Raw genomic sequence first — 72,089 nt, 5'->3', positions numbered from 1 at the left:
GCCAGTAGGGTTGTTGATTCAGTCTATATATCGGGGGCCAGTAGGGTTGTTGATTCAGTCTGTATTTCGGGGAGCAGTGGGGTTGTTGATTCAGTCTGTATTTCGGGGAGCAGTGGGGTTGTTGATTCAGTCTGTATTTCGGGGAGCAGGGGGAGCAGTGGGGTTGTTGATTCAGTCTGTATTTCGGGGAGCAGGGGGAGCAGTGGGGTTGTTGATTCAGTCTGTATATCGGGGGCCAGTGGGGTTGTTGATTCAGTCTGTATATCGGGGGCCAGTACATGTGGGGTTGTCAGACATGCTTTTAAGTTATGTGTCCAGTAGGTCTCAGGTCCTCTGGCACTGGCCTTTTAACTATCCCAAAGCCTAGGACCAAGAGGCATGGAGAGGAAGCCTTTAGTTACTATGCCCCCTGCCTCTGGAATAGCCTACCAGAGAACCTGAGGGGGGACCGAAACTGTGGACATATTTAAAAGGGATTTTAAACCACACCTTTCTCGCTTAGCTTTTCCTCAGGATGCTTTTTAATAGTTCAGTTTTAATTGTTATTATCCTATTATGTTTGTTGTGTAGTAAATCTTTCAGTTTTTATTTTCATTGTTTTTATTTGATTTTTCCTGTGAAGCACATTACATTGCTTTCCAGGTCTCAAACGTGCTGTATAAATAAAGCTTGATTTGATTTAATATAGGGGGCCAGTGTGGTTGTGGATTCAGTCTGTATATCGGGGGCCAGTGGGGTTGTTGATTCAGTATGTATATAGGCAGTGTTGTAAAGTAATTAAGTGAGAATACTTTAAATTACTACTTAAGTCGTTTTTTGGGGTATCTGTACTTTACTTTACTTTTTATATTTTTGACAAGTTTTACTTTTACTCCACCACATTCCTAAAGAAAATAATGTACTTTTTACTCAATACATTTTTCCTGACACACAAAAGTACTAGTTACTTTTTGAATGCAGGACAGGAAATTGTTTAATTCACACACTTATCAAGATAACATCCTTGGTCATCCCTACTGCCTCTGATCTGGCAGACTCACTAAACACAAATGCTTCATTTTTAAATGATGTCTGAGTGTTGAAATGTGCCCCTGACTATCCGTAAATTATAAAAGCAAGGAAATCTGTTTTTTTTTATTTAAGGAATGTGAAATGATTTATACTTTTACTTTTGATAAAGTATATTTTAGCGATTACATTTACTCTCTCTCGAGTAGTATTTTAATGGGTGACTCACTTTTACTTGAGTCACTTTATTTTAAGGTATCTTTACTTTTACTCAAGTATGACAGTTGGGTATTTTTTCCAGCATTGATAGGGGGCCAGTGGGGTTGTTGATTCAGTCTGTAGCCTATTAGGGGCAGTGGGGTTGTTGATTCAGTCTGTAGCCTATTAGGGGCAGTGGGGTTGTTGATTCAGTCTGTAGCCTATTAGGGGCAGTGGGGTTGTTGATTCAGTCTTTATCCTATTAAGGGCAGTGGGGTTGTTGATTCAGTCTGTAGCCTATTAGGGGCAGTGGGGTTGTTGACTCAGTCTGTAGCCTATTAGGGGCAGTGGGGTTGTTGATTCAGTCTGTAGCCTATTAGGGGCAGTGGGGTTGTTGATTCAGTCTGTAGCCTATTAGGGGCAGTGGGGTTGTTGATTCAGTCTGTAGCCTATTAGGGGCAGTGGGGTTGTTGATTCAGTCTGTAGCCTATTAGGGGCAGTGGGGTTGTTGATTCAGTCTGTAGCCTATTAGGGGCAGTGGGGTTGTTGATTCAGTCTTTATCCTATTAGGGGCAGTGGGGTTGTTGATTCAGTCTGTAGCCTATTAGGGGCAGTGGGGTTGTTGACTCAGTCTGTATCCTATTAGGGGCAGTGGGGTTGTTGATTCAGTCTGTAGCCTATTAGGGGCAGTGGGGTTGTTGATTCAGTCTGTATCCGATTAGGGGCAGTGGGGTTGTTGATTCAGTCTGTATATAAGGGGCAAGTAGGGTTGTTGATTCAGTCTGTATTAGGGGACCAGTGGGGTTGTTGATTCAGTCTGAATGAGAGGCAGTGGGGTTGTTGATTCAGTCTGAATGAGGGGCAGTGGGGTTGTTGATTCAGTCTGAATGAGGGGCAGTGGGGTTGTTGATTCAGTCTGTATAAGGGGCAGTGGGGTTGTTGATCCAGTCTGAATGAGGGGCAGTGGGGTTGTTGATCCAGTCTGAATATGGGACAGTGGGATTGTTGATTCAGTCTGTATATCGAACGTGTCAGTGGGGTTGTTGATCCAGTCTAAATAAGGGCCAGTGGGGTTATTGATTCAGTCTATATATCGGGGGCCAGTAGGGTTGTTGATTCAGTCTGTATAAGGGGCAGTGGGGTTGTTGATTCAGTCTGTATAAGTGGCAGTGGGGTTGTTGGTCCAGTCTGAATGAGGGGCAGTGGGTTTGTTGATTCAGTCTGAATAAGGGGCAGTGGGTTTGTTGATTCAGTCTGAATATCGGGGGCCAGTAGGGTTGTTGATTCAGTCTGTATAAGGGGCAGTGGGGTTGTTGATTCAGTCTGAATGAGGGGCAGTGGGATTGTTGATTCAGTCTGTATATCGGGGGCCAGTAGGGTTGTTGATTCAGTCTAAATAAGGGCCAGTGGGGTTGTTGATTCAGTCTGAATGAGGGGCAGTGGGGTTGTTGATTCAGTCTGTATATCGAACGTGTCAGTGGGGTTGTTGATTCAGTCTAAATAAGGGCCAGTGGGGTTATTGATTCAGTCTATATATCGGGGGCCAGTGGGGTTGTTGATTCAGTCTGTATATCGGGGGCCAGTAGGGTTGTTGATTCAGTCTGTATAAGGGGCAGTGGGGTTGTTGATTCAGTCTGTATAAGGGGCAGTGGGGTTGTTGATCCAGTCTGAATAAGGGGCAGTGGGTTTGTTGATTCAGTCTGAATAAGGGGCAGTGGGTTTGTTGATTCAGTCTGAATATCGGGGGCCAGTAGGGTTGTTGATTCAGTCTGTATAAGGGGCAGTGGGGTTGTTGATTCAGTCTGAATGAGGGGCAGTGGGATTGTTGATTCAGTCTGTATATCGGGGGCCAGTAGGGTTGTTGATTCAGTCTGTATAAAGGGCAGTGGGGTTGTTGATCCAGTCTGTATATCGGGGGCCAGTAGGGTTGTTGATTCAGTCTATATATCGGGGGCCAGTAGGGTTGTTGATTCAGTCTGTATAAGGGGCAGTGGGGTTGTTGATTCAGTCTGTATAAGGGGCAGTGGGGTTGTTGATTCAGTCTGAATGAGGGGCAGTGGGGTTGTTGATTCAGTCTGTATATCGTGGGCCAGTAGGGTTGTTGATTCAGTCTATATATCGGGGGCCAGTAGGGTTGTTGATTCAGTCTGTATTTCGGGGAGCAGTGGGGTTGTTGATTCAGTCTGTATTTCGGGGAGCAGTGGGGTTGTTGATTCAGTCTGTATTTCGGGGAGCAGGGGGAGCAGTGGGGTTGTTGATTCAGTCTGTATTTCGGGGAGCAGGGGGAGCAGTGGGGTTGTTGATTCAGTCTGTATATCGGGGGCCAGTGGGGTTGTTGATTCAGTCTGTATATCGGGGGCCAGTACATGTGGGGTTGTCAGACATGCTTTTAAGTTATGTGTCCAGTAGGTCTCAGGTCCTCTGGCACTGGCCTTTTAACTATCCCAAAGCCTAGGACCAAGAGGCATGGAGAGGAAGCCTTTAGTTACTATGCCCCCTGCCTCTGGAATAGCCTACCAGAGAACCTGAGGGGGGACCGAAACTGTGGACATATTTAAAAGGGATTTTAAACCACACCTTTCTCGCTTAGCTTTTCCTCAGGATGCTTTTTAATAGTTCAGTTTTAATTGTTATTATCCTATTATGTTTGTTGTGTAGTAAATCTTTCAGTTTTTATTTTCATTGTTTTTATTTGATTTTTCCTGTGAAGCACATTACATTGCTTTCCAGGTCTCAAACGTGCTGTATAAATAAAGCTTGATTTGATTTAATATAGGGGGCCAGTGTGGTTGTGGATTCAGTCTGTATATCGGGGGCCAGTGGGGTTGTTGATTCAGTATGTATATAGGCAGTGTTGTAAAGTAATTAAGTGAGAATACTTTAAATTACTACTTAAGTCGTTTTTTGGGGTATCTGTACTTTACTTTACTTTTTATATTTTTGACAAGTTTTACTTTTACTCCACCACATTCCTAAAGAAAATAATGTACTTTTTACTCAATACATTTTTCCTGACACACAAAAGTACTAGTTACTTTTTGAATGCAGGACAGGAAATTGTTTAATTCACACACTTATCAAGATAACATCCTTGGTCATCCCTACTGCCTCTGATCTGGCAGACTCACTAAACACAAATGCTTCATTTTTAAATGATGTCTGAGTGTTGAAATGTGCCCCTGACTATCCGTAAATTATAAAAGCAAGGAAATCTGTTTTTTTTATTTAAGGAATGTGAAATGATTTATACTTTTACTTTTGATAAAGTATATTTTAGCGATTACATTTACTCTCTCTCGAGTAGTATTTTAATGGGTGACTCACTTTTACTTGAGTCACTTTATTTTAAGGTATCTTTACTTTTACTCAAGTATGACAGTTGGGTATTTTTTCCAGCATTGATAGGGGGCCAGTGGGGTTGTTGATTCAGTCTGTAGCCTATTAGGGGCAGTGGGGTTGTTGATTCAGTCTGTAGCCTATTAGGGGCAGTGGGGTTGTTGATTCAGTCTGTAGCCTATTAGGGGCAGTGGGGTTGTTGATTCAGTCTTTATCCTATTAAGGGCAGTGGGGTTGTTGATTCAGTCTGTAGCCTATTAGGGGCAGTGGGGTTGTTGACTCAGTCTGTAGCCTATTAGGGGCAGTGGGGTTGTTGATTCAGTCTGTAGCCTATTAGGGGCAGTGGGGTTGTTGATTCAGTCTGTAGCCTATTAGGGGCAGTGGGGTTGTTGATTCAGTCTGTAGCCTATTAGGGGCAGTGGGGTTGTTGATTCAGTCTGTAGCCTATTAGGGGCAGTGGGGTTGTTGATTCAGTCTGTAGCCTATTAGGGGCAGTGGGGTTGTTGATTCAGTCTTTATCCTATTAGGGGCAGTGGGGTTGTTGATTCAGTCTGTAGCCTATTAGGGGCAGTGGGGTTGTTGACTCAGTCTGTATCCTATTAGGGGCAGTGGGGTTGTTGATTCAGTCTGTAGCCTATTAGGGGCAGTGGGGTTGTTGATTCAGTCTGTATCCGATTAGGGGCAGTGGGGTTGTTGATTCAGTCTGTATATAAGGGGCAAGTAGGGTTGTTGATTCAGTCTGTATTAGGGGACCAGTGGGGTTGTTGATTCAGTCTGAATGAGAGGCAGTGGGGTTGTTGATTCAGTCTGAATGAGGGGCAGTGGGGTTGTTGATTCAGTCTGAATGAGGGGCAGTGGGGTTGTTGATTCAGTCTGTATAAGGGGCAGTGGGGTTGTTGATCCAGTCTGAATGAGGGGCAGTGGGGTTGTTGATCCAGTCTGAATATGGGACAGTGGGATTGTTGATTCAGTCTGTATATCGAACGTGTCAGTGGGGTTGTTGATCCAGTCTAAATAAGGGCCAGTGGGGTTATTGATTCAGTCTATATATCGGGGGCCAGTAGGGTTGTTGATTCAGTCTGTATAAGGGGCAGTGGGGTTGTTGATTCAGTCTGTATAAGTGGCAGTGGGGTTGTTGGTCCAGTCTGAATGAGGGGCAGTGGGTTTGTTGATTCAGTCTGAATAAGGGGCAGTGGGTTTGTTGATTCAGTCTGAATATCGGGGGCCAGTAGGGTTGTTGATTCAGTCTGTATAAGGGGCAGTGGGGTTGTTGATTCAGTCTGAATGAGGGGCAGTGGGATTGTTGATTCAGTCTGTATATCGGGGGCCAGTAGGGTTGTTGATTCAGTCTAAATAAGGGCCAGTGGGGTTGTTGATTCAGTCTGAATGAGGGGCAGTGGGGTTGTTGATTCAGTCTGTATATCGAACGTGTCAGTGGGGTTGTTGATTCAGTCTAAATAAGGGCCAGTGGGGTTATTGATTCAGTCTATATATCGGGGGCCAGTGGGGTTGTTGATTCAGTCTGTATATCGGGGGCCAGTAGGGTTGTTGATTCAGTCTGTATAAGGGGCAGTGGGGTTGTTGATTCAGTCTGTATAAGGGGCAGTGGGGTTGTTGATCCAGTCTGAATAAGGGGCAGTGGGTTTGTTGATTCAGTCTGAATAAGGGGCAGTGGGTTTGTTGATTCAGTCTGAATATCGGGGGCCAGTAGGGTTGTTGATTCAGTCTGTATAAGGGGCAGTGGGGTTGTTGATTCAGTCTGAATGAGGGGCAGTGGGATTGTTGATTCAGTCTGTATATCGGGGGCCAGTAGGGTTGTTGATTCAGTCTGTATAAAGGGCAGTGGGGTTGTTGATCCAGTCTGTATATCGGGGGCCAGTAGGGTTGTTGATTCAGTCTATATATCGGGGGCCAGTAGGGTTGTTGATTCAGTCTGTATAAGGGGCAGTGGGGTTGTTGATTCAGTCTGTATAAGGGGCAGTGGGGTTGTTGATTCAGTCTGAATGAGGGGCAGTGGGGTTGTTGATTCAGTCTGTATATCGTGGGCCAGTAGGGTTGTTGATTCAGTCTATATATCGGGGGCCAGTAGGGTTGTTGATTCAGTCTGTATTTCGGGGAGCAGTGGGGTTGTTGATTCAGTCTGTATTTCGGGGAGCAGTGGGGTTGTTGATTCAGTCTGTATTTCGGGGAGCAGGGGGAGCAGTGGGGTTGTTGATTCAGTCTGTATTTCGGGGAGCAGGGGGAGCAGTGGGGTTGTTGATTCAGTTTGTATATCGGGGGCCAGTGGGGTTGTTGATTCAGTCTGTATATCGGGGGCCAGTACATGTGGGGTTGTCAGACATGCTTTTAAGTTATGTGTCCAGTAGGTCTCAGGTCCTCTGGCACTGGCCTTTTAACTATCCCAAAGCCTAGGACCAAGAGGCATGGAGAGGAAGCCTTTAGTTACTATGCCCCCTGCCTCTGGAATAGCCTACCAGAGAACCTGAGGGGGGACCGAAACTGTGGACATATTTAAAAGGGATTTTAAACCACACCTTTCTCGCTTAGCTTTTCCTCAGGATGCTTTTTAATAGTTCAGTTTTAATTGTTATTATCCTATTATGTTTGTTGTGTAGTAAATCTTTCAGTTTTTATTTTCATTGTTTTTATTTGATTTTTCCTGTGAAGCACATTACATTGCTTTCCAGGTCTCAAACGTGCTGTATAAATAAAGCTTGATTTGATTTAATATAGGGGGCCAGTGTGGTTGTGGATTCAGTCTGTATATCGGGGGCCAGTGGGGTTGTTGATTCAGTATGTATATAGGCAGTGTTGTAAAGTAATTAAGTGAGAATACTTTAAATTACTACTTAAGTCGTTTTTTTGGGGTATCTGTACTTTACTTTACTTTTTATATTTTTGACAAGTTTTACTTTTACTCCACCACATTCCTAAAGAAAATAATGTACTTTTTACTCAATACATTTTTCCTGACACACAAAAGTACTAGTTACTTTTTGAATGCAGGACAGGAAATTGTTTAATTCACACACTTATCAAGATAACATCCTTGGTCATCCCTACTGCCTCTGATCTGGCAGACTCACTAAACACAAATGCTTCATTTTTAAATGATGTCTGAGTGTTGAAATGTGCCCCTGACTATCCGTAAATTATAAAAGCAAGGAAATCTGTTTTTTTTATTTAAGGAATGTGAAATGATTTATACTTTTACTTTTGATAAAGTATATTTTAGCGATTACATTTACTCTCTCTCGAGTAGTATTTTAATGGGTGACTCACTTTTACTTGAGTCACTTTATTTTAAGGTATCTTTACTTTTACTCAAGTATGACAGTTGGGTATTTTTTCCAGCATTGATAGGGGGCCAGTGGGGTTGTTGATTCAGTCTGTAGCCTATTAGGGGCAGTGGGGTTGTTGATTCAGTCTGTATCCTATTAGGGGCAGTGGGGTTGTTGATTCAGTCTGTAGCCTATTAGGGGCAGTGGGGTTGTTGATTCAGTCTTTATCCTATTAAGGGCAGTGGGGTTGTTGATTCAGTCTGTAGCCTATTAGGGGCAGTGGGGTTGTTGACTCAGTCTGTAGCCTATTAGGGGCAGTGGGGTTGTTGATTCAGTCTGTAGCCTATTAGGGGCAGTGGGGTTGTTGATTCAGTCTGTAGCCTATTAGGGGCAGTGGGGTTGTTGATTCAGTCTTTATCCTATTAGGGGCAGTGGGGTTGTTGATTCAGTCTGTAGCCTATTAGGGGCAGTGGGGTTGTTGACTCAGTCTGTATCCTATTAGGGGCAGTGGGGTTGTTGATTCAGTCTGTAGCCTATTAGGGGCAGTGGGGTTGTTGATTCAGTCTGTATCCGATTAGGGGCAGTGGGGTTGTTGATTCAGTCTGTATATAAGGGGCAAGTAGGGTTGTTGATTCAGTCTGTATTAGGGGACCAGTGGGGTTCTTGATTCAGTCTGTCTAAAGGCCAGTGTGGTTGCTGATTCAGTCTTTATAAGGGGAAGTGTGGTTGTTGATTCACTGTATAAGGGCCAGTGAGTTGCAGGCTCGTCGTATAGGTAGATCTAGATTGTGTTGGACTCTGGTTGACTTGCTCATGACCTCAAAAGCCTAAAGGACATTCTGAGATGAGATGGTTCTAATGCTGGCTGGCTGGATTTATGATTAGGTGAGGTGGATGCCACTTCTGTGACACAACAATCCACCCTCATCATCCACATCATTATCACCAGCATCAATGTCATCTTCATAGACTGTATGTTTGTATGTTTGCGTGTGTTACCTCCATGCTACCTGCATTGATCTCTCTGAGGGCTGCCTGCATTGCTCTCTCTGAGGGCTGCCTGCATTGCTCTCTCTGAGGGCTGCCTGCATTGCTCTCTCTGCGGCTGCCTGCATTGATCTCTCTGAGGGCTGCCTGCATTGACCTCTCTGAGGGCTGCCTGCATTGACCTCTCTGAGGACTGCTTGCATTGATCTCTCTGTGGGCTGCCTGCATTGATCTCTCTGAGGGCTGCCTGCATTGTCCTCTCTGAGGGATGCCTGTATTGATCTCTCTGAGGGCTGTGAAGGTAGATAGCTTACATTGCAAATTATTGGCCGGTCACAAGTTCAGACAGGGTCAGATGTGTCAAGTGAAACTCCTGGATGAGGCTGAGAGGACTTTGCTCAAGTTATTAATGGGGTGTTTCGTCTCTCTCTCTCTCTCTCTCTCTCTCTCTCTCTCTCTCTCTCTCTCTCTCTCTCTCTCTCTCTCTCTCTCTCTCTCTCTCTCTCTCTCTCTGTCTCTCTCTCTCTCTCTCTCTGAGTTGTGGTTTAATGTAGATTAGGGATATTGGAGGAAAAGTTTGTACACTGTACACTGCTGCCATCCACTGGATAAAATAAATTATTGTCTCTGGTTTGTTTCTTTTTGAAATATACTGCCCACTACTGGGCATAGGTAGAAACTTCAACTATAAACATGGCAAAAACACTATAAACATGGCAAAAGATCCCATGATTATACCAGGGTGTTTAAAAAGTGCTTAAGGAGTCGGATCATCATACTGCTTTATGGTAATTGAATGAATGAACCAGATGTTGTATTAATCACATCTTTATCCATATCTTGTCTCTTTTATGTGAAGCATTTTATCTCAGGGTAGTACCACTGGAGGGCAGCACAAGAGTGAGAATGAGTTCAGTTTTTATAGTAGCAGTGGTAACTCACTAACTACACAATTGTGTGTGTGTGCGCACCCGTGTCAACACACACCTTGGCAGGACTTTACAGTTTGTGTTGATGTCCGCCCTCGCAGTTAACCATGAGTGTGGAAACAAGACTGAATGACTGGTTTAATCCGAGCAACACTGAGAGTACAGCATCATACCACTCTGCCCTTGATGTCAATGCAGGGGCTGGGACTTGGGTAGACTCTTACAGCGTAGGGTTAAATAATATCACATTGGTCACATTGACTCATCAGTACTGTCTGTTACGTTATGTGACTGAAGGAAACTTGAATGATAAGAGATCATTTCAGGCAAACCACGGCCTTCGAATGTTATGAATAATGACAGTTTGAATATGGTCATAGAACACATTATCAAAACTAGAGGCCGTATAAACCAGATTATCTTTGAGTTTGTAACCCACCAATACAAGCATGTTTTAAAGGCATTACAGAACTCATACTAGTAGCGCAGCCTGACTACACAACAGGACACCACACTACACCAGAGAGAGGCAGTGAGTGGCTTTCTAGAGATAGTTACCCAGATAGTTCACTTTGAAGTCAATCCCTTTCCATGCATCTCTGCCCTGTAAGTTTCAGCAGATCTGGTCTGTGTGCATGCACTGAATTGGTATACTTATAGAAAGTTTAAGGGGTCCTATGGCGCAGAATTTTTTCATCTCTCGCTGAGTGTTGTTCTGTATCTAAATCGTTTACTCCTGTCTTGACCAAGGCCCAGCAACCGCAAAGCTAACAAAAGCGCTGACATTTAAAAGGGGAGATAACCGTGCCAAGAGTTGCAGACAACATGTTTCTTTTCTCTCTTTTTTTACCCAGGGGAGTGTCTCCCTCTAGCAGCCTCAAAGAGAGATAGGTAGCAAGGTACAATGAAGTGATGAAAACACATCTGACTAAACACAGTCTATCTATTGTGGAAAGTCTATCTTTATTTACATATATTTCCTGTTTTCACTTCAGTTTAAGGCAGCTGTGAACCCAGTTATGTCAAACCACAGCTGTCTGTATCCTTGCATCCCCAAGCCATACACCCAGCTTAAACATACAGCTTTCTCCAACATCAGAACCTCTCTCTCTCTCTCTCTTTCTCTCTCTCTCTCTCTCTCTCTCTCTCTTTCTCTCTCTCTCTCTTTCTCTCTCTCTCTCGCTTCCCAATTCTAACTCACAAACCCAGCAACCACGCAGGTGTACGCTGATCCACAAAACCTCTCTTTTTCTCACTTTCTCTCCTATCAGGTGCACACATCACTCCGCTGTCTGTCTGTCTGTCTGTCTGTCTGTCTGTCTGTCTGTCTGTCTGTCTGTCTGTCTGTCTGTCTGTCTGTCTGTCTGTCTGTCTGTCTGTCTGTCTGTCTGTCTGTCTGTCTGTCTGTCTGTCTGTCTGTCTGTCTGTCTGTCTGTCTGTCTGTCTGTCTGTCTGTCTCCTCTTTCACTCTCCCTCTCTCTTTCTCTCTCTCTCTCTCTCTCTCTGCATGCTGTTTGCACCAAAGTTCCCGTAGTGAAAAGACTTGCTACATAACTTGGGAGAGAGAGAAAGAAAGAGAGAGAGGGAGAGAGAGAGGGAGAGAGAGAGGAAGGAAGGGGAAAGTTTCCCCATAGTCCAACATCCTCCTCACATGTACATATCAACCTGCTCTTTGAGCTGCCTGACCACAAACCAGCCCACATTACCCAGAAGCCTTTGCACTGACACCAGGTTGGTTTGGTTTCAGAAGTCATCCTAATAATCATTCCTCACAGAACATAACATTGCTCTCTACTGTCACAGGACATACACATTCGATTTTTTTGCTTTATCCTAAACGTAACCCTAGACAACCGAGAGGTTAAAGCACAGGGTGAGCCATAGATTAGTGCAGCGACCCCTGGAGGATATGGTGACTTGGACCCTAAGATTAGTACATTACCCAGCTTAAATGTACATATTCCAGTGTACCTCTGTGTGATGGGTTCTTTGTTAAACAATGACAGTGCCAGGAAAACTGTTTCCAGTGTAATAGAGTGTAGGGCTAGACTACTGCCGACATCAGTTGAGCTGGATTCCCCTAACAACACACCAACACTCCCCAGTCCGTACAGCTCCTGTCTGGAGGCCCCTCCCATTCCACTCCCTAACCTTACTGACATGGTTCTGACACTGTGCTGAACTGTGACATCACATTAATCAATCTCTGCACTGCGAGCGTCTGCTCGCGCGCACACACACACACACACACACACACACACACACACACACACACACACACACACACACACACACACACACACACACACACACACACACACACACACACATCACAGTCACTTTATCTACATTTCTATTCCTAACATAGGTCCTAAGACGGGGCTGAGTGGTACAGTGACCTGGGTTACCATAGAACCCTTTTTGGTTCTCGCACCATTTCTCTATCAGTGTATGGCCTGTACCTGCATTGTCTTATGGATGTGTGCTAGGTGTTTATTGGAACGAGAGAGAAGAGAGAGAGAGAGAGAGAGAGAGAGAGAGAGAGAGAGAGAGAGAGAGAGAGAGAGAGAGAGAGAGAGAGAGAGAGAGAGAGAGAGAGAGAGAGAGATGGTGTGTGTAGCAAACCAGCCCTAAAATCCCCATGGCCGGGCAGGAAAAACAGGAATAAGAGTCACCAGGCAGTGATTGCACAACTACAGAGTGGATATATCTGGGCTTAAGATATCAGGAACCTCCTCCGACTGTAACGTCAAACTCACAAGACAATGCCCTGCCATACAGCCATACAAACTGCTGGTTATTTTCCAAGCTTAGACAAAGCCAGAAATTGAAAAATGGAATTGAATCATATACAGACTACAGTAAACCTTGCTGAGGTGATATTAATAAACTGTTTTTTTTATCAGGCAGTCAAGTACTCTTTTACAACTGGGTTACATCTTAGAACAGGCCTGCTCAGTTTATTTTTTACAGGATACCAGAGAAACTTCACAGAGGAAGTCTCTCGCAACGATGGCTCAGCTTAGTGCAGGGAGGCCAGGGGCCACTCAGTCTTTTCTCCTGAAGAAAAAAACCTACAGTAGTCTGGCTGTATGGCCTCCTACACACTTGAGTTGTACCCCTGATGTACAACACATTTGGAACTACGGTTGTGATGCAACTGAGGGTTTTTCTGCACAAACATGAATACATAAGTGTTGTGAAGAAACCACACAGTGATAATGTTTTGTTTGTTGTGAAGAGTTTTTTTTATCACAAAAATATCAGTTGTATTACAACCATTGTGTGAAATGTGAGTGTGAACAACATGAGTGTGAACAGGTTGAGAGAGAGAGACAGTATGGGGTCCCTAAGTGAGATTTGGTTGGGGGGCCCCCCACCTTGCAGTAAAACATTTTAGTGGCCCCCGTCTTGATGGTGGAGAGATTTTTTTTTGTATGTTGTATGTGTTTCCTGCAATTCTACACATTTTAACACTGGGAAAAGAGAAAATGTTGCAGTGTTAAAGCAAGTTTTCTGCCATTATTCACGTTTCACCATAGGATGGAAAGAACTGCAATTTTATTTTAAAAAATCATACAATTCTACTCATTTTCCATAGGGCAAAGAAAATGTAGTCTGTTTACAGTTCATCCTGGAATTCTACCTATTTTGCCATGGGGTGGAGAGAAATGTTTGTTGATTTAAAGCACATGTCCTGTAATTCTACACATTTTATAATGACTTATGCCATGTTAATAAGATATCTAGTTAACTAAATGTAAAATAAATAAATAAAATAAAAATAAGATATCTGAGTGAGAATGACTAACAAAATCAATGGGGGCCCACTGGAGGTCAGGGCCCCTGGGCAAGTGCCCGGTCAGTTTAAACCATGATTACTACAAGTTTAGATAGCTGGTTAGATTAAATACCAATCAAACAAGTGTTAGCTGAGATGGCTAATTGAGTGACTGACATAACAAGAGAAAAACTGCTGATGCACAACCACATTTAGAAATTGCACCTGGTGTATTCTACTATTCTTACTCTCAATACACATGATTGTACATGTTGAACACGGAATGAAGGAAAGCTCGGTTTGTTGTTTTGGAAAGTTTTGAAAGTTTTTTGAAATGATTCTTAGTAGCTAGCTACCATTTGAGTTAGGATCCAGCGAGGTGTTTGGAATCAGTTGCTGGCACGCTACAGTACTATAGTGTTCCTGCCGACTAAGGCCGGGTCTGCCAAAGCAACTTTTACTGGTTCTAACAGCTGACCTACCAGCTTGCTGCCAGCTCTTAGCAAACTGGTGAAAAAAATGGGCTTTGATCAAGTACAATGCTATTTCTCTGTAAAGAAATTACCAACAGACTTTCAGTATAATTATAGAGAAGGGCATTCAACACTGACACAAATGTCTGATGATTGGTTGAACATTTTTTATAATAATAAGATTGTGGGAGCTGTACTGTTAGATTTCAGTGCAGCCTTTGACATTATTGACCTTATTATTGACCTGTTGTTGAGAAAACGTATGTGTTATGGCTTTTCAACCTCTGCCATATTGTGGATTCAGAGCAATCTATCTAATAGAACTCAGAGGGTTTTCTTTAATGGAAGCTTCTCTAATGTCAAATATGTAAAGTGTGGAGTTCCGCAGGGCAGCTCTCAAGCCCCTCTACTCTTTTCTATTTTTACCAATGACCTGCCACTGGCATTAAACAAAGCTTGTGTGTCCATGTATGCTGATGATTCAACCATATACACATCAGCAACCACAGCTAATGAATTCATTGAAACCCACAAAGAGTTGCAGTCTGTTTTGGAATGGGTGGCCAGTAATTAACTGGTCCTGAACATCTCTAAAATGAATCAAATCAAACCAAATCAAATGTTATTGGTAACATGCACATATTTAGCAGATGTTCTTGCTGGTGTAGTGAAATGCTTGTGTTCCTACTGTAGCTCCAATAGTGCAGCATTATCTAACAATTCACAACAATACACACACATCTAAAAGTAAAATAATGGAATTAAAAAATATATCAATATTGTAGCCATCCTTCAAGAGAGAATAGCAATGGTTGAGAGGTTTTGTAGCGCGAGTACTAGAAGCAATGTGTTGACAGAACTTCGGTAGCGTTTTCCTCAAATTTGCTTTGTTAAAATCCCCAGCTACAATAAATGTGGTTTCAGGATATGTGGTTTCCAGTTTGCACAAAGTCCAGTGTAGTTCCTTGAGGGCCGTTGTGGTATCGGCTTGAGGGGGAATATATATGGCTGTGACTATAACCGAAGAGACATCTCTTGGGAGGCAATACTGTCGACATTTGATTGTGAGATATTCTAGGTCGGGTGAACAAAAGGACTTGAGTTACTGTACATTACCACAAAAGCATGAGTAGTTAATCAAGAAACATACACCACTGCCTTTCTTCTTCCTGGAAAGTTTTTTATTCCTGTCTGCACAATGTATTGAGAACACAGCTGACTGTATTGACGAGGACAGTATATCCGGAGAGAGACAGAATTCCGTGAAACAGAGTATGTTACAGTTCCTGATGTCTCTCTATGAGGACATTCTCGCCCTGAGCTCATCCACTTTATTGTCCAGGGACTGAACATTAGCAAGTAAACTACTCGGAAGCGGTGGATGGTGTGCACGCCTCCTGAGTCGAACTAGAAGTCCACTCGGAATATCTCTTCTCTGGAATTACGTTTTTAGACATTTTTGAAAATGTATTCAAAATGAAAAGCTCAAACGTCTTGAGTCAATAAATATTCAACCCCTTTGTTATGGAAAGCCTAAATAAGTTCAGAAGTAAAAATGTGCTAAGCAAGTCACGTAATAAGTTGCACGGATTCACGCTGTGTGCAATAATTGTGTTTAATATGATTTTTGAATGACGACCTAATCTATGTACCCCAAGCATACAATAATCCGTAAGGTCACTCAGTCGAGCAGTGAATTTCAAACAGCAATTTAACTTCCTAACTCAGTTGCCGGACAGGAAGGCAACTGATCAGAGATTTCACAATGAGGCCAGTTGTGACTTTAAAACAGTTACAGAGTTTAATGGCTGTAGTAGGAGAAAATTGAGGATGGATCAACAACTTTGTAGTTACTCCACAATACTAACCTAATTGACAGAGTGAAAAGAAAGAAGCTTGTGCAGAATAAAATATTCCAAAACATGCATCCTGTTTTCAGTAAGGCACTCAAGTAAACCTGCAAAAATTTGGCTAAGAAATTAACTTAAAGTCCTATATACAAAGCGTTATGTTTGAGGCAAATCCAACACAACACATCACTGAGTACCACCCTTCATATTTTCAAGCATGGTGGTGGCTGCATAATGTTATTGGAATGCGTGTCATTGAAAAGGACTAGGGATTTTGGGGGGATAAAAATAAATGGAATTTAGCTAAGCAGAGGCAAAGTCCTAGATGAAAACTTGGTTCAGTCTGCTTTCCAACACACACTGGGAGACCAATTCACCTTTCAGGAGGACAATAACCTAAAACACAATGCCAAATTTAGACTGGAGTTGCTCACCAAAACAACACTGAATGTCTCTGACAGGCCTAGTTACAATTTTGAATGAAATTGGCTTAAAAATCTATGCAAGACTTGAAAATGGTTGCCTAGAACTGATTAACAACCAACTTGACAGAGCTTGAAGAATTAAAAAAAGAATAATGTGCAGATATTGTACAATACAGGTTTGCAAAGCTCTTAGAGATCTACCCAGAAAGACTCACAGCTGTAATCAATGCCAAAGACGCTTCTACAAAGTCTTGACTCAGGGGTGTGAGTAATTATGCATATTAGATATTTTTGTATTTCACTTTCAATACATTTGCAGACATTTACAATTTACAATGTGTCATTATGGGGTATTGTGTCTAGATGGGTGATAACATTTGCATTTGTCATTTGTAACACGTTTAAGTAAATCATTTTTGGTAGCATTTTTATGTTGAAGATAAAACAAAAATTTGGTTCATCTTTCCCTATATTCCATCCAGTTCGCTTTATTTTTATTATATATTATAGTTGATCTTTCTTGAATAAGTTTCTCCAATTATTTTTGTTTTTCCTCTAACTTATCTGTGTCTCTATGGTATAGTTTTTGTTGCTATCTATCTGTACTGTTAGTCCTTCTATTACATTTGTTAATATGAACTCTTTTGACCTAAATTGCTTTTGTTTTAAAGATGAATATTGAATTGCCTGGCCTCTAATGGCACATTTAAAAGTGTCCTATACAATAAGGGGATCTGCTGTACCCAGGTTATGTCGGATAAAGTCAGGAATAAATTATTCTGTCCTAGTTATCACACTTTGATTAAATTGAATTAGATTACATTTCCAATATCCTCACCAACGTGGAAATTCTGTAATAGTAATGTACAGTACCAGTCAAAAGTATGGACACACCTACTCATTCAAGGGTTTTTCTTAATGTTTTACTATTTTAACAATTGTAGAATAATAGTGAAGACATCAAAACTGTGAAATAACACATATGGAATCATGTAGTAATCAAAACAGTTTTAAACAAATCAAAATATATTTTATATTTGAGATTCTTCAAAGTAGCCACCTTTTCCCGACATGACAGCTTTGCTCACTCTTGTAATTCTCTCATCCAGCTTCATGAGGTAGTCACCTGGAATGCATTTCAATTAACAGGTGTGCCTTGTTAAAAGTAAACTTGTGGAATTTCTTTCCTTCTTAATGTGTTTGAGCCAATCAGTTGTGTTGTGACAAGGTAAGGGTGGTATACAGAAGATAGCCCTATTTGGTAAAAGACCAAGTCTATACTATGGCAAGAACAGCTCAAATAAGCAAAGAGTAACGACAGTCCATAATCACTTTAAGACATGAAGGTCAATCAATCCAGACAGAAAACCATCAAGCACCATGATGAAACTGGCCCTCATAAGGAACGCCACAGGTAAGGAAGACCCAGAGTTACCTCAGGAATTGCAGCCCAAATAAATGCTTCACAGGGTCCAAGTAACAGACACATATCAACATCAACTGTTCAGAGGAGACTGCGTGAATCAGGCCTTCATGGTCAAATTGTTCCAAAGCAACAACTACTAACAGACACAAATATTAAGAAGAGACTTTCCTTTGCCAAGAAACACGAGCATTGTACATTAGACAGGTGGAAATCTGTCCTTTGGTCTGATGAATCCAAATGTGAGATTTTTGGTTCCAACCACTGTGTCTTTGTGAGACGCAGAGTAGGTGAATGGATGATCTTTGCATGTGTCTTTCCCACCATGAAGCACGGAGGAGGAGGTGTGATGGTGTGGGTGTGCTTCGCTGGTGACACTGTCTGTGATTTATTTAGAATTCAAGGCACACTTAACCAGCATGGCTACCACAACATTCTGCAGCAATATGCCATCCCATCTGGTTTGTGTTCAGTTGGACTATCTTCTGTTTTTCAACAGGACAATCACTCAGCACACCTCCACACTGTTTAAGGACTATTTGACCAAGAAGGATAGTGATGGAGTGCTGCATCAGATGACCCGGCCTCCACAATCACCCAACCTCAACCCAGTTGAGATGGTTTGGGATGAGTTGGACCGCGGTGTGAAGGAAAAGCAGCCAACAAGTGCATAGCATATGTGGGAACTCCTTCAAGACTATTGGAAAAGCATTCCAGGTGAAGCTGGTTGAGAGAATGTCAAGCGTGTGCAAAGCTGTAATCAAGGCAAAGGGTGGCTACTTTGAAGAATCTAAAATATAACATATTTTGATTTGTTTAACACTTTTTGGGGTTACTACATGATTCCATATGTGTTATGTCATAGTTCTGATGTCTTCACTATTATCCTACAATGTAGAAAATAGTAAAAATAACAAAAAACCCTTGATTGAGTAGGTGTGTCCAAACTGCATATGAAAAGTAGGTAGGTGAAAAGGTACTATTTCCTTGGCGTACACCTCAGTGACAATCTGAAATGGTGCACCCACACATACAGTGTGGTAAAGAAGGCACAACAGTGGCTCTTCAACCTCAGGAGGCTGAAGAAATTTGTCTTGGCCCCTAAGACCCTCACAAACTTTTACAGATGCGCAATTGAAAGAATCCTGTCGGGCTGTATCACCTCCTGGTACGGCAACTGCACTGTCCACAACCGCAGGGCTCTCCATAGGATGGTGTGGTCAGCCCAGAGCATCACCGGGGACATACTGTCTGTCCTCCAGGACACCTACGGCCCCCGATGTCACAGGAAGGTCAAAAAGATCATCAAGGACATCAACCACCTGAGCCAGGGCCTGTTCACCCCATTATCATCCAGAAGGCGAGGTCAGTACAGGTGCATCAAAGCTGGGACTGAGAGACTAAAAAACAGCTTCTATCTCAAGGCCATCAGACTGTTAAAAAGCCATCACTAGCCAGCTACCACCCAGTTACTCCACCCTACACCTTAGAGGCTGCTGCCCTATGAACATAGACTTGTACTCACTGGTCACTTTAATAATGAAACACTAATCATTTTAATAATGTTTACATACTGCTTTACTCATTTCATATGTATATACGGTATTCAACTGTATTTTAGTCAATGCCACTCCGACATTGCTCGTCCTAATATTTATATATTTCTTAATTCCATCATTTTACTTTTAGATTTGTGTGTATTGTTGTGAACTGTTAGATACAACTGCACTGTTGGAGCTAGGAACACAAGCATTTTTCTACACCCGCAATAACATCTGATAAATATGTGTATGTGACCAATGAAATTAGATTTTCTTTATTTCAATTATTTGATTATTTGATGGAGCTAGAGCGGTGTTTGTCAGATGATGAGACATACCCAACAACGGTCTTCTCACAAAATCATCCGTAGCATCCAAACAGTAAATATTATGACCCCTCTATGGAAAGATGAGACTCTCATTAACACGCTGGTGTTCTCCGTTTTTCTCTACGGCCCCCAGCATCTTGGGACTCGTCTGAAGTCAGTACAGCTTATCGGTCAACTTCTGTCTTTCCCCGTCCTAACAATTTGGGCTATACACTAATCCGACTCCTATCTGCAAAGGTGAGACTCTCACTGACACGTACATCTTGGTTGTTTTGCTCTAGAACGCCCACAGGCCTCACAAGACTCGTCTGAAGGTACCCTGGTACCAGTTGAAAAAATGTAAGTATATAAGGAGACTGTTTAGTGCCAAAAATAAGGGGTTAAATACATGTAAAATATATATATATAAATGTTTCCTGATCTTTCTTATACCTCTAAGATATCTGTTCATATTGTAAATCTGTTAATCAGTGCATTTGTATAGGCTAATAGCAGTAAGGCCAAAACACTTTTTTCATCAAATAATTTGTTTATGTATTTTTTGATACTTCAAGGGGTCTTAGACTCTTATGGGATAAGATGCTAGGATACATAGATTGTGTGCGTATATCTTTCACCATACAAACTGGTAATAACTTTTCATCACACTTGACATCCATACAAAAGAAATCTATAGTTTAATAGTGGAAAGCTCATGTCATAAACAAATATTTTGCTATTTACAGCGCAGTATCTTCATTTCATTTCAATGAAATTGGAAACAAACTTCAGTAGCAACATTGGTTTTGGTAATACCTCAATATTCTCTTCAGGTATTTTAATTTGTAGCATTTGTAACATCACAAAATTCACCAATTTCAGAGATGAACCTATCAATGAAAGCAATATCCCAAATTATTTATTTATTTAGTTTATAAAGAAAATATGTATTTCAATATGTATTTTAAGAAATACAAAAGTAGAAGTACATAGAAGACAAATACCTGAGTCCCCCACATGTTAATCATTACAACAAATATATAGGTGCACATTCCTAACCCATTTTTTTAGTGCCAAAATAAACACCATATACAATATGTATACAACAATACACAGTAACCCTCTCTTTTACCAGTTTTGTTTTTAGCGCTTAAGAATAATAAAAAGCATGTCATTTTCACAAAACTATTCATATTTTACATTTACCAAGAAAAATATAAATCCAGCGCCGTTTTTAGTAAGTATAAAAATGCAGCACAATCAGGAGCGTCACTAATTCCACTTCAAGTATGCTCTTCATCTAGGAGTGTGGAGTCTGTCAATAATATCACTTCTTCTTTGTGTTCATATAGGCTCATATAAGTTCATATATAGGCTATAGCCTACAGATATATTTACACATGATGCTTTAACTTTATATTTATCACTCTTTAACAAGGTTGTACTAACAGAGGTAAGACGGCTTGTACAACAGCGGTAGGTCCAACAACCAGCACTTTGAGCTAAGGCCTCTACATATACACACAGTAAAAGCTGCCGGTGAAAAATCCCCAAAATACATTTAACTAAACACTATCGAGTTCACATTCAAAAACAATAATCTGTATTTTTTTCTTCCCAGTGACTTTTTGTTAAGTAGATAATTCTTCAAAAGTCTAATCTTGGTGCTGACACTGTCTTCCTCAATGGGGGAGTTGCCAAAGCAATTTCTGCACACATCGATGCTTTTGGAAGGAGAGAATAAAACAGAATACAAACAGATTATCTACAGTGACAAATATAACATATAATGCCTCTGCATAAATGTTTTTGTAACAGATAGTAAAGCAATTGTGTGCTCTTTACTACAGGTGGTATGACATATGTCACTCAAGGGTTTTCTTAATTTTGTTTTACTATTTTCTACATTGTAGAAACTATGAAATAACACATATGGAATCATGTAGTAACCAAGAAAGTGTTAAACAAATCTACATATATTTGAGATTCTTCAAAGTAGCCACCTTTTGCCTACATGACAGCTTTGCACACTCTTGGCATTCTCTCAGCCAGCTTCATGAGGTTAAGAGGTGTGCCTTGTTAAACATAATTTTTTTAAATGTCTTTCCTTCTTAATGTGTTTCAGCCAATCAGTTGTGTTGTGACAAGGTAAGGGTGATATACAGAAGATAGCCCTATTTGGTAAAAGACCAAGTCCATATTATGGCAAAAACAGCTCAAATAAGCAAAGAAAAACAACAGTACATCATTACTTTAGGACATATAAGTCAGTCAATCCAGAAAATATCAAGAACTTTGAAAGTTCCTTCAAGTGCAGTCGCAAAAACCATCAAGTGCTATGATGAAACAGGTTCTCATGAGGACCATCACAGGAAAATAAGACCCAGAGTTGCCTCTGCTGCAGAGGATAAGTTCATTAGACTTTCCAGCCTCAGAAATTGCAACCCAAATAAATACTTCACGGAGTTCAAGAAACAGACACATATCAGCATCAACTGTTCAGAGTAGACTGCGTGAATCAGGCCTTCATGGTGGAATTGCTCCAAAGAAACCACTAGTAAAGGACACCAATAATAAGAAGAGACTTGCTTGGGCCAAGAAACACGAGCAATGGACATTAGACAGGTGGAAATCTGTCCTTTGGTCTGATGAGTCCTAATTTGAGATTTTTGGTTCCAACCGCCGTGTGAGACGCTGAGTATGTGAACAGATGATCTCCACATGTGTGGTTCCCACCGTGAAGCATGGAGGAAGAGGTGTGATTGTGTGTGGGTGCTTTGCTGGTGACACTGTTGGTGATTTATTTAGAATTCAAGGCACACTAAAACCAGCCTGGCTACCACAGCATTCTGCAGCGTATGCCATCCCATCTGGTTTGCGCTCAGTGGGACTATCATTTGTTTTTGACCCAACACACCTCCACACTGTTTAAGGACTATTTGACCAAGAAGGATAGTAATGGAGTGCTGCATCAGATAACCCGGCCTCCACAATCACCCAACCTCAACCCAATTGAGATGGTTTGGGATGAGTTGGACCGCAGTGAAGGAAAAGTAGCCAAGTGCTCAGCATATGTGGGAACTCCTTCAAGACTGTTGGAAAAGCATTCCAGTTGAAGCTGGTTGAGAGAATGTCAAGAGTGTGCAAAGCTGTCATCAAGGCAAAGGGTGGCAAATATAAAATATATTTTCATTTGTTTAACACTTTTTTGTTTACTACACGATTCCATATGTGTTATTTCATAGTTTTGATGTCTTCACTATTATTCTACAATGTAGAAAATAGTACAAATAAAGAAAAAACGTTGATTGAGTAGGTGTGTCAAAACTTTTGACAGGTACTGTATATTCTAAAAAAACATCTCTAAAACTATTTATTTGCGTCATGCTTGCTTCATAGCGACATGTAATGTTTGTTGATTTGTTTAGACAAAAAAAATAGGCAGACAATAGATTTAAGACAATTATAACATAAAATAGGCCTATACCGTTGCATTAGAACACCTATAGAAATATCTGTTATCAAAGATAAAGGTGTGATTAAATACAAAAATAGGGGCGCTCATTTAATAAGAATAATGCAGTGTGGGAATGTACAATGTACAACAGTATATGAGATACTACAACAACTAAAAAGTGTAAACAGATACTATTGCCAATACTTTACAGTAACAATAAGCTGTTGCAATAGAAGTACCGTATGTCTGTTGCACTATGAGTAGATATATAATTTGTCCACGTCGCTGTCATGTAAACAGAAATAAGCTGCTACTTTGACCAGGAAGGTTACATAGACCAGGCAGGAGAGGAGAAGTTTGAATTGAACAGTGAACTGTTCCTGGCCACATACATAGGGCCAAAGACTATCAAGACAAAAGACACTTCAAAATATGGTATACGCTGCAAAATAAACAGAACAACAGCGACATTACATATTTTGCCAGCAAAATATGAGTTTTCTAAAGAGCAGTATGTACATTGTCTTACGCATTTGTCCAAGTGCACCTAGATTATCATATTTGATCCAAATCAGTGCCATCTCCCTTCATTGGCATTATCCTTCTTAAAAGGCTCTTAGTAAACTCTAAACCACACTGCTTTCTGTCTACTTGACAGTACCAGTGTATCAGTTTAAAGTGCATTGCCATTTGTACTGGGCTAAATCCTTTCCACATCGTTCATATCCACTGTACCTCAGGGTTCGGATCAATTCTATTTAAATTCTATCAACAAAAAAAGTAAATTGCAATTCCAAATTCCAATGCCAATTTTCCTCATTGCTTTTTTTCATTGACTGAATTGAAATGCCATTGATCCCAACCCTGGAGTACAGTGGAGTACATGCACTGACATGTAATCTGCAGAAAGCAGCCTGTTCACTAAAGACACATGAGTGGGGTAAAGGCAAGCTGCGAGAAAGATATGTGAAGTTGCTATTGAATCAGGGAGTGCCTCATCCATTCCCGTCCTCCCCATCCCTCAAGGCATCAGGCTGCTAGTGCAAGAACAGGTTTAGGGAGGCAGGTTGCAGTGCAGTGCTTTTCCTTTCCTCTGTGAAGTGTTGTGGAACTGATAAGGTTAAAGGAACTGTTCTACAGAAAGCAGATAGTTAGCTAGTGTAATGAACAAAACTTTAATAACATCTGTATACAATGTCTGAAAAAGTAAATCAATGTCTGAGTAAGTCTCTATCGTTCTCTTTTATTTTCATTCTTTCTCTCTAGCTCTCTGTCTCTCTCTCTCTCTCTCTCTCTCTCTCACTTGCTCTTCTCTCCCTCCCTCTCTAATGTGGCTGGTGTGACAACACGTCTGAGCAGTTGGCAGTTAGCAAGGCTTTTGACATAAGACAGAGAAGATGTATGTTGCATGAAATGGTTTGGGTGGTGGAGTCAGGGAAAGCCCCCTTGATAAGTTGAGCTCTTACATGGCAGTCTGTGTTGCAGCAAACAAGTGCAACAATACAGTATGCAAGACAAGGACAGTGATAAGACTTATACAACTATAATATAACTACTCACAGTATTAGTTGCTCTTTGACAATCTCAGAGACAGACCACAACAAAACTGAATAGGTGTACTTATTCTTTGTCCTCTTTTTCCCACACGAAGAAATCCCTCACTTCAGATGCATATCTCAACTTTAAAATCTTCAAAACACCTTCAAAAATGAAAATGTGTATTTGGCCCAGACCTTCATATATTTGTTTGGAATTATATAGTCAGTATCATTATGGTGCAGGAAATGTTAGTTAGTTTTCTCTGCCTTGGTTGGTTGCATTGACCACACACAGTTAGTTTAACATCACAGTCCTGGGGTGGGGATGGGGAGGGACGGCTCCTGTCTTGTCCAGCCCTCTACTGGAAGGTGTGTTCCCCGCGGACGATGTGAGATGAGAACTCGTAGCAGTCCTTACTGCGGTGGCCACAGATGTTGCACTCCAGCGGGTCCCTGTAACCATGACAGCCCATGTGGATGGTGTACATAACGTGGTCCAGGAAGAGAACACAGCAGTGCTCACACTGGAACACCCTCACCTCCCGGCCCTCTCGCCCAAACACACGCACTCCGTCCCGACTCGTCTCTGCCGCCTCTCCCCGGACCACCTCCGCTGTCAACCCCACCCCACGCACCTCAGCCCCACCTTGCCCCTCCTCTCTGCCGCCATTGGCTGGGCTGGGTCTGGACCTGGGTCGGGGGTGGGGATTGTTTCTGTGGTTCCTGTGGTAACCCAGCGTCTCCTGTGGGCTGCTCCGGGCAGATTCGGCCGAGTCGAGCCCACTGTTGCTAGGACACTCTCTCTCCTCTCTTGTACCCTGGAGCTGGTGCTGCTTGGGTCTGGTGAGGGCGATGGGCCCGTTGGAGGAGGGAGTAAAGTCAGGAAGAGGAGGGTGTAGAGGTGAAGGATGAGGTGGGGCGTCCCGGCTGCTTGGTCGGTCCATACGGTGCCCCGGCCCTGGTTCCAGGGGGTAGACGTGGTGGAAGAGGGGGTTGCCCATGTTAACCACCTCAGCCATTGAGAGGGATCGGTGTGGACCGTGTGGACCGTGCGGGTGGGGGTGGTGGACCTGGGGTCTCAGGGAGTCAGAGCCCAGGTAAGAGATGGCGTTGTTGATAGCCTGGTCCATCATGTGAGCCTGCATCAGCTCTGCCTCCTTCTCATACTTCAGACTCATGTCATAGCTCAGCTCTGGGTAACTGTAACGCATCATCTTCTCACCTGCACAGAGCACAGAATGCATATTACCACAATGAAACTCACATATGTATGGAGAAAGTGTCTGGTTGAATGACACCTCTTGAAACCATGTTTAGCGACAACTAGTATACTATACATACAAGTGTAAATATATAGTATATGAATATGAGTGCCTGTCACAGTTTAACCTTTTCCCTTTTGAGAAGCTAAGCATTATTTTCTTGTTTTTCTTATTGCATTATCTCAGAGGTTTTGTGTTTAATAGTGGAAATCCCCATCTATCTGAATGCACTGTTTAACCCCTGCAGAACAGGGATGCGGTGAGCTGTTTTGCCCCTCTCTCGATAAGAGCTATGGCAGAGATACAGGTGTAACAAACCACAGAGTGAAAAACATGCCCTCGTCTCTCTCATCCGCTCTCTGTGTCTTGCTCTATCTAATAGTGCAGTGAATTATACCTCACAAACAAAATAATTGTGTTCAGCGCTAATATGCAAAAATTATTGTCGGTTACATACCAACTAAATGTTTACAACTGTTTCGTAATACATAAAAAATAAATGTTTTTGATGATAAGTATTTATTGTAATTGAATGTAGAAATACAGTGGATAAGACCAATGGATCTGAAATCTAAAACAATCGAACAAAAGGCTGAATTCTGTGAATAGTGTGTTCATTACTACCGTTAAATCAAGGTAAGCTTTTTGTTGCTAAACCTCTGCCCAGGCACGCAATTCCCTTTTTTGCATGCATAAACTCCTCCTGTTGCAGTTCGGTCAAACTGAACATAAAACATAAACAATCAAAACTATAAACTGAATTTAACCTAACAGAACAGGTTAAATTCAATCAAAAAATGGAATTAACTAAATACCCCACTAAATACTCAGTGATATGAGGTAGATGCAAAACGTAAACAATATGGTGGGTCAATTTCTGTAACAACTAAGATTGTTGAAGTGAGAGGCTGAACGTCTCAGCTGTTTTGGTGCCCTGGCTACCACTCTGTGAACAGCATGATGCACCCATGTGCATGCGCAGACACTGTGTGTGACTGTGTGAGAGCGAAGTGTTGCATCTCACTCATCTCAATATCTCCGGTGCTGCTCGTGGTAATGTAATTTTGCTGAGTCTACCTTTAATAACAAATGAATAATTATCGAACACTGAAACATTTCAAATAGTTATTGTAAAGAAAAATGAAATGATGTATTGTCCTTCTAAATACAATAGTTATATAAGCTTATATGAGTAATTGTGAGTTAGTGATCCTTGGGGTCAACACATCATTGTGCTCCCCACCACAGGAAGTGATGTGATGATTCTTACCCACAAACTTTTGTGGGGTGGTGCTCTTCCTCTTCCCCAAGTTACTCTGCAGTCTCTCGATGATGGGTGGGCGGTCGAAGGTTGCCCTGGCAACAACCTCGGCCAGGGGCCTCTGCTCTTTAGGGACCTCACCTAGGGGTCAGAGGTCAAAGGAGTGTGTGTGTGTGTGTGTGTGTGTGTGTGTGTGTGTGTGTGTGTGTGTGTGTGTGTGTGTGTGTGTGTGTGTGTGTGTGTGTGTGTGTGGAAAAGCAGAATGAAGGTCTGCACCAAGGCTTGTAGGTAGTAGGTGGCTGGTGTATAAATGTCAAATAACTAAGTAGAGTTCACAGGGTATTCACACTTACTCTACAATAAGGAGGCAGAGAAACAAAATTGGTCTTCAATTGAACTTCATGCTTGAATGATCAATTATAAAAAGAGAAAGTGCAAGGTGCGGAAAAGTGGCAAACAGAAAGCAGATGTTTCCGCATCTACGCCATCAACAGTGCTGTACCATATAGCAGGTCTCTGTACCAGAGCAGGAAATTGACACTCACCTGGATAAGGCCCGGTGATGGAGGTGGGATCCATGGCAACACTCTGAAGGTAGTTATGGCAACGCTCTTTATGCTCCTCCAATGAAATCCTCTGTTTGTAGCTTCGCCCACAGTAGTTGCACTTGTGTGGTTTGCCCACTAAACGAGAGAAATTATATCAAAATAACAAAATATTAATTTAATAGACAGATGGATGGACAGAGAGAGAGTGGGCATGGTCCAAAGCATTTTTGTGGTGACACAAATCTACAGTATGTGGACTCTCTAGGAGGTTGTAGTAAACGCATAGAACCTGTGGAGAACAGAATCTGTGAACTTTCTAGGACAGTGTTTCCAACTCCAGTCCTCAAGTATGCCCAAGAGTACACCTTTTGGTTGTAGCCCGAGACAAGCACACCTGATTCAACTTGTCAACTAATCATCAAGCCCTCAATGAGTTGAATCAGGTGAGTTGGTCCGGGGCTAAAACAAAAATGTGTGCTGTTGGGGGTACTGGAGGTCTGGAGTTGAGAAACACTGTAGGAGGTTGTAGTAAACAAACTGAGCCCATGGAGAAGACAGAAAAAAAGAGGACGGCTATGATGAGCTATGGTGTAATTATACTCCACAACTGGTAGGATCCCTCACACAAACCAGAAACTCGAATACAGATGTGTCCCTTTCATATGCCAAGGAACAACTGTTACAACTCTTCCAGGCGCCAAATACTAGTTTACTACTATGTTGCATAATTCAATGGCCTTGTAGGCCTAGTACAGAGACAGTCAATACGTTCTGCATCCCTTAGTGGGAGGAAAATAACTCCAACATTAGACCTAAACAACGCATGTGCTTCTCCTCAGCAGCTGGAGGTGGGAAGTGATTCATGCTTTCAGTTCCATTCAGATGGGGTTTATGCTGGTGAGACAGGCCAAAACCTCACCTAGCTTTCCCACAGAGAAGATCCATCCGTTGATCCTTCCTTAGTTCCTTCCTTCAATTTTTCCTCCCAAACTTTCTTCATTAATTTATGAATTCTACTTCATTCATTCACTCATGAATGAATTACTCATTAATGAATGAATGAATGAATAAATTCACAATGAGTTGGCGGTCCAGACAACACCCACCAGTGACCCAGACTCTGGCCCAAAATAGGAGCAGTTCACGTTATAAAATGTATAGCAGAGGTGACTAACGTTACTAGAAACTACCTGACCTAACATGTTTCAGTCTGATAACTAAGATACTTTTATCTAAAGTGACTTCATTTTGAGGAAAGGGGGGCAGTATTGAGTAGCTTGGATGAAAAACATGCCCAAAGTAAAAGGCCTGCAACTCAGACACAAAAGCTAGAATATGCATATAATTAGTGGATTTGGATAGAAAACAATCTGAAGTTTCTAAAACTGTTTGAATGATGTCTGTGAGCATAACAGAACTCATATGGCAGGCAAAAACATGAGAAAAATCCAACCAGGAAGTGGGAAATCTGAGGTTTGTAGTTTTTCAAGTGATTCCCTATCTAATACACAGTGTCTGTGGGTTAATTTTGCACTTCCTAAGGCTTCCACTAGACGTCAACAGTCTTTAGAACCTTATTTCAGGCTTCTACTGTGAATAGGAAGAGAAAAAGAGCTGATTCAGTCGTGTGTCTGGAAAATTGGCACGAGCTCAAACATGCGCGCAGCCATGAGAGTGAGCTGCCTTTCCTTTCAATTCTAAAGACAATGGAATTGTCCGGTTGGAATATTATTGCAGATTTATGATAAAAACATCCTAAAGATTGATTCTATACATCGTTTGACACGTTTCTACGAACTGGAATGGAACTATTTTGACTTTTCGTCTGGAGTAAACTCACGCGCTTAGTGAATTTGGAGTGCTGGACTAAACACGCGAACAAAATGGAGGTATTTGGACATAAATATAAACTTTATCGAACAAAACAAACACTTATAGTGGAACTGGGATTCCTGGGAGTGCATTCTGATGAAGATCATCAAAGGTAAGGGAATATTTACAATGTTATTTGTGACTTCTGTTGACTCCAAAATGGCGGGTATCTGTATGGCTTATTTTGATATCTGAGCGCTGTACTCAGATTATTGCAAAGTTTGCTTTCGCCGAAAAGCTTTTTTGAAATCTGACACAGCGGTTGCATTAAGGAGAAGTTTATCTATAATTCTGTGCATAACACTTGTATCTTTTGTCAAAGTTTATGATGAGTATTTCTGTAAATTGATGTGCTCATTCACCTGAGGTTTTGGAGGTAAAACATTTCTGAACATTACACGCCAATGTAAAATGGGGTTTTTGGATATAAATATGAACTTTATCGAGCAAAACATACATGTATTGTGTAACATGAAGTCCTATGAGTGCCATCTGATGAAGATCATCAAAGGTTAGTGATTAATTTTAGCTGTATTTCTGGTTTTTGTGACGCCTCTCCTTGCTTGGAAAATGGCTGTGTGGTTTTTATTTTCTAGGCACTGTCCTAACGTAATCTAATGCTATGCTTTTGCCGTAAAGCCTTTTTGAAATCGGACAATGTGGTTGGATTAAGGAGAAGATTATCTTTAAAATGGTGTATAATACTTGTATGTGTGAGAAATTTGAATTATGAGATTTTCGTTGTTTTGAATTTGGCGCTCTGCTATTTCACTGGCTGTTGGCGAGGTGGGACGCTACCGTCCCATATGTCCTAGAGAGGTTTTAAGGTCACGCGAGCATACATTTAATGTATGGGTGGTCTTGGAAATCAATCCCAAGACCCTGGCATTATAAGAATCCAATGTTCTACCAACTGAGCTGCAAAGGAAGTAATATAATGTCACGGTAATGGAAAAACACCCTGAACTGTCTGTCTGCTCCAATGATCTAGGCCAAAGCACCTGCGAACTGTCGCCAGCCACCAGCCGCAATGGGCAGTTACACTTTCATGTTGGAATAGGCAACACACACACACACCTCATTTACAAAACCTCCCCCACGTGGCCTTTTGCAGATGTTGGATGTATCACCAAAATCCCGCTTTCAGCAGCTATTCTTGAGCATGCAAATAGCATCAACGCTCTCAGCCTTTAGACTCAGTCGGCTGCATCTATTTGGGTGACAAACAGGAACCTATTGTTTCTTGTCTCAGAAACCTTTTATTGTCTCATGTAATGTCAAGAATGAGTGACCCCATAGCTCTCCATGTAGCATCTAAAACACCTCCAAGAACAACCAATCACATGCACACTACACATTTGCACAGCAATTCTAGGAATGATTTCATATTGCCATTCAACAATGTGTTTGTGATGGGTTCAGATACTGTACAACACAATCCATGCAGTGCCAATCTGTGACTTCACTGTGACAGGGGAAAGTAAGCTCTCCAGAGGGTAGTGTGGTCTGCACAATGCAAACTACCTGCCCTCCAGGACACCTACAGCACCCGAAGGCCAAAAAGATCATCAAGGACAACAACCACCCGAGCCACTGCCTGTTCACCCCGTTATCATCCAGAAGGCGAGGTCAGTACAGGTGCATCAAAGCTGGGACCGAGAGACTAACATAGAGAGGCTGCTGACAACATACAGACTCAAATCTCTGGCCACTTTAATAAATTGACTTAATAAAGGTATCACTAGTCACTTTAAAAAACGCCACTTTAATAATGTGTACATATCCTACATTACTCATCTCATATGTATATACTGTATTCTATTCTATAACATCTACTGCAGCTTGCCTATCGCTCATCCATATATTTATATGTACACATCCCTTTACATTTGTGTGTATAAGGTAGTTGTTGTGAATTTGTTAGATTATTTGTAAGATATTACTGCATTGTCTGAACTAGAAGCACAAGCATTTCGCTACACTCGCATTAACATCTGCTAACCATGTGTATGTGACTAATAACATTTGATTTGATTTTGATTGTACAATACATTGTCACTGTCTCTCTCTCTGTTTCTCCGTCTCTCTCTGTTTCTCTGTCTCTGTCTTTTTCCCCTCTCAATCTCTTCACCTGTTTCCTGGCATTGTGTCATGTGTCTCCCAGGGGGCAGGGAGGGACAGAGAGAGAGAGAGGAGAAGGGAGAAGAGCCCTTTCAACTACAGCCTTGTACGTAAGAGGACGTCATTCCAACCTACTCCGTATGCCACAGAAGACTGCCTAACATTCCATTCAACGCTCAGGTAGTGTAGTAGGTAGGTTGAGGGGCGGAGGGGATTCAAACAGTAGGTAAGCTGAGGGCCAGAGGGGATTCATATAGTAGGTAGGCTGAGGGCCGGGGTGGGACTCATATAATAGGTAGGCTGAGGGCCGGGGGGATTCATATAGTAGGAAGGCTGAAGGCCGGGGGGGGATTCATATAGTAGGTAGGCTGAGGGGCAGAGGGGATTCATACAGTAGGTAGGCTGAGGGCCAGAGGGGATTCATATAGTAGGTAGGCTGAGGGCTGGGGGGGATTCATATAGTAGGTAGGCTGAGGGGCGGAGGGGATTCATATAGTAGGTAGGCTGAGGGGCAGAGGGGATTCAAATGGTAGGTAGGCTGAGGGGCAGAAGGGATTCAAATAGTAGGTAGGCTGAGGGGCAGAGGGGATTCATATAGTAGGTAGGCTGAGGGCCAGAGGGGATTCATATAGTAGGTAGGCTGAGGGGTGGAGGGGATTCATATAGTAGGTAGGCTGAGGGCCGGGGGCCGGGGGGATTCATATAGTAGGAAGGCTGAAGGCCGGGGGGGATTCATATAGTAGGTAGGCTGAGGGGCAGAGGGGATTCATATAGTAGGTAGGCTAAGGGCCAGAGGGGATTCATATAGTAGGTAGGCTGAGGGCCGGGGGGATTCATATAGTAGGTAGGCTGAGGGGCAGAAGGGATTCAAATAGTAGGTAGGCTGAGGGCCAGAGGGGATTCATATAGTAGGTAGGCTGAGGGGCAGAGGGGATTCATATAGTAGGTAGGCTGAGGGGCAGAGGGGATTCATATAGTAGGTAGGCTGAGGGGCAGAGGGGATTCAAATGGTAGGTAGGCTGAGGGGCAGAGGGGATTCATATAGTAGGTAGGCTGAGGGGCAGAGGGGATTCATATAGTAGGTAGGCTGAGGGGCAGAGGGGATTCATATAGTAGGTAGGCTGAGGGGTGAAGGGGATTCACACAGCCCTACTACTTACTACACCTTCATTTGCTGCCTACACTGACTGGAGGAGAGTGAAGAATGAATTTAGCCTAAAAAACAGGAAGTGAAAATTAGAAAAAGGTCAAAAGAGAATGACAGAGACAGAGAGAAAGACAGACAAGAGAGAGAGAAAGACCCTCTGGTTCTGGGTAGCTGCATGTGAGTACTTCTAGGAGGACAACACTAGAGATGGCGACGTACTGTTGTCTGTGCTGCATCTCAACGACACGGCAGTGGAGACCACAGAGAGAGAGGGGTCTTTGATGCAGAGCTAGGACAGTGAGTTACAGTTAGAGCAACACAGCACAGCGTTTCTTTAGTCTCCCCATATATCTACAGAGAACAGATAGTTCCTTTCTGAGGAGACGAGACGTGAGCAGGTTATAGGAATGAAAGGAACACCACGTCCTGGGTGCCTAACCACAGCCCTTGTCTGTCTGCAAACAAAGCTTCAGAGAGATGCATCCATCCAACAGTGAGAAACAATGATATTTGTGGGGACAGTTGCTAATCTGTCTCACACAAACTTAGACACAAGTCAGACGAGATCATGCTTTTAGTTACATCGAGACAGGCCTGTTCTATAGCATCAACTATTTGACAAGTTGAGAATTTATTGAAACCAGGACATAACACTCAGTAGTAACCACAGGAATAAAAAAAGTTCAAGCAAGCATGACTCAATATAGAGGGAATAGGTGAATAAAGGAGTCACAAAGACGAGGAGGAAGAGGAGGATGAGGAGGAAGAAGAAGAAGGAAGAACCGAGGCGGTAGAGGGGCTGACCTGAGTGTGTGCGTAGGTGGCCTGTGAGTGCGTCACGACGGCGGCAGGCGTAGCTGCAGAAGGGGCATTTGAAGGGCTTCTCCCCCGTGTGCAGCTTAATGTGTCTCAACAGGTTACCCTTCTGAGTGAACGACACACCACACTGGTTACACTGGAACGGCCTATCACCTAAGAGGGGCACAGGAAGTGCAAGCTCTCATCACTCACAGTCCCCCTTTAACATAGAGCCAGATCAGCAACACACAATAACCACAGAAACTCAGCTACCTAGTCTTGAGTTGCCACACTTTCACTGGGATATTGGACCGAACAAACTTAAGACAGAAATTGAGGTTCACAGCTACCCAACAACAATCAACACATTGCAATGGTAAAACATGTACGTCATTTAGCAGACACTCTTATCCAGAGAAACTTACAGTAGAATGCATATATTTTCATAATTTTCTTTTTTTTCGTACCAGTCCCCCACAAGAATCAAACCCACAGCCCTGGCGTTGCAAGTACCATGCTCTACCAGCTACACAGGACCTATAAATGGCTGGACTGTGGAGGTGAACAAACCCTAACCTCGTCAATTGCTAACCTCGTCCTCAGCCTCAATTAAACAAACCCTAGCTGAGACTAGCAAACGTTGCCAAGATTACTTCAAGGAGGATTTTCAGTGCAGAGAAAAACATTGCCGTGTGGTTTCTGATGTGCACTGTGTACTATTGATACATTTGAACTAGACCTTACTGTAGTAACTACAGAGATATTTATATCTCCAGAAATAGAGTGTGGTGAGATGAGGTGTTAGCTCTGTTCCTATTCGCTCTGGGTCTCTACTATAGCTTTCTCTCTTTCTATCACCACACAGTACAGTATTTACATAAATACAATGTTTCCGTCCCTAACCAGACGCAATGTATGGTTATAGGAGGGACAAGCACACACACATGAACACACACACACACCATATGTATAAGTTAAAGTATTATGTTTAAGCGTTGCTGTCAAAGTGTCTTCAGACGGAAGACGGTTTAGCATTGTGTCTTATAGTCTTGTATTGCTAAACGTGCTGTATACGTTTAGTGCCCAGCTTTACCATCGGTGAGTGTTTGTTTGTATGTCTCTATGTACATAGTTTGCCTGGTTCACAACTAGACTACAGCACTCTCATCATTATCATCATTATCATAATGATGATCAGCTCTTGATCTGCAGCCCAACATTTGAAAATCTGATCCTAAATCTGTGACGACCGAGGCACAGTAATAGTGTCATTTAAGGGCTAGGGAACAGGTTGAGGAAGATTCCTGGGATGTTTTCCCTGAGAATGATTCTAAGGCTCAACTATTATCTTCTTGAACATAGCAAAGATTTTCACCTCCACACCCAATGACACAAAAATAAGCAATTTCTGACTCAAGCATTATAATTTTTTTCAATCGTAGGATAAGTGACGTGCAATTGCTTTAGTCTGTAAAAGACATATCTCATACTGAGCTACAACGTGAAGTATCCATTATCTGCCGTTTATTATTATATATAACTAACAGGTTTTTGCAGTTTGCTAGATGTTAATGGTAAAACGTTGACAATCCTTAGATACATCAGAGAGTATTGGGTCATTGGTGTTCAATATAACGTACATGAGGTTTGGGCTATATACTGTAGAAGGGACATAAGGGGAAACAATTTTAGAGAAACATTTACCATTGGGAAGCCGAGTTCCTGGGTCACATGACCCTTCTGACCCGGGGACCCCATCCTGTAGGTTGTTTGGGCTGTCAATCATGGGCTCCTCCAAACCCGATCCCTCTTCCCCGCTTTGGCCCATGTCCTCTGCTGTGGTCCTCCTGTCCCCTTCATCTTCTGTCTCATCTTCCTGTTTGATTGTGTTTTCTAGAAGAGACCGGTATGACCAATTAAGTTATTGTTTGATGGTTTTTGGCCAATTACATTCGATTATTTTTGTGTGTGATCCTTGTTCTCAATAGGTGTGGGAACTGAAGGTTGGGATTGTACATCTTGTTAATCTGTTTCTCTTTGACTAACTCCATTGATAGGAATGAGTTCATACAATCTGCATGTAATTTCCACTGGAGAAACAAGTGATATAATGATACTCACAGTATTAGGAAGGTTCATGCTAAACCCCCTGAGACAGAGACTCTCCACATCTGACTAACAATTACACTATTTTAATTGTTAGCAACTATGAGTGCTATTTTTAAACCTGAAACTCCTGGAATGCACACAGTTAACATGTTATGTAAAGATACACTTGGTTACTCCCAGAAATGGACTGTGTGTAGTGATGGGACATGCTCTGAACATTATTGGAGGGAGAGATGAGAAACAGGCTTGTCTAGTTCCAGTCAGTCCCTGGGGAGGAGAGGAGGGAGGGAGGAAGAAGATGAAAGAGGAAGGACGAGGGGGAGGGGAATGTCCTAGCCTAAACAGGTGCTGCTGCTGAGCCCCTGAGGTTTTCCACTTGACTGGTGCTGGGTTAGAGACTGGCTGGATGGGATGCGGGGGGGGCTGGCTGACTGACTGACTAAAGGCAGGAAGGCCTCTGCTGGTTTTCTACTGCCACAAGACTCCTAGTATCTGTGACTGACAACACACACACACACACACACACACACACACACACACGTAGCCACAGAATAATATTCAGAGATTCAGAGATTGTGCTCTCCCATACAATGCATTTGTTTGAATACAGGGACCTTTAAGGTTGAACATACAGTAGGCTACAGGGACCTTTAAGGTTGAACATACAGTAGGCTACAGGGACCTTTAAGGTTGAACATACAGTAGGCTACAGGGACCTTTAAGATTGAACATAGGCTACAGGGACCTTTAAGGTTGAACATACAGTAGGCTACAGGGACCTTTAAGATTGAACATAGGCTACAGGGACCTTTAAGATTGAACATAGGTTACATGGACCTTTAAGATTGAACATAGGTTACAGGGACCTTTAAGATTGAACATAGGCTACAGGGACCTTTAAGGTTGAACATACAGTAGGCTACAGGGACCTTTAAGATTGAACATAGGCTACATGGACCTTTAAGATTGAACATAGGCTACAGGGACCTTTAAGATTGAACATAGGTTACATGGACCTTTAAGATTGAACATAGGTTACAGGGACCTTTAAGATTGAACATAGGTTACAGGGACCTTTAAGATTGAACATAGGCTACAGGGACCTTTAAGATTGAACATAGGCTACAGGGACCTTTAAGAATATTTAGACAAGGCTGTTTGTGATTTGTGACTGACCATGATCACAGGGTGGGTACGCAAGGAGACAAAGCAATAGCCCCAAACCTCTCACACCTATATCCATCTCATACCCATGTCCCCTTAGGTGGCTAGACTCCATAAACACAAGGGGAGTGTGTGGGGTGATTGCATTAGGGATGACAACAATGTCCATCCACTGTGGTGATTGCTATAGGGGTGATATCATCCATCTGTCTCACAACATAGGACACACAGAATTCAGGACTCCTGCTAATGTCAGCAATGACATGACAATCTCTGCAACAACATGGCAGTCTTTTCTTTAGCAATATTCCCCCTTCTATCTGTATCCCTGTCTGAACTGAAGGAACCCCTGTTTTACTAACAGCATGACATTGAGGTTATCATCCAGAACTGTATCCTGGCAACAAGGAACTAGCAGATCGAGACGAGCTCTATTGGTTTTCATATTTTCCTCCCAGACGATGGGTACTGGAGATGGGATATATAAAATGACGGGCTCTGCTCTTTGCTGTCGCAGCTGGCTGAACTTGAGATGGTTGCTGCGACAACAGTGAATTATAGAACTCAGATGAATAAAATATAAAGAAAGAAACTCCCAAAGCATGGGTCATGTTACCAAGGAGGAGAAACTAGGTATCCAAGTTAATAGAAAAGTGCCATCATAAGCAAATCTGAGCTTGGGTGCCTGTCCAACCCATAGCTGGCTGTGTCTTGAATACCTCATAGTTTACATTACCCTCATACAGTAGTTTACATTACCCTCATAGTTTACATTACCCACATAGTTTACATTACCCTCATACTGTAATTGACATTACCCTCATAGTTTTGCTAGTGGCGCTGTCTAGGCATTTAGCTGAAGTCAATGAGAAAAGCATTTAAAATGCTCTACCTTACTAATAGTTTGATTGTAAACATATAGCAAACATGTTTTGTAGTTTCGTACAGTGACACAACTGGTCAATTTCAAGAGAAATTCAGCATCAGTCAGTGAGTGTTATGTTACAACAATGTTGTCGAAGCGGAGTGGTGTTAGGCAACTTCCGGGTCAGGATGACACAGGCTGTGTCAGTGAGAACGATCTCCCTCTGAGACTCTCTCCCTCTTTAACACTGTAGCCTGAACCCCAAATCTGTTTGTGGGGTCTTGCAGACTCCTATCAACTATTAATGACCATAGGAGTTGGCAAGCCAGCATAAACAGATCTGGGACCAGGGTACTAATACTGGGGGATGCTGCGGGAAACAGCTTCCCTTTTCTGCTTCAGCTACCACATGGTGAATAGCACCCTCAGCTCTTCCTGTTTCTGTTCATTTAGGGGAAGGGAACTATGCAAGACCCTTCAGATAAGACATGAGTTGATAAGATAAACTGTTTCTCTTAACACACATAATCCTCTTGAGTCTGGGTGTGTGTGCGTGTGTGTGTTCCTCTCTGCGTCCATACATACGTGTGTGTGTTTGTGTGTACGTATATGTTCAGCAACCACTCACCAGTGGGTGAATTAGGATGCTGGAACTGCTGTCCATTGGGTGTGTTTGCCGACAGGTCCACCAACATTCTAGAGTTCTCTGTCTTCCTGGAAGAGCAGTCTCCGTTACCTGGGAGACAGACAGACAACAAGAGAGCTGGTAACATCGCTCTTCATTGCATTGCACTGCACAGCACACATAAGCATACAACTCCATCTGTACAAACAGCATCACACACACACACATGCAGTCACACACACACATGCAGTCACTCACACACATGCAGTCACTCACACACACACACACACACACACACACACACACACACACACACACACACACATTGCTTTTCATAGGTGTCAGTTGAAGCAATCACACCTTGCCAAAATTGTGACAAAACACCTGATTACCTGGGGATAATCTTAAGCTTTATTTAACTTATGTTAAGAGGAAATAATTTAGCAAACTAGGCCAGGAGGCCAGTGTCAGTATGATACCCTGTTCCGGATCCTAAACAGTAAATGTTCCAATGTTGAATCAACTCTGACAATTTTAAACGTAAGACTGGGCCAGTGTGTATATGGATCCACTTTCAGTGTTAAATTAACACTGTGTTGGGCCTCCCGAGTGGCGCAGCGGTCTAAGGCACTGCATCAAAGTGCTGAGGAGCCACTACAGCCTGGGGTTCGATCTGTGACCAGGAGCACCATAAAGCAGCACACAACTGGCCATGCACCATCCGGGTTTGGTCCGTGGGTTTTCCTTGGCTCATCTAGTGACTCCTTGTGGCGGGCCGGGTGCCTGCAAGCTGATGATGCTCGTCAATTGAACAATGTTTCTGCCGACATATTGGCAAGGCTGACTTCTGGGTTAAGTGAGCATTGTGTTAAAGGTCATGAACAGCCATAATCATGTTTTTACTCAAATGTGATGATATTTGGATGAAACCATATCAAAATATGATGACCAAAGTATGAAAAATTACTTGTGCTTCGACATTGATAAAGCTTGATCATAAACTTTCTCACTCATCATTTTTCATGATTCATTCAGGATTATTCAAATACTGGGAAAAAATATGTAACTTTTTACTACTTTAATACACATATACTACTACTATATACTACTACTTTAATACACAGTAAGCGAATTTGTCCCAATATGTTTGGTCCCCTAAAATGGGGAGACTTTGTACAAAAAGTGCTGTAATTTCTAAACAGATCACCCAATAAGGATGAAAAATACCCTCAAATTAAAGCTGTTCAAAACTCAGTTTTACAGTTTCAGGCAGTTTTACATAGGAATCAGAATGACAGTTTGGGACATTTAAGAAGTAGTGTGGCTTGGCAGGTCATGTTTCGGAAGATGCATGTCTTGACATTCGCCTGTCCCGAGCCCGTTGGGAGTTGCAGCGATGATACAAGGTCGTAACTACCAATTGGATATCATGAAAATGTGGTCAAATTATAAATAATAAAAAAATAACACTGTACTTAGTGCTGATGCTGTTACACTTTGTCAGTTTTAGGGAATTATCACATTCAGTGCTATGCAATAACACCTCTTATATAATTTTTAACACTAGGAAGTGTATATATAATGAACAAAAATATAAACACAACATGTAAAGTGTTAGTACCATGTTTCATGAGCTAAAATAAAAGATCCCAGAAATGTTCCATATGCACTAAAAGCTTATATTTGTGCACACATTGGTTTACATTCCTGTTAGTTAGCATTTCTCATTTGCCAAGACAATCCATTCACCTGAAAGGTATGGCATATCAAGAAGCTGATTAAACAGCATGATCATTACACAGGTACCCCTTGTGCTGGGGACAATAAAAGGCCTACTCTAAAATGTGCAATTTTGTCGCAAAACGTAATGCCACATATGTCTTAAGTTTTGAGGGAGCGTGCAATTAGCATGCTGACTGCATGAATGTCCACCAGAGCTGTTGCCAGAGAATTGAATGTACATTGTTCTACCATAAGCCAACTCCAACATCATTTTATAGAATTTGGCAGTACGTCCAACTGGCCTCACAACCGCAGACCACGTCACGCCAGCCCAGGACCTCTACATCCAGATTCACCTGCGGGATCATCTTAGACCAGCCACCCGGACAGCTGATGACACTAAATATTTCTGTCTGTAATAAAGTCCTTTTGTGGGAAAAAGTTAATTCTCATTGGCTGGACCTGGCTTCCAGTGGGTGGGCCTATTCCCTCCCAGGCCCACCCATGGCTGTGCCCCTGCCCAGTCATGTGAAATCTATAGATTAGGACCAAATGCATTTATTTGAATTGACTGATTTCCTTATATAAACTTTAACTCAGTAAAATTGTTGAAATCGGTGCATGTTGCGTTTATATTTTGGTTCAGTAATAGTTTGCACCAACGGTTTTATGCAGCAACACCTCATAGGATTTTTAAACATTACGCCAAGAGGTCCATAGCCCTTGGGTTAAGGACATTACAGTATTTTTTTACAACTCCTTAATGTCACATGCTCTTATGTAAGCATTTATAAAAACTTCAGAACTACCAGCAGACATGCTCTTACTTTAATTAACGCAACAATAGACCACTTAAACTGATACAACACTTCTACTCACAGGTGGCCAAAATTAACTAACTGTACTCCACGACCCCTCTCCAACATAATTTCCTAGCGGGTTCCTGCTCAAACATAATTATAAACTTCTTGCAATAAAAACATGACATACAGTTGAAGTCAGAAGTTTACATACACTTAGGTTGGCGTCATTGAAACTCGTTTTTCAACCACTCCACAAATGTCTTGTTAACAAACTATAGTTTTGGCAAGTCGGTTAGGACATCTACTTTGTGCATGACACAAGTCATTTTTCCAACAATTGTTTACCGACAGATTATTTCACTTATAATTCACTGTATCACAATTCCAGTGGGTCAGAAGTTTACATACACTAAGTTGACTGTGCTTTATACAGCTTGTAAAATTCCAGAAAATGGCTTTAGAAGCTTCTGATAGCTAATTGACATCATTTGAATCAATTGGAGGTGTAGCTGTGGATGTATATCAAGGCCTACCTTCAAACTCAGTGCCTCTTTGCTTGACATAATGGGAAAATCATAAGAAATCAGCCAAGACCTCAGAAAAAAATTGTAGACCTCCACAAGTCTGGTTCATCCTTGGGAGCAATTTCCAAATGCCTGAAGGTACCATGTGAATCTGTACAAACAATAGTACGCAAGTATAAACACCATGGGACCACGCAGCAGTCATACCGCTCAGGAAGGAGACGCGTTCTGTCTCCAAGAGATGAACGTACTTTGGTGTGAAAAGTGCAAATCAATCCCAGAACAACAGCAAAGGATCTTATGAAGATGCTGGAGGAAACGGGTACAAAAGTATCTATATCCACAGTAAAACGAGTCCTATATTGACAAAACATGAAAGGCCACTCTGCAAGGAAGAAGCCACTGCTCCAAAACCGCCATAAAAAAGTCAGACTACGGTTTGCAACTGCACATGGGGACAAAGATAGTACTTTTTGGATAAATTTCCTCTGGTCTGATGAAACAAAAATATAATTGTTTGGCCATAATGACCATTGTTATGTTTGGAGGAAAAAGGGGGAGGCTTGCAAGCCAAAGAACACCATCCCAACCGTGAAGCACGGGGGTGGCAGCATCATGTTGTGGGGGTGCTTTGCTGCAGGAGGGACAAGGTACACTTCACAAAATAGATGGCATCATGAGGCGGGAAATTATGTGGATATATTGTAGCAACATTACAAGACATGAGTCAAGAAGTTAAAGCTTGGTTGCAAACGGGTCTTCCAAATGAACAATGACCCAAGCATACTTCCAAAGTTGTGGAAAAATGGCTTAAGGAGAACAAAGTCAAGGTATTGGAGTGGCCATCAAATCCTTGACCTCAAGCCTACAGAACATTTGTGGGCAGAACTGAAAACGTGTGTGCGAGCAAGGAGGCCTACAAACATGGCTCAGTTACACAAGTTCTGTCAGGAGGAATGGGCCAAAATTCACCCAACTTGTTGTGGGAAGCATGTGGAAGGCTACCCGAAACATTTGACCCAAGTTAAACAATTTAAAGGCAATGCTACCAAATACTAATTGAGTGTATGTAAACTTCTGACCCAGTGGGAATATGATGAAAGAAATAAAAGCTGAAATAAATCATTCTCTCTACTATTATTCTGACATTTCACATTCTTAAAATAAGTGGTGATCCCAACTGACCTAAAACAGGGAATTTTTACTAGGATTAAATGTCAGGAATTGTGAAAAACTGAGTTTAAATATATTTGGCTAAGGTGTATGTAAACTTCCGACTTCACCTGTACCTCTTAAGGCCTTTTTTAAGATACCTTTTTTACCCTAATAGAGTGGCCTGAAACTCACTTTCAACAGACCAAATTATGCTGGCTTGCAAAGTGATAAGTGATTTCTATTGGAAAGCAGCCAGAGTTAGGATGGCAACAACTCCAATGTTTATTCATCTGCAACCTGCACTCGAAACGGTTTGGTAAATTAGACTACCTAAATAATTTAAACTGGAACAATCATTTCAGCAACGGGTGCTATAAATGTAACTAACTGATTGGATTAGTTTAGAAAATGTGTATTTATCTTTGTGTAGCATAAGATTAATATCTCAATCAATCAATAAACATGCCAAAACATGGCAAAAAAATCTACCTGCAGGAGAGCATGTTGGGAAATATTATAATGATGGGCATGGTTTTAAACTTGTGGCGAGGCGGCATTTGCCACAGCACTTTTCAATCCTTTTTTATTTAGTCTAATAAAATATATCAAGGCTATTTGTGGTTCTTGACCAATCATATTCACAGAAATCACAGGACACGCAGGCCAGGCACAACGCACAAAGCTCAAGGCGAGCATGACTTTCCTCCGGGAATTTATTTAGCAAGAGTGATAACACATCACTCTTGACAGACACAAGCAAAAGCTCACACATAAATATAGCAGCCTATACACATAAATATTAGCAATCAGACATGCTGTATTGTATTGAAACAATACTATTTTTCAGTCTGATCAACTATAGGCTACTAACAACAGCATCTGCATAGTCTAGCCTACTATGCGCCCCGTGCCACTTGCCAGGTTAAACGAACCGGTAACATTGTGCATTTATAGGCCATTTGTTTGTGTGAAAATGTGAACGTGATCAAATTTGGTTTATATTCTAACATTCTTTAAAATAGAGTTAATATGAACAAGTACAAGGTTGCTGCAGTTTGACTGGCTTTTCTTCCTGCCCAAGGACAGGAGGTTTTCCAGCAGTTTTTTAAACCATGTGATCTGCTTAGAAAAAGTCTGGTCCCATCGTAGCCCATAAAAAAACTTTTTACAACAGATTTATTTTTGCCACACCACTCTGGGACCTGTGGTGCCACCTCTGTAGGATTTTGATGGGAATGTTGTACTTTCCACAGAGTAAAACTGACACAATCACACTCTCACACTCAACTCTGGTTATTAACACCAACACTGGGGTTATTTTAGACCACTCACTGAGTGTTAATTTAACACCAACAGAGTTAATGTAACACCTGAAAAAACACTATAAATGTTACACTGAAAAATCAACACTAGGTAACACTGGCCCATTTGCTGTGTAAGTCCCTAATCTAACACAGTGCCATACCGATCTTTGCAACCCGCTGCTAGTTCCCCAACAACACTTCCAGTAGGAAAGATATTTTCTCTGAGTGGTCCGCCATCCAAGTCCCAACCAGGCCCATCACTTACGTTTAGGAGCTAACCAGGCCACCACAGGAGTGCAGGATGAAACATGTATTGCTAGTGGCTACTGCATCTGTCAGCCTCATGTCCAATCCATACAGATGAGATCAGATTGCATCCTCTCAGCACCCACCCTAACACACAGGCAAGGCTATAAGATAGCTGTCCTGTCCACTCAAAGGTAGAGCTGTCCAATCCCTTCTATAGCCTGACCCCAGGGGAGCCTCTCAACCAAAACAGAAGCAACACCACAGCACCTCCACTGACCCAGGTGTCAAATCCCACAGGAGCCAGACCACAGCAAAAACAACACTTTACCAGCTAGCACATTTTACAGGAAAGTACCGGAGATGTCATCGAGACAATGGCCACCTCAGTCCAACAGTTAATCTTTAATCTTCATGCTTCCCCCATGGAGACAAAAACAAAATGCTAGTATTATATGTGGTAGACTAATGTTCCATTGTTGTGATTGGCTGCTGCTGAGTGAGGCACTCTGGGAGTCGCGGTTCATGACCATGATGACACAATCCCTGGGTCTGGTCTCAGGTTGCAAGCCACGCTGAAGTTGAAGGAAATCTCAGGTGACCGACGGGCGGCTATCCCTTGGCAGTACTGTCTGTCGTAGAGACAGGAGTCGCTCTATGACTGGATACGACAGGCTTTTCCATTACTGTGCTAAGTGTTGATGCCTCGACGACTCTGTAGGGTCGATCAGGTTAGGTAAAGGCACAGTACAGTGGCTCAAAGATGATGTGTACTAGTAGCATCGGAATGTTGATGGTCCTATGTTTCATGTCCTTGTAATTATTATTGAAAACCTTAATGGTATTTAGCGCAAACGTGTTCATCATCCGCTATTCCTCATACAATCCTTAAAATTGCAGCTCACTGCTCCCAAAGTGAACCCGTGGGCCAGATTGAGGAGTGACTGGGGCAGACAACACATAAAAAACACACACACGCACTGTTTGCTGTGTCAAAATCAGAGCTTTGACTGGCACCATACATTAGTTGACTCAATACTGTATGAACCGCCACAACATTTCTGTGCATCAGGGCCAAGACCCAGATGACTTGTATAGACAGGGGAGGTAACTAGAGGAAGATGATGTGTGTAACGCATCAGATATAGATTTTTCCATGTGTAGGCAGCGTGGCCAAAAGGAAAATACAATTTATGAAAATGGCAAAGAGAGAACAAGACATGATAAACATGTTGGCTTCTGTAGGCCGTTTTATGAAGTGAGTTGAGAACGTGTTGCATCAAATGATCATCAACATCTGGTTGGCTGGTTAAATATATACTGTACTTTACAAGTGGGGAGCACTTCAATAAGCCACAGATAATGGAATGACATAAACTTTGAACAAGAGGTTTGGAACTGTGCAGGATTATTTCCCTATTTCCACACAGGCAGGAACAAGGATCTGGTTTTTCCAGTCAAACCATCAACCTCCAGACCATTCCTCCACACTGTAAGAGACAGAGGTCTCATTCATCAGCTTGCCTTTAACAATTTAGAGGAGATATGGCAGTATGCTTCAAACATGAATTGAAACAGAGGGCACTACAATGGCTATATCCTACTCCATCCTACTTTTTCCTTCACACTATATACTCATTATACCATATTTTGTTCCACTCATCCCAAAACTATTTTCAACACCTGCAACAAGGAGTTGTCAAACTCCAGATGATCAGTGTGTTCTATCAGAGGGAATCTGTGGAGGGGAGAAAGAGGAGGGAAGTACCACTGTGCCTGGTACAGCACCACCCTACTGATAAGACATCTCTAGGGGAGCCAAGAAGTAGTTGGGCCTTTAACAGGATCAGAACACATGCAGCTCGTGTCTCTCTCCTCTTATCGGATTAGTAAAGCAGAATGACTTCCTCATCTCAGCTGTGTGGAACACGTTCACCTATCCTTGCGTACACTTCCATATCTGTATGAGAGTCAACTGTATTTGTTAAAGAATAGTGTGGCCTCAGCCTTGCCCCATACCTTTGACCATAACTCAGCTGTGCAAAACATCACAACATCATGACATTCTCAAATGTCTGATTGCTTTAGCATAAAACCACTTTAGGAATCAATAACTCTCAGAAACAACCAAAAATGAAAGAGGAGACTGGACTAAATATTAGGTCCAGTTGGATTATAACCAAAATGATGACAAAATGGCCTCATAATGTGGAAAATTGATTAAAAAGATAAAACAACATTTAAAAAATATAAAATGGCGAATAAGAGACCCATCCAGCATCCACAACTTAAAACACGATGTCACAAACCTTTTAAAGACTTTTAAGAGTTCTATGTCAATATTATTTTGGTTAGAGCATGATTGAAGAGTTGACCTACTTGCAGAGTATACATCAGTTGCCTCTGTTTCCATAGTTGGGGGAGAGCTGTAGGTATCAAAAAGAAACAGTAAGTTAGAGCACTCCAGCTGTACCACAGTGCTTACTCTCCTTCTAACCTCTTCTAAATCCTAATGGAATAAACAGATTATACTGTTTGGTTGGAGTGATTTATTTGTACATTATTTTAGGTAACACTTTGTAATAGATTTAATGAATGAGCCATTATGAATGATTATAAATATTTAGAAATGTTGAATTAGAGGATACATTGCTTTTGAAACAGGCATGATTAATATTTAACAAATATATTACAATGAAAGTTGAGTGAAAATAAATAAATAAAATGTATTACTGATAACATTTGAGAATGTACAAACATTATACAGAGATAAATATGAAGACAAAGATGCACGTGTTTTAGTTTTGGCTTTCGAGGTTCCGAAATACTTTAATCTAGCATCCTTGCAACATAAAACTCTATGGTTCAACTTCCCAAAATGCTGCTGAAGTGCTGGTGGATTGTAAAGTTTTAGCCTCTGAATAGAATGCAGTGGTTCATAGAAAGTTGCGCTTAGAGAAGTAACAAATATATCAAGCTAAAACTATATTATGGGTTATAAATGTACATAGAGTCAGAACACAAATGTTTCCAGTTCTAGTAGTTTCAGACCCTCTGAAAAAAAGGCCTTAAACTCAACTGAAATATGCCTGAGAGAACAGTAATAAGGTGCAAACCACCACTGGCCAACCTCATATCTGAGATCAGGGTGACATTTTGTAGACATGTATTATCTGTTGTGGTTCAGGTGAGATTGTATACTATTGATGTTTAATACACAAGATAATTACACTCAGTGTACAAAACATTAGGAACACCTGCTGTTTCCATTACATATACTGACCAGGTGAATCCAGGTGAAAGCTATGATACTTTATTGATGTCACTTGTTAAATCCATTTCAATCAGTGTAGATGAAGGGGATGAGATTTTTAAGCCTTGAGACAATTGAGATGGATTGTGTATGTTTGCCATTCAGGGGGTGAATGGGCAAGACAAAATATTTAAGTGCCTTTGAACGGGGTATGGTTGTAGGTGCCAGGTGCACCAGTTTGAGTGTGTCAAGAACTGCAACGCTGCTGGGTTTTTCACACTCAACAGTTTCCGTGTGTATCAAGAATGGTCCACCACCCAAAGGATGTCCAGCCAACTTGACACAACTGTGGGAAGCATTGAAGTCAACATGGGCCAGCATCCCTGTGGAACGCTTGTGTTACCTTGTAGAGTCCATGCCCGATCAATTGAGACTGTTCTAAGGGCAGAATAGGGTGCAATTCATTATTAGGAAGGTATTCCTAATGTTTTGTAAGTGTCAGTGTATGTTCATTGTGCGTGTGTGTGTGTGTGTGTGTGTGTGTGCGTGTGTGTGTGTCTCGAATAGACACGAATAGACATGAGAGAGCGTGTGTGTGTGTGTGTGTGTGTGTGTGTGTGTGTGTGTGTGTAATAATCCTGAACTTCTGATATACTGAATGTCTTTTTCTTCAGTCAAATGTCACTGCTAAATTGGACAGTCAGGGTAATAAACCTATCAGTTCCAAGTTCCCTCTCTCTGCTTTCCTAGATGTTCTTGTTATGTCTGGTCAGGTCACCTGACATTAAATAAGAGTTGTACCTTCAGAAAGTATTCACACCCCGTGACTTTTCCGACATTTTATTATGTTACAGCCTGAATTTAAAATGTATTAAATTACATTTTTTGGTCACTGGCCTACATACAATAGCCCATAATTTTAATGTGAAATAATGTTCTTTGACATTTTTACAAATGTATGAAAAATGAAAAGCTGAAATGTCTTGAGTCAATATGTATCCAATCCAACTGTGATGGCAATCACAAATAACTTCAGGAGTAAAAACGTGCTTAAAAGTCACATAATAAGTTGCATGGACTCACTCTGTGTGCAATAATAGTGCTTAACATATATTTTTTAATGACTACCTCATCTAACACATACAATCATCTGTAAGGTCCCTCAGTCGAGCTTTCTAGCAATGAGCAAATACTGTACAATCCAGGTATGCAAAGCTCGTAGAGACTTACCCTGAAATACTCACAGCTGTAATCACTTCCAAAGGTGATTCTAACATGTATTGACTGAGGGATGTGAATAGTTATATAAATGAAATATTTTTGTATTTAATTTTCAATAAATGTGCAAAAATTCCTAAAAACATGTTTTCAGTTTGCTATTGTGGAGTATTGTTTCTAGATGGGTGAGAACAAAAAACTCTAGGTAATCCATTTTGAATTATGGCTGTAACACATCAAAATGCTGAATAAGTCAAGGGGTATGAATACTTTTGTAGGGCACTGTATGACTCACAAGAGGACAATATACTCATATTTCAGGTGTAAAAATAAAACCACATTAAGGCCCAATCTTGAGGACAGACCAAGTGAAATATTTTATACTGTGAACTAGCATACAGATGTCAACATTTTGGCAAATGTCTTGTGTATGATGGTCACTTTTCTCTACATACAATAATAATCACATAATACATATTTATAACAAGTCAATAAAAGATGGCATGCACTTAGGCTACATTTTCCTTCATAATTGGCACTTCAATAATTGGGAATCCAATTACAATGCAAATAATTTTTTACATAAGACTAGGAGAGATGATATGTCTGTTTTTTAAGAGTATGTTCTATGGAAGAATAGTAAAAATGATATGCTGAATTAAAAGTCATATGTGTTAGACTAGGCTATTCAAATAAATAAATAAATACAAAATAGTTGTTTATACTCTAAACTTTAGAGCGCTTAGCAGCCTAAGTATACAAGTTATTACATTCAGTCAATATATTTTATTTTTATACGTTTGACAATTGAGACTATAAATGCTTCGTCAGCAATAAACGGAAAGCCCATAAGAATTTGCACCAACAATCCGCGCCTCCGCTGTGGACACCTGTCTCTAGACGCTCAGTCGTGCACGTGTGTTGGCTTATCTGACAGCCCAAGATCTCCCTTCAGTTTAAAACAATATATGGGTTGATTATTTTCATTACATGATCGAAATCAAGCCATATATTGACAGAATCAGCCGCCACCTGTTATTGTATGACTTGAGCAATCGAATGGGTAGCCCTGTCAATATATCGATCAATCTCTTAGAAAGAGTAAGCAGAATGAGGACCTTTGAAGTTAAAAGTTAATCTATTGCGACTAGGTAAAAACAATGCTGTTAAGTTATTATAAATGTATTACGTAGTTACTACGCAAAGTATTCGCGTAGGAATGGTAGCCTAATAATTTCAAATGCATAATAATTTGTATGGTTCCGATAACCAGACTTGATAAATTGACAAAATGTTCAATTGAATACTACCTTTCGGTGTCTCCCCTGTGCAAGTCAGTGATCTTCGTCAGTCGAAGTCGCACCTCGTTCTAAAATACAAATTAAAATCCCCAGTTGTCTAATATGTATTTGATAGACAATTAATAATGTAGGGTCTACTCTCCTCTTTTTAAAAAGTTGGGTACCAAAAAGAAATACTTCAGTTGAATATACCACGGTCCTGTCCTGCATACAAACTGAATAAAGTTTAGGAACATGGCAGCACACTCCTCAATAAGTAGCGTTGGTAGTTACTTCCTCTGTGCTGAACTAGCCCGTCAACTTTTTCACCTCAGCCCGCACGCACCTTCCCTTTATGTACAGTATGTATCCTATAATATTCTATGAAGTACAGCTTGATAAGCCAAAATATGGACACTTCAACAGTTATAGACTGTGTATTACTGGATTTTGTATTTATTACAGCAACAATGAGGTCGGGGAAGATTTAACTTGCTTTTAGACTAAATGAAAGGAAAAAAGGAACAAAGAAAGAAAGAAAGAAAGAAAGTGTATAATATAACTGGATCCACCGGTTCCTATGGAATTAGCCAAATAAAAGGAGTAGGGAGCAGCCTATTTTTGGCCGACGGATTCTAAGGAATCGGATAAACATCGTTATTCAAAAGGTATTGGATGAGGTCTAAGAGTGAGTGTGTCAGTGGGCAGTCCAAGAGAGATATGACAGACTGATAGTCCATGCTGTCTCATAGTAACCTGTCATTAACATGCAGATGCAGGTAGAAATATATTTCAACAGACAGAACGTATCCTCAACTACTGTGCCCATTCTGTCTCTATAGCCTAATTAAATTACATAAAATACGAGATTATCTCTCTTGACACTGCAGTTTGGGTTAAAAGCATTTCGAATCATGCCATAAAAAGACTTTGCAGAAGCCCCCACTGCTGCATCAACAGGTATCCGATCATTGTGCAGTCCAGAGCCGTCTGATTTTTATTAGTGAGATGCACCTGTCTCGCTGAATTCCGTGGCTGTGTAGATTGCAGCACGATCTGCATTGTCTGGAATCTGGATCAATGGTCGGATGTTGAGCGTTTATCCACGGACATATTTTAGATCATCATCATAGCAGACAAACTGTCATCCTTGTAGGCTAAATAAATATATAATCATCGCTATTTGTTTTCTTTATTTCGTTACCTTATAATAGCAGGAGATTAAATAATCCCATCACCTATGCTGTGAGGTAAGAACTACACATGTTCACCCATTGGAATGTCTTGCTTGGAATACAATGTAATGTAATACAGAAGTTCCGCAGGCAACAACAGTTAATCCCCCGATACTTCCTCCATCTTCGAAAGCACAGCAGACGAGCCGCGGAGTGTCTGTTCTGGGAACCTGGTCTAACACAGAGAAACTGATCTCTCTCTCTGGCTGTCTGTGCTGTAGGTGCTCGGCAATCGATTACAGTACTTCACAGCCTGTTGCTTTTGTATTTAACACATTGACAAAAAGCTTAAAATAACATTAATTCATTTTTATTTTGAGTAAATGGTGAAAACAATGATTGAATAGGATAAAATAGGATGATAATAAATGATAAAAGGATCATAATAATAATAAAGCTAATAGTGCTTATTAATTAGGCTACGGTAGATACAGCAGTCATACAAATATTAATTGTATTACTAAGCAATGGGCAATTAAGTATGAATAAAAATATAAAAGATACATACATGAACACATATTATAAACACATTATTATTACTATTAATACTACTAATAATTATTATTATGGGAGACCAATTGTTTGCACATATTTTTGATGTGCTCTTAGGACATTGCCTAAGAGTTCGAATTCATTAAAAGCATGGAAACAAACACAAATACATGATATATCTTATTGGTTATCTATTCTAATAATTTCTTGTCAGAAGTGAAATAAGCAAGAAGCTCTGCATTGTACTGTAGATTCATTATTCTCCTCTTCTGCTCCCTCCTGTGGCAAAGAGGAGACTTGTCTGAAATGATCTCCTGAAGTACAGCACAGTACTTCAGGAGATCATTCAAGAGGTACGGTTGTCAATGCATGCTCTAAAAGCTGCTGTACAATCACAGTGAAAATTAACTAAAAAAGAAACGTGAGAGAGATCTGACATTCAAAATATGTTTTCATGTTTTGTGTTGTTCTTGTGTCACAGATGAAAACTTTAGGTCATCTTAGTCACTTCCAATAAGTGGTTAGATGTTTCACTCTTTAGATTTGATGACCAAAAAGACTCAAGATGTGATATGACACCTTACTTACTGGTAATGAAAATAAGGTCATGTGAAGAACCTTTAGCCATAATGACACACTTTTGTCACAGCAAATATATACATAACCCAATAAAATACATTTTCAACATTTCGATTATATTAAACAGAACTTTAGATATGAAGAAATTAGCATAATGAATCCCCTAATAAATATACATATTTAAGCCATTATAAATGCTTATATATGCTTCTCAATGTTTATTAACTATATGGATTAATATAATACATAACATGAATTAAAATTAAGGAATTACTCAGTTACCAATCGCATGTGCATATAAAATGTGTAATGCAGTGTGATATATCGATTGTGTCCTGAACATTTGTATTAATTAAAATATGTTTTGGATTATTATTTCAGAAACATTTAGTTGGAAAGTAGGATATTAAACTGTCAGAAACATATATAAAATGTAATATATATAAAATTTACATATATCAAAATAGAACAAAAAATGATTCAGATGAGAGAAGCGTATGATTCCAAAATTGAAGATTTCACACTTTTTTTGGTTGATTTTCTTTTTTTTGCTGCAAGATAACATTTGCCCTGCTGGAAAATGTTAACCTCAGTCTTTATTTTTCACAGGAGATCCTTGATTTTGATGTGTAGGAGTCTGACAGTAGACACCCACCCTGAGAGTGATGTTAGTGTAGGGGAAGTTTCCACTGTTCATGGTGGTGTTTGAAGTGGAGGGGAAACCGTTACAAGCCCCCAACCACCCTCACATCTCTCTCTCTCTCTCTCTCTCTCTCTTTATCTTTCTCTCTCACTCGCGCTCGCTCAAAATAGTCTGGGAGAAGATAACTTCACTCACAGCAAAAGTTTAAAGAAACTAGAATTATCGCTGATATATAGGAACTACTGTCCCTGAAAACCATGTAAAAATGAAAACATTGAGAATTGTATCACAAAACCACAAGGCCATCTCTCTTCCTAGTATTCAGCATCTAGTCTCTAACTCATTTTTTCACTTTTTCCCACATCATCAAGCTAAATTATTTTGCAACCCAAACGGTTATCATTAACCTCAGATGGACTCTTTCAGAAGAGAGAAAAGAGAGAATGCATGACCTCAGGTTTAAGTGAGTGCCTCTTCACACCTACGTTAAGGTCACTGATGATGTTGTGGCTTGATATTCTGTAGGGGATAGAAGGAAAGCAAAGATGTGAAATGACTTGTGCACAGTGGTGTAGTGGGGGCTATATGCCGGTATACACAATATAGCCACAATAGATTTTTTCAGTGGGCATATACTCACAAAGTAACAAACTGCTGGAAATGTACAGTTAGCTACTGAAGTTATACAGTGCCTTCGGGAAGTATTCAGACCCCTTACTTTTTTTCAGATTTTGTTACATTACAGCTTTATTCTAAAATTAATTACATAGTTTTTTTCCCCTCATCAATCTAAACATAATAACCCATATTGACAAAGTACAAAACGTTTTTTAGAAATGTTTGCTAATTTATATAAGATTAAAAAAAGAATCGCATTTACATAAGTATTCAGACCCTTTACTCAGTACTTTCCTGGAGCACCTTTGGCAGCAATAACAGCCTCAAGTCTTCTTGGGTATGACGCTACAAGCTTGGGACACCTGTATCTGGGGAGATCCTCCCATTCTTCTCTGCAGATCTTCTCAAGCTCTGTCAGGTTGGAGGAGGAGCGTCCTGCACAGCTATTTTCAATTCAAATCAAATCAAATCACATTTTATTTAATTATTTTCAGGTCTCTCCAGAGATGTTCGATCGGGTTCAAGTCCAAGCTCTGGCTGGGCCACTCAAGGACATTCAGAGACCTTTCCCGAAGCCACTTCTGCGTTGACTTGGCTGTGTGCTTAGGGTTGTTGTCCTGTTGGAAGGTGAACCTGAGCATGCTGGAGCAGGTTTTCATCAAGGATCTCTCTGTACTTTGCTCCGTTCATCTTTGCCTCGATCCTGACTAGTCTCCCAGTCCCTGCAACTGAAAAACACCCCCACAGCATGATGCTGCCACCACCATGCTTCACCGTAGGGATGGTGCCAGGTTTCCTCCAGATGTGACGCTTGGCATTCAGGCAAAAGAGTTCAATCTTGGTTTCATCAGACCAGATAATCTTGTTTCTCATTGTCTGAGAGTCTTTAGGTGCCTTTTGGCTAACGCCAAGCGCGCTGTCATGTGCCTTTTACTAAGGAGTGGCTTTTGTCTGGCCACTCTACCATAAAGGCCTGATTGGTGGAGTGCTGCAGAGATGGTTGTTCTTCTGGAAGGATTTCCTCCACAGAATAACTCTGGAGCTCTGTCAGAGTGACCATTGGGTTATTGGTCACCTCCCTGACGACCAAGGTCCTTCTCCCCTGATTGCTCAGTTTGGCCGGGAGGCCAGCTCTAGGAAGAGTCTTGGTGGTTCCAAACCTCTTTCATTTAAGAATGATGGAGGCACTGTGTTCTTGGGGACCTTCAATGCTGCAGAAAGTTTTGGGTACTCTTCCCCAGATCTGTGCCTCAACACAATCCTATCTCGGAGCTCTACAAATAATTCCTTCGACCTCATGGCTTGGTTTTTGCTCTGACATGCAATGTCAACTGTGGAACCTTATATAGACAGGTGTGTGTCTTTGCAAATCATGTCCAGTCAATTGAATTTACCACAGGTGGACTCCAATCAAGTTGAAGAAACATCTCAAGGATGATCAATAGAAATAGGATACACCTGAGCTCAAGGGTCTGAATACTTATGTAAATAAGGTATTTCAGTTTTTATTAACATTTTTTGCAAAACTTATAGGATATTGTATGTAGATTGATGAGGATTTTTTTTATTTAATCCATTTTAGAATAGGCTGTAATGTAACAAAATGTGGAACATTTCAAGCGGTCTGAATACTTTCCGAAAGCACTGTACAGTTGAAGTCGGAAGTTTACATACACCTTGGCCAAAAACATTTAAACACAGTTTTTCACAATTCCTGACTTTTAATCCTAGTAAAAATTCCCTGTTTTAAGTCAGTTAGGATCACCACTTTATTTTAGGAATGTGAAATGTCACAATAATAGTAGAGGCCTCCTTGCTCGCACACACTTTATCGGTTCTGCCCACAAATTTCTATAAGATTGAGGTAAGGGCTTTGTGATGGCCACTCCAATACCTTGACTTTGTTGTCCTTAAGCCATTTTGCCAAAACTTTGGAAGTATGCTTGGGGTCATTGTCCATTTGGAAGACCCATTGGCGACCAAGCTTTGACTTCCTGACTGCTGTCTTGAGATATTGCTTCAATATATATATATATATATATATATATATATATGTGTGTGTATATGTGCTTGTGTGCGTTAGTGCATATGTATGTGTGGTTATAGCCATCACATGTACATGCCTGTGTCTACATTCTGTTTAGCAAAGTAAACCACAACCCACCATCCCTGACCTTGTTCAAAAACACTGAACAGATTACAGAGAGAAAGGTTGTGAAGGCAGCAAGACACATCACCTAATTTTGTACTACATCACATCACAGGGCAATCACAGAGCATCCATGCCATCACTTTAAAATGACGTGCAGCTTATAAAGGCTTCATAAAGCCTTCATAAACACCACATGAATTTGTCACAAATCGTCTATAACCGTATGTGCGTTATTAATGGTGGCACAAGCAACACTTAAAAAAGGCTTTATAATTCATATTCAATTGAGGCTTCACAAAGCATTTATAACCTTGTCATGGTAGAGCATTGAAAACACCAGGGTAGTGGGTTCGAGGGTAGTGGGTTTTTCCCACTTTTTTAATAGAAGAAATTAGATTTTCTATGTACGCAACAATGCTTAATTAACCCACATCAGGGGATGACTTTTGAGTTCTGGGAAAAATCTACAAAACTTTCAGTTTTGGGTGTAGTTGCCTTGTAATTCAGTGTGCATGCCCTGCATTGAGTTTGGTTAGCAGCGTTTCTGTAATGCAGTAAGAGCACATTTGATGAGTTCCTAAATCAAATGCCCACCTGTGGTCCCATTGGACAGCAAAAAAATGAGTAAGTTAATAATACATTTATTGTAATTTATATACATTTGTAGTAGTTAAGTGTTGAGTTAGATTACATAGCTACCTTGCTTTTCAAATAATTTCTGTGAATTTACAGCAATCACTAGCTAGTTAGCTAGCAAGCAAATTCAATTTAGCTAGCTTGCAGGCTCAGCTAAATAAAAATCCCCCTAGATACAGTCACGTCTCATAGTCACGTCATGATTTTTGCAAATGAAAGAGGAATATAATAAAATGAATCGAAAGGAGCTTCCCATCTCCCAATTTAGAGTAATTGTTTTATTTACTAAAGTAGAGGTTAATTATTATTATTGCTAAAGGTACTGCATAGGTGTAAACATGATTTTTTAGCAAGAGATAGCACTTGTATAGCGTAAGAAATTAGCAGAAATGTGCAGAAAGTAGTTTTGAATCAATTTTATTGAAGGGAAACAATAACATTTTTAAATTTAAACATAGTGATATATTCTTATAAACTGTACAATGAGGAATTCAACTACAAAATACTATTCTTCTCCCATTTTTTTAACCATTGCCCCCACCCACAAGGTGTATAAACAACAACAATAAATAAGAATAAGATAATAGATACAAAACAAAAACATGAAGAACATAAATCAATCAACTCTAATTAGCACATGTAGGACAGTATGCAAGTGTGTGTGCATGGACTTTACAGATGTATTTCTCACATGTGCAGCACATAGTATTTGTTTTACAGTCCTTCTTTGGGGGGCAGAATCTCTTACTCTTGCCTGCCCCAGCTGCAGCCTCAGGTTGATTCAAGATTCAGCCCCCTGAATAGCTTTCACAAGCGTTGCAGAGGCTGCTGTGCGGGGGAGGCGCTCCCTTCTTTGAATGTGTGGGGTTACAAGTGCCTTTCCCAGCTTCTCCAGGAACACCCTCCTCTTGTTTCACTTATCAGGCATCCAGGTAGGGTTGATCTTGTTCCATATATGGAAGATGGCCAGGGGCCAACGGGAAGTTATCCTCCTGCAGCTGTAAGTTCCAATCCCCTTGTCCAGGTTGTCCACGCCTCTTTTGTTGTGGTTGTAGTCCAGGATGATGGCTGGCTTCCTGTCCTCACGATCACTGATCTCCAATGTTTTGTGCAGTGTGCTCAGGAGGACCACATTCTTGTTCCTCTTTGGGAGGTAAGAAACTAAAGTGATGGTGGGGGTGAAGGCAAACTATGATGAGAAGGCCTCTCTCCCCCTTGTTGTGAGGAGTGCAGGGGGAGCTCAGGCTTGTTCTTTCTAACTGTGCCAACCATAGTGAACTTCCTCTTCAATAGCTGCTGGCTGAGTTCAATCAGTAGCACGCATAATCTTATTTCTCATTGTGTGTGTGTGTGTGTGTGTGTGTGTGTGTGTGCATGTGTCTTTGTAGTGTTTGTGGTGTGTAAATTATTTTATAACTGCCAGGTCAAAAATGACTCTAAGACAGTCTTTGTACCCTGGTGGTGTACAGCTTTCATGGAAATATGAACAAAGGCGATGTTTCACTTTTTCTAATGTTGAGGTCACTTTAGGAAAAGTCAGAAAATTTAAAGTTGAATAAATATCATTTTGGGGGTTTTCTCTGCTGTTAAACATAGTGGGGGGTCATTTTTGACCCTGAAGACATCACAAGGGTTAAACATGTCTTTAATGTTTATTTGTTTTAGCTGTTAGTGATAATTCCCCAAGTGTTAATACATGTGTGTTTACATCATTAATCCTTTATGTATGTGTTATGCATGGCCAAAAATGTCTGACTTTATAGTAGGTACAGCGTCATGCAATATAGGGTCTTTATGGATGTGTTATGAGTGAAGTATTACAGGACAATAAATAGGTTATTAACGTTCTGCTGATTTATGAAGGTTCTCTCATGATCCACAGGTTACTGTAGGGTGTGAGAGGTATTTAAATAGGTTGATGGACCTGCAAAGCTTGTGTTTGTGTGTGTATGTGCCAAGATGATTTGGAGTAGTCCAACCTGATGCTTGATTACTACCTGTTACAATTTTGTGGCTGATCTTTCAGCAGGGGTTGGGTGAATGTGTCAAAGACGTGACTGGGCCCAGCACCACACAGTATGGCTTGTTATATTGTTGTGTGTGTGTTTGTGTCCTGAGGAACATGTAACTTGGTTCCAGAAGAAAGCCACTTTCTACTTCCTTATGTTGGGGGCTTTCAACAAGCTAAGTATTTCTTGGTGTAAAGTCGTCCCCAGGCTATTGCACACATAGAACATATAAGCCTGGAATATGAACCATTCAAAGTTGGCCTTAGTGGGAGTGACCATACTAAGTAAACTATTTGTCCTCAGGCTATATCCTTTGCTAGCAAAAACATTCCCCCTGGTCGTCACTAGTTCACACACCCACAAAGTCATAATTATAGCTAAACCCTGCCAATTTCCACAATTGATCTTGTTAAAATGTGATTTTAACCTAACCCTAACCTAGAAGGCCAAGTTTGATGTGTTGGTCCACCAGGCCTTCCACAGATTTTGGCGGAAGTTTCTGGGAACGTGATTAGGTATAATGTGACTAACATGACTTCACTTGGCGCCCGAGGGTCTTATCGGCTCTAAACCAACTATGCTATTTTGTTTGTTTTTTCACGTTGCTCGTAACTTCTTTTGTACATAATGTTGCTGCTTTCATCTCTTATGACCGAAAAGAGCTTCTGGACATCAGAACTGGGATTACTCACCTCAAATTGGACAAGGAGTTCTTCTTCAATGAGTCGGACGCGAGGGATATACTACGGACACCCGACTAGGCCCAGATCCCCGTGATTCGCTGGAAAAGGAAATACAGGTTTTGTGGAAAGAGATCAGGATTCCTTGTGAGGATCAGGCGACGAGTGGCTAATCTAACCTTACCTTCCATTCTGCTAGCTAACATTCAATCGCTGGATAATAAATCGGACAATCTGAAAGCACATACAATATATCCTACCAACGGACATTAAAAAAAGTAATATCTTATGTTTCACCGAGTTGTGGCTGAACGACGACATTAAGAACATACAGCTAGTGGGTCATACACTCTATCGGCAGGACAGAACAATAGCCTCTGGTAAGACACGGGACGGGCGCACGATATCTAAGGAAGTCTCAGGGTTTTTCTCACCGGAGGTAGCTGTAGACCACACTATCTACATAGAGAGTTTTCATCTGTATTTTTTGTAGCTGTCTAAATACCACCACAGACCGAAGCTGGCACTAAAACCGCACTCAATGAGCTGTATTCCGCCATAAGCAAACAGGAAAATGCTCATCCAGAGGCAGCACTCCTAGTGGCCAGGGACTTTAATGCAGGGAAACTTAAATCAGTTTTGCGTAATTTCTATCAAAATGTTAAATGTGCACACAGAGGGAAAAACATTTTAGACCACACACAGAGATGGATACAAAGCTCTCCCTCGCCCTCCATTTGGAAAATCTGACCATCACTCCATCCTCCTGATTCCTGCTTCCAAGCAAAAATTCCAGCAGGAAGCACCAGTGACTAGGTCTACAAAATGTGATCAGATGAAGCAGATGCTAATCTACTGGACTGTTTTGCTAACACAGACTGGAATATGTTCTGGGATTCTTCCGATGGCATTGAGAAGTACAACACATCAGTCACTGGCCTTATCAGTAAGTGCATCAAGTACGTCGTACCCACTTTTACTGTACATACATACCCAAACCAGAAGCCATGGATTACAGGCAACATTCGCACTGAGCTAAAGGGTAGAGCTTTCAAGGAGCAGGACACTAACCCGGAAGCTTATAAGAAATCCCGCTATGCCCTCCGACGAATGAAACAGGCAAAGCATCAATACAGGACTAAGATCAAATCATACTACACCAGCTCCGACGCTCGTCGGATGTGGCAGGGCTTGCAAACTATTACAGACTACAAAGGGAAGCACAGCCGAGAAATGCCCAGTGACACAAGCCTACCAGACAATCTAAATAACTTCTATGCTCGCTTCGAGGTAAGTAACACTGAAACATGCATGACAGCATCAGCCGTTCTGGACGACTGTGTGATCACGCTAAGACCTTTAACCTGTTTGATCTAGGGGGCAGTATTGAGAATTTTGGAAAAAAATATGTGCCCATTTTTAACTGCATCCTACACCAACTCAGAAGCTAGAATATGCATATTATTGTTCAGGTTTGGATAGAAAACACTCTGAATTTTCTAAAACAGTTTGAATGGTGTCTGTAAGTATAACAAAACTCATATTCCAGGCAAAAACCTGTGAAAAATAGATTAAAAAAAAGTGAATTTTGTGACTGTACTATTTAGTGTCATTGTTTTATAGATACCATAGTGAGAAAGGATTCAGTTCGCAACTCCTACGGATTCCACTAGATGTCAACGATCTTTATAAAGTTGTTTGAAGCATCTGTGATGAATACAGACCGAATTAGAATGCTTGTAAGTTGACACGTCATCACTTCATTTTTTGCGCCTGCGCATAAATCTGAGAAGAGTGTCTTTGTCATAATCGTTTATTCTAGACACTTGATAGGTTGTGTGAAAATATTACTGATGTTTACTGATGTTTCACGTTAAAAATGGACCAAAAGATTAATGCTAAACAACGTTTGACATGTTTGAACAAACGTAAATAGATTATTTACTAGTTTTTTTTTAGCTTTTCGGCGTGACTTTACACAACCCACCACGTTTTGTGGGAGCCTACTGAACGCTAACTATTTGGTGTTATTTGGACATAAATTATGAACTTTGTCAAAAGAAACCACATTTGTTCTGGACCTGGGATCCCTGGCAGCGCCTTCTGATGGAGATAATCAAAGGTAAGGGGATATTTACAATGTTATTATCGATATTAGAAGATGCTAACTGTATAGCTTAGCTTATAGCTTAGCTTATTGTTAATAGCATAGTACCACGTTTATTGCAAAATGTGATTTCCCAGTAAAGTTATTTTGAGATCTGGCCATTCGGTAGCAATTACGAGATGATAATATATTATTCTTTGAATGACAATATTATAATTTACCAATGTTTTCGAATAGTAATTCCGTGATTTGTAATGCTGGATTCACTGGGAGCATTCGAGCCGAAAAAAATTCTGAATTTCACCGCGACTGTAAATGCTGTTTTTGGATATAAATATGAACTTGATGGAACTAAAAATGCATGTATTGTATAACATAATGTCCTATGAGTGTCATCTGATGCAGATTGTCAAAGGTAAGTGCATAATTCTAGCTAGTTTTCTGTCTGTTGATGCCCTTCTTTGAATTGGCTAAACTTTACACACAGCTATTGTCAATGTACTCTCCTAACATAACCTAACTTTATGCATTCTCCGTAAAGCCTCTGAAAATCGGACAGCGTGGTTAGATTTAGGAGATATATCTTTCAAATGGAGGAAAATAGTTGATTATTTGATTATTTGAAATGATTACTCTTGCAGTTTTGAATTCCCCGCCATGGTCACATGACAATGAATCCCAATACCGGGATAAGATCGGGATAAGATCCTCAACAGGTTTTAAACAGGTCAACATTCACAAGGCAGCTGGGCCAGATGGATTACCAGGATGTTTACTCTGAGCATGTGCTGACGAACTGGCAAGTGTCTTCACTGACATTTTCAACCTCTCCCTGTCTGAGTCTGTAATACCAACATGTTTCAAGCAGACCACCATAGTCCCTGTGCTCAAGAACACTAAGGTAACCTGCCTAAATGACTAATGACCCGTAGCACTGATGTCTGTAGCCATGAAATGCTTTGAAAGACTGGTCATGGCTCACATCAACACCATTATCCCAGAAACCCTAGACAAACTCCAATTTGCATACCACACCAACAGATCGACAGACAATGTAATCTCTATTGCACTCCACACTGCCCTTTCCCACCTGGACAAAAGGAACACCTATGTGAGAATGCTATTCATTGACTACAGGTCAGTTTTCAACACCAAAGTTCCTTTAAAGCTCAGCACTAAGCTATGGACCCTGGGACTAAATATCTCCCTCTGCAACTGGATCCTTGACTTCCTGATGGGCCATCAGGAGTGCTCAGACCCCTCAAGGGTGTGTGCTCAGAGCACTCCTCTACTCCCTGTTCACTCATGACTGCACGGCCAGGCACAACTCCAACACCATCATTAAGTTTGCTGATGACACAGTTTGTTGATGACACAGCTTGTAGTGAGGCGGCCAGAGACCTGACTGCTGTGTGGTGCAAGGACAACAACGTGATCAAGACTAAGGAGATGATTGTGGGCTACAGGAAAAGGAGGACTGTGCATGCCCCCATTCTCATCGACGGGGCTGTAGTGGAGCAGGTTGAGAGCTTCAAGTTCCTTGGCGTCCACATCACCAACAAACTAACATGGTCCAAGCACAAGACAGTCGGGAAGAGGGCATGACTAAACCTAGTCCCTCTCAGGAGACTGAAAAGATTTGGCATGGGTCCTCAGATCCTCAAAAGGTTCTACAGCTACACCATCGAGAGCATCACTGCCTGGTATAGCAACTGCCCGGCCTCTGACCACAAGGCACTACAGAGGGTAGTGCGTAGGGCCCAGTACATCACCGGGGTCAAGCTTCCTGCCATCCAGGACCTCTATACCAGGCGGTGTCAGAGGAAGGCCCTAAAAATTGTCAAAGACTCCAGCCACCCTAATCATATACTGTTCTCTCTGCTACCACATGGCAAGCGGTACCGGAGCGCCAAGTCTTGGTTCAAGAGGCTTCTAAACAGCTTCTGCCCTAAGCCATAAGACTCCTGAACAGCTAATCAAATGGCTACTTGCAGACTATTTGCATTGACCCCCCCCCCCCCCATGCTGCTACTCTGTTATTATCTATGCATAGTCACTTTAATGACTCTACCTACATGTACATAATTACTTACAAGCCCTTTACGAACAATGCTTACTGTATATAGCCATTCCTTATTATGCTGAAATGTGTTATTCTTATCTCTTACTTTTTTAGGGATTTTCTTAAAACTGCATTGTTGGTTAAGGGCTTGTAAGTAAGCATTTCATTTGTAAGGTCTACACCTGTTGTATTCGGCCCATGTGACAAATACAATTTGTGACACGTGATAATATAATCTCATGTAATCACGTGGTTTAATGTGAAGTTAATGTGATAACATGTGACAACATATGAAGCAACATGTGACAACATGTGAAGCAACATATGATAACATAAAACTACACGTGACAACATGTTAGCACATGTGAGAACATGATTTCATGTGATATTAATTTGAAATAAAGGTGACAATGTGGGGATGCAAAATTTTAACATGATAACATAAAAGTACATGTGACAACATGTGAAAACACAATCTCATGTGAAATAAATGTGACAACATGGGGAGGCAAAATTTCTACGTGATACCATATTTTTACAGCTAAATACAGGTGTTAATAAGAAAGGACAGGATGATGATTACTTGTGACTCAACCTCACTTGGGATTTGAACTCGCAACCTCTTGGTTGCTAGCTACCTGAAGTTTCTGTTCTGCCACCAGGTATTTCAGCATAATAAGGAATGGCTATATACAGTAAGTATTGACAAGAATACACTGCTGCACTTTGCCTAAAGTTGCAGAAAAAATGCATACAAAAACGTATTGTTATTTCTATAGATTGAGAGTATGCTGACATATCTGATTTCAATTACTGTAAAAAGCTGTACTGTGAGCACAATTGGGAGTTATCCTTTTATGAGATTTGAACATTATAAACTCTAGGTCCTTGGCAACCTGAAATGTCCCACTACAGTGTAGCTACACCTCCAGATTTGTGAGAATGAAAGAGATATGGGCCACAAACTAATTGGCAAGGATACATGTCTGCACTTTGCTAAAAGCTGCCTGGAATCAACTACAATAAATAATTGTGCAATTATCACCACCACCGTATCATTAACTTAAACTAGCAGTGCTCAAGGACACATGACATCGTAGAGTATACATGAATTCTTTGGGGATTTGTATTAGCAACCTCTTGGGTGTGAGTGCATACATGTTTCAGCAGTGCCACCAGGATCCTACTCCTTGCTTGGAACATATAATAACACTCTCTTAAAAACAATGGTATTGTTAGGGTACACTACCGTGTTGTTCCCTGGGGTACAAAAAGGTCAAAGGTACTCATCACAGGTACACATATGAACTCACAGGGTACAGTTCGGGACATTTTTCTACCCAATATTTTTAATTTAGGTATGATCATCACTGCACTTTGAAATATAGGTGGGGGAAATGTACATTAGTATAATTGGGGGCATGGTGAAATGTTTTATAGCCATTTAAGTATATGCTGCTGCAAGTTTAAGTACCTCTTTTGATACTGTCTGTTCTGAAAACGTTGTAAGAAAATGTGTCAGTAATGAGCTGCACTGTAAAGAGGTTATTGTGCATTTTACAGTAAATTAATGGCAACTTGTTGCCAGAAGCTGCTGTGAACTTGTAATTTCTTACCTGGAAACTACTAGTTTGTAAGCTATTGTAAAATGTACAGTAACTTACTGGCAAAATATTCCCAGTAACCTAGGACAGTTGCTGAAACTAGCAATCATTGCCAGTAACCTACTGGTCACTGACTTTTCTGTTGACAACATGCACATCACTTGATGACTGGCAGCTATACTGAAGCACAGCAGCCTATTGCAGGTGTAGCTTATTGGAGGCATATTTAATTTACAGTACCATTCAAAAGTATGGACACCTACTCATTCAAGGGTTTTTCTTTATTTGTACTATTTTCTACATTGCATAATAATAGTGAAGACATCAAAACTATGAAATAACACATATGGAATCATGAGGTAACCAAAAAAGTGTTAAACAAATCTAAATATATTTTATATTTGTGATTCTTCAAAGTAGCCACCCTTTGCCTTGATGACAGCTTTGCACAGGCTTGGCATTCTCTCAGCCAGCTCATGAGGTAGTCACCTGGAATGTATTTAAATTAACAGGTGTGCCTTGTTAAAAGTTACATTGTGGAATTTCTTTCAGTCTGAATGTGTTTTAGCCAATCAGTTGTTTTGTGATAAGGTAGGGGTGGTAAACAGAAGATAACCCTATTTGGTAAAATACCAAGTCCATATTATGGCAAGAACAGCTCAAATAAGCAAAGAGAAATGACAGTACATCATTACTTTAAGACATGAGGGTCAGTAAATCCGGAAAATGTCAAGAACTTTGAAAATTTCTTTAAGTGCAGTCGCAAAAACCATCAATCACTATGAAGAAACTGGCATTCATGAGGACCGCCACAGAAAAGGAAGACCATCCTCTGCTGCAGAGGATAAGTTCATTAGCGTTAACTGCAACTCAGATTGCAGCCCAAATAAAGGCATCAGAGAGTTCAAGTAAGAAACACATCTCAACATCAACTGTTTAGAGGAGACTGCATGAATCAGGTCTTCATGGTCGAATTGCTACAAAGAAACCACTACTAAAGGACATCAATAAGAAGAAGATACTTTCTTGGGCAAAGAAACACGAGCAATGGACATTAGACCGGTGGAAATCTGTCCTTTTGTCTGATGAGTCCAAATTTGAGATTTTTGGTTTCAACCGCCATGTCTTTGGGAGTTGCAGAGTAGGTGAACGGATGATCTCTGCATGTGTGGTACCCACCATGAAGCATGGAGGAGGAGGTGTGATGGTGTGGGGGTGCTTTGCTGGTGACACTGTCAGTTATTTATTTGGAATTCAAGGCATACTTAACTAGCATGGATACCACAGCATTCTGCAGTGATATGGCATCCCATCTGGTTTTGCACTTAGTGGGACTATCATTTGTTTTTCAACAGGACAATGACCCAACACACCTCCAGCCTGTGTAATGTCTATTTGACTGAGAGTGATGGAGTGCTGCATCAGATGACCTGGCCTCCACAATCACCCAACCTCAACCCAATTGAGATGGGTTGGGATGAGTTGAACCACAGAGTTAAGGAAAAGCAGCAAGTGCTCAACATATGTGGGAACTCCTTCAAGACTGTTGGAAAAGCATTCCAAGTGAAGCTGGTTGAGAGAATGACAAGCGTGTGCAAAGCTCTCATCAAGGGTGGCTACTTTGAAGAATCTCATATATAAAATATATTTGAATTCCTTTAACACTTTTTTGGTTACTGCCTGTTTCCATATGTGTTATTTCATAGTGTTGATGTTTTCGCTATTATTTTACATGGTAGAAAAGAGTAAAAATAAAGAAAAACCCTTGAATGTGTAGGTGTGTCCAAACTTTTGACTCGCACTGTATATCTGGCCGATCTGTCACTGTTAAAAACAATTCCTTACCATATCATCATGTCTGTCAGTGTGATGTATTTAGCTACAGTAAGGTCCTATGAATTTTACAATAACCCACTCTGTACAGTAGCTAGTTGACAGTAAGTTATTGAAAATTAAACATTAACCTCCTGTGAACCAACTGCCATTAAGCTATTGGAGAACACACATTGACCTCTTCACAGTGCAGCTCTTGCGTATCACAAGCTCTTACAAATATTGCAGAACTGATAGTGTCAAAATATGGTTTCAACATTGTTCAACATTAAAACTACTTAAACTGGTAGAACATTCTGACTGATGGTAGGCACAAATATAACATTTTTGTGTAATGTGTAATGGAAGAGGCACGGGATTTCAACTCTAAATGCCTACTGCTTCAAACATAGAACAAAAAATATATTTGCAGGACAAGGATTTTCCTGACTTTCAAGAATGCATGAATTGCTCCACCTTGCTTTTCTGGTTGGCTGGCAGGTTTCACCAACCAATTATTTCAGATCTACAGGAGTGCAAGTTTCACCATTTCACGTACATCGGCAAAACTTTGGTACATGTGAACTATTAGAATATGGCAAATGTTACTCAATTATTGCATACTATCCATGCTGGCTTTTGTGGGCTACCTGAGACTTAAAACAGATCGGTGGCAGGGTATTCAGGCTGTCGACAATTTATTAATGCGTAATTTGCCAAAATGGGTAATGGAAACACTTCAACTACTTTAAAAAAAAAGTATAATGTCTTTAAGTCCAACTGTTTTGATTGACACAAGATAGTTAAATGGAAACTCACCCTAGCAGGAAATTGTTGCATTATCTATGCAAGCTAAATGTCGAAAAAAAAATCATTGTACAAGTTAATGGAAACATAGCTACTGATAGCATATCTTGATTTAGTTCTGCTCTTACAATGTTGGCCTATTATCAGATTTAGGTTAATACAAAGCTAAACTGCATTTCCTGAGTTCCCATTCGCCACACAAAGCTGACAATAACAGCAAGCCTCCCGAGTGACGCAGTGGTCTAAGGCACTGCATCACAGTGCTTGAGGTGTCACTACAGACCTGGGTTTGATCCCAGGCAGTATCACAACCAGCGATTGGGAGTCCCATATGACCAGCGATTGGGAGTCCCATAGGGCGGTGCACAATTTGCCCAGTGTCGTCCAGGGGAGGGTTTGGCCCGGGGGGCTTTACAAGTAGGCTGCCATTGAAAATAAAAATGTGTTCTTAACTGACTTGCCTAGTTAAATAAAGGTAAAAAAATGGCAAACCAAATTGATCACAGGTTGTGTGTTGCCAAGCAACCTCAACATTCTCTACATGATTCTACTGGGTATTATAAAATCAATCCCATTCTCCATTCGCCTTAGAAAGACTAGTTAGCAATACTCTATTGGACATGCTAGGAAGGTTTTTATCAAAGGGGTATTATGCTATCATGACAATGAATGGCACATTTTTGGATTTTCCAGCATTATCTCAACCTTTCTAGTTGTTACATATTCTGTTTTTCATTTTGATCCGACTTTCAAGTGTTTCAAGTAATAATACAGAGCCCATATGAAAGTTTGCATAGAATATGCAACAATTTCCTGCTAGGGTGAGTTTCCATTTAACTATCTTGTGTCGATCAAAACAGTTGGACTTAAAGACATTATACTTTTTTTTTAAAGTAGTTGAAGTGTTTCCATTACCCATTTTGGCAAATTACGCATTAATAAATTGTCGACAGCATGAATACCCTCCCACCGATCTGTTTCATGTCTCAGGTAGCCCACGAAAGCCAGCATGGATAGAATGCAATAATTGACTAACATTTGCCATATTCTAATAGTTCTCATGTGCCAAAGTTTTGCCGATGTACGTTCAATGGTGAAACTTGCACTCCTGTAGATTCCACCACTGCGACCTGTATGCTCTCGTCGGGAGGCCCTCGCTACATATTCGTCGCCAGACCCACTGGCTCCAGGTCATCTATAAGTCCATATGCTAGGTAAAGCTCCTCCTTATCTCAGCTCACTGGTCATGATAACAACACCCACCCGTAGCACACGCTCCAGCAGGTATATCTCACTGGTCATCCCCAAAGCCAACACTTACTTTGGCCGCCTTTCCTTCCAGTTCTCTGCTGCCAATGACTGGAACGAATTGCAAACATCGCTGAAGTTGGAGACTTATATCTCCCTCACTACTTTTTAACATCAGCTATCTGAGCAGCTAACCAATCACTGCAGCTGTACACAGCCCATCTGTAAATAGCCCATCCAATCTACCTACCTCATCCCCATATTGTTTTTATTTACTTTTTGCTCTTTTGCACACCAGTATTTCTACTTGCACATCTATCACTCCAGTGTTAATTTGCTAAATTGTAATTACTTTGCTACTATGGCCTATTTATTGCCTTACCACCATTTGCACACACTGTATATTGACTTTTTTTCTATTGTGTAATTGACTGTATGTTTGTTGATTCCATGTGTAACTCTGTGTTGTTGTTTGTGTTGCACTGCTTTGCTTTATCTTGGCCAGGTCGCAGTTGTAAATGAGAACTTGTTCTCAACTGTCCTACCTGGTTAAATAAAGGTGAAATAAATAAAATAAAATAAAATAACGAAATGTGTTGTACTTACTATTTCCTTACTGAGCTCTGGGTGAAGTTGAGGTGGATATGAAGGGACAGTTTGTAGCCAGCTTACTGGAAACACTCAAACCAAGACAGACAAAGGTCAAGGAATGAGAGTCTTTTCAGAGAAGTCAGTAGAATGATAGTACCTTTGGTTGTTAGTGGGTGAGCCACAACATCTCTCCAGTGGTCTAAACCGACAGTAGCGTGGAGACTACAGGGCTGTTGTGGGCTTGGTTTAGACTCTTTGGTGGTTTGGGATTGAGTCATCTGCCTCCTACATGATCTCTGAGTAAGTTTGGCTCAATTTCATTCCCTGCAATCCATACAGCTGCACATGGCTGGGTCTGACATAAACATGGATTGCATTAAAATGAACTGTATATAACCAATAATCTGTCAAATAGAGTCAATAATGTGTGATTGAGTGGGTCCATTAAGAATCACAATGTATTTGTGGTAGATACAACAATTCAAAGTGTCATGATTGTCTGAGAGGGGGTTAAATGGAATATTTGTTTAACCATTTGTCAAAAATATGTTTTCAGGAAAGTACTGTTTGAGGTTTCCAGGTACAGTGTACACCTATCATATTCTTGCTTTGAGTCATCAATGCACTTCTCACACTTGCCTGATGCAAAATCGTGTAAAAAGCATGATAAACCGTCATAGTAATTCAACTCCAACCACACTGTCACTTGTCAATGTGATAACCACAGATTGCATTTAGTGAATGTTAGCACATGGGGGCGTTTACTGTCTGAAGACCCTATTTTCACAGAATTTGTGTATCTATTGTTTGGCTTAACCACAGACCTATATACCCTGTATCCGCCCCCCGTGTAGCTTACATTAGATCACATGATTAGTTATTAACTGAGAAATACATGGGAAACATTTTGCCTTATTGTAGAATTATGCTGTGCATATGGATATTCTAATTCCTTCACTCAGTGTTCTATTAACGCCCGACTTTGTTATATTTATGTTCTATAAGTATGTCTTTATTTTCCAAAGAGCTACATTGTGAGATGATTTGGAGTGTAAATGTCATGATTTGCAGCTTACATTTTTTTCGAGCCAGTAAGGCAGCAGCGAGGTGTGAAAGTTATCATGCAAAGCCTTTAGGAGAGGTAGAGGGCAGTGGTTTCTGCCCACACTTATTCCTATAACAAAGTCTTACAGCGTCTTACTGTATAACAGATTCCAATCAGCTGTGTGGGGAGGCTCTCTCCATCTCTCCACTGGAAACCGTTGAGGTGAGGGAGGACAGAGATCACACCAGAGAGGGAGGTATGGTGTAGCTCCTATATGCAAATGGAATACTATAGCGCTAAGAAAAGCAGGATGCTTCAGTCAACTCAGGTCTCTCACTTTCCTTGAATCTAAACAATAGGTTTAATGTGAAATGCAGGATATTACCCAGGCAGTAACAGGCCACAATACATACAGGTAGAAGAGGCAGAGAGGAAACGGATATGTTTATTGTCAGGGTGGCACGCTCATCTGTGCATTCTGATGTGGTCTGCAGTTTGCACCAGCTCCACACAGACCATCTCAGCCAGGCTGAGTAGTGTAGTGTGGTACTCACACCTCTTACTGTAACTAGCCTACCTGCCTATGTCTTCCTCCATAGAACCAAAAGCTCTGATTCAACGTGAAACTTCAACATCAGCAAAATATGCAAAACAGAAGCTTTTGGAAGGAAACTGCTGGCTTTGGCAGTTAGTTTGAGAAAAATTTGATAAATATCATCACAATGGTTGCAGAAATATTTTGTTCTGCATTTGAATTTGTGTCAGAGTCTGAAATGCAAGGATCTTTTTAGACTTGGATCTTATTTTCAATTAAGATGTTATGAATTGAGCACTTGGTGGATGGTGCACTAAGAGGAACCAACCAGTGCTTTATGTGAGCCAGATCCTGCCGGAAGAAGATCTGGCACCTTTCCATTTTGGACTGTTTCATTCCGGGACCGATTTGGCCAGATCTGTTACCCCTCCTGGCATGAAAAATAAATGTCCCTTTTTGCAATGTAAAACTTTGAATTAAAGCAATCAAAGTTCTTTCGAGTTGCCTCTTCGTCAATTGTCCTGCCCCCTGTGAAAAATGAGATTGTCAGCCCGGGCCTGATATTCTAAGAGTTGATTCGGTTGGGTCGTCCCGGGCTTATGGTTTGCGTTACATTGTAACCTATGTTTGAGACAAATGCGTGGCCATGGCTGTGTGAGTAGCACACCTGTATCTCTCTCCCTCTCTCTGCTCTGATAGACATGAGCCTGCAACTCTCAGCTTTCCAGCAATGCACTTCATAATTTATTTCTTTATAGAATCATAGAATTGCATGAAATGCGTTTCTAAAAGGCACATTTTTTCCCAGAACCCTAAGCTGCATGTTCCCATTTTTTACATTTTAGTCATTTAGCAGACGCTCTTATCCAGAGCGACTTACAGTAGTGAATGCATACATTTCATACATTTTTTTCTGTGCTGGCCCCCCATGGGAATCAAACCCACAACCCTGGCGTTTCAAACACCATGCTCTACCAACTGAGCTACAGGGAAGGCTACTCTACTGCCCTATGTCACTTCGCAAATGCAATTGTATGCACACAATGCTTTATTATAAAGGTGTTTTTTTCTCATGCGTACCTCAGAGCTCTGTAGGTCACTTTTTGTTCCGGCACCACCCGATTTACAAATGAAGCACTGGGACCAATTTTAAAACATTCATTGGCTTGCTGTACAGGCAATGGAAGTTGTTTTATGACAGCTCACCTACGTCTGCCGTCTGCGATCTTTGAAAACAGACAGCTGTTTGGTTTCATTTTTGTGTCCTCTGACTCCTTCCTGTCTGTCATCGTGTCGAGGCTAGTAGTTCACACGGCAGCAGGTGTGTATGCTACCTCCAAATGTTGTTCATCTTGGCCAGACAGACGGGGATGACGGGAGACATGGCTCAACATTGTTTCATCATTTTATTCAGCGTAAAGC

The 72,089-nt window shown here is 41.1% G+C and overlaps 1 protein-coding gene across 5 annotated transcripts; it reads right to left on the bottom strand.

The window, feature by feature from the left end:
* Positions 1-23,086: 23,086 nt before the first annotated feature.
* LOC115155635 (zinc finger protein Helios) lies at positions 23,087-51,315 on the bottom strand. 5 transcript variants are annotated; one of them, XM_029702445.1, is made up of 9 exons: positions 51,017-51,315; positions 49,843-49,901; positions 46,441-46,487; positions 38,311-38,418; positions 35,249-35,437; positions 33,551-33,718; positions 27,604-27,741; positions 27,068-27,199; positions 23,087-25,757 (listed from the first exon to the last, which is right to left on the bottom strand). In XM_029702445.1, the coding sequence occupies exons 3-9, from the start codon at positions 46,472-46,474 to the stop codon at positions 24,895-24,897; spliced, it is 1,632 nt and encodes a 543-aa protein (XP_029558305.1). In that variant the 5' UTR covers positions 46,475-46,487; positions 49,843-49,901; positions 51,017-51,315; the 3' UTR covers positions 23,087-24,894. The 5 variants fall into 5 exon arrangements, with proteins under 5 accessions (XP_029558305.1, XP_029558306.1, XP_029558307.1 ...); XM_029702446.1 differs by lacking the exon at positions 49,843-49,901; XM_029702447.1 differs by lacking the exons at positions 49,843-49,901; positions 51,017-51,315 and adding an exon at positions 50,827-50,993.
* Positions 51,316-72,089: the final 20,774 nt, after the last annotated feature.

The sequence above is a fragment of the Salmo trutta genome, chromosome 20 (assembly GCF_901001165.1).
Source record: "Salmo trutta chromosome 20, fSalTru1.1, whole genome shotgun sequence".
NCBI classification, from domain to species: Eukaryota; Metazoa; Chordata; class Actinopteri; order Salmoniformes; family Salmonidae; genus Salmo; species Salmo trutta.
Note: the sequence above shows the minus strand (reverse complement) of the source record. Positions and strands in the feature narration are given on the sequence as shown.

What these genes read in the sequence shown, in the direction of transcription:
- LOC115155635 (XM_029702445.1), bottom strand. Translation starts at nt 46,474, where the DNA reads ATGGAAACAGAGGCAACTGATGTATACTCTGCAA. An exon ending in AGGAACTCGGCTTCCCAATG is followed by an intron (nt 33,719 to 35,248) that starts GTAAATGTTTCT and finishes TGCCCCTCTTAG; the next exon opens with GTGATAGGCCGTTCCAGTGT. An exon ending in CACCCCACAAAAGTTTGTGG is followed by an intron (nt 25,758 to 27,067) that starts GTAAGAATCATC and finishes TGCTCTGTGCAG; the next exon opens with GTGAGAAGATGATGCGTTAC.